Source organism: Adiantum capillus-veneris, chromosome 29 (assembly GCF_014529385.1).
Source record: "Adiantum capillus-veneris isolate H3 chromosome 29, ASM1452938v2, whole genome shotgun sequence".
Lineage (NCBI taxonomy): Eukaryota > Viridiplantae > Streptophyta > Polypodiopsida > Polypodiales > Pteridaceae > Adiantum > Adiantum capillus-veneris.
Genome location: NC_140959.1, coordinates 11,688,927 through 11,761,015, shown reverse-complemented (window position 1 = coordinate 11,761,015; position 72,089 = coordinate 11,688,927). Strand labels below are relative to the sequence as shown.

The 72,089-nt window shown below is 40.9% G+C and overlaps 2 protein-coding genes across 2 annotated transcripts in view; both read left to right on the top strand.

The window, feature by feature from the left end:
* The first annotated feature begins 25,958 nt into the window (after window positions 1-25,958).
* Window positions 25,959-53,951, top strand: LOC147418761 (AF-like protein). Its single transcript, XM_086505750.1, has 3 exons — window positions 25,959-26,831; window positions 51,803-52,004; window positions 53,848-53,951. Exons 1-3 carry the CDS (start codon window positions 25,959-25,961, stop codon window positions 53,949-53,951), a joined length of 1,179 nt encoding a protein of 392 aa, XP_086361876.1.
* A 13,447-nt stretch (window positions 53,952-67,398) lies between these two features.
* LOC147418760 (uncharacterized) overlaps window positions 67,399-72,089 on the top strand; it is a 6,145-nt gene continuing 1,454 nt past the window's right edge. The window contains exon 1 of the mRNA XM_086506114.1: window positions 67,399-68,399. Within this exon, the coding sequence (XP_086362240.1) occupies window positions 67,734-68,399 (666 nt within the window). The 5' untranslated portion in view covers window positions 67,399-67,733. The remainder of the gene's footprint in view (window positions 68,400-72,089) is intronic.

The window sequence follows — 72,089 nt, the reverse complement described above, 5'->3', positions numbered from 1 at the left end:
CCATCCGAAGCGCCAACCGCCCCCCCCCTCGGACTCGTTCCAATCAAGCTCCCCGAAGATCTCATTGCCTTGTAGCTGCAAAAGCAACCCATTCAGATCCCACCCCCAAGGCCCCCCAACCGCTGCCCCTCCACTGGCAGAGGCGTGCATCTTCATCAACATAAAACACCGCCTACGCCCCCTTGTTCACCCTACACCTTCTCTGTTGCACGACCTTCCCCAATTCAAATATGAAACTGCCTTGCCACCCCGCCACCCCACCTTGAATGCCGCAATCCCTTTCGACGCCCAACTGAATCATTGTCCGTGCACGGAAAGCCGCCCCGGCCACCCACCTGCCCCTTTATCCACGTGGCACCTCGTCGCCGGTGGCCACGTCACCCACCCGGCGCCACGTCGTCCCGCCATTCGTTGCCTAGGTTTACCTCCTACCCCGAGCGTGCCCCCGCCACGCGGACGATCCAGATCGTCTCGCCGACCATGCCCCAATTCCAAGCCGTCGATCCCATGAACGAGCTTCTTAAATGCACGTGTATATAGTCTTGAAGGGAAGAGAGCAAGGTCAGGAAGACACCGCAAAGATGGAAGAGACGTAGAATACAACGGCCGAAGTAACGATGGTCGGTCTTGTTTGGAAGAACAACATTCCTTTATCAGTTCTAAAATTTATTCCAAAATAAAACCACACTATAGTATGTCAATCATAATTTTGAGACCCCCACGATCAATTCCTTTATAGCTCGTCCGAGGCAATAATCACCCACTAGTTGCACAAACCAATCACAAAATTTCTCACTACAAAAAAATTAATCCTATTTTTAGCAAGTCAAAAAAAAGAACTCATCTCTATGGCCTTTGTCTTGTGGGCAAGTCAAAAATACATAAATAGTTTCAAATTTTTAGTCCACTCATGACTCTTTCTTGAATGTTGGGACCCCTCTTAATGCTTACCTAGCCTCTAGTTTAGACAATGTCATTAGGGTGTAGGCTACAAGTTATTATGCCTTCTAGGCTTCATCTATGGACTTTATACACTGGAATAGATGACCATCAAAGACATTTGTGGAAAAGAAAGTACATATATTCTTTAGTACATGAGATGTAAAAGGGACATTTGGAGATTCAGGTTCTTCTTTCTTTTGATCATGCTATGATCGAAGTTATTGTGGATGAGATCCGGTTATTCTTTCTAGCATTATCTCTTGGTATGGTCAAATTTTGTTGCACTTTCTACACTTGGGCTTTCCACAGTTCCACCATTTGTTGGGGTCATGGAATTTTTTCCTGCAAATCACGACATATGATCTTGAATTTTGAAGCGTTAGAGTTATAGAAGACTTGTTTAGATTTATGCACAATAGGTGTTGAGTTTTTTCTTTTTATTTCTTCTCTTGCTTTGATAGGGCTAATTCCATTTTAGGTACACCTATATCGGATACATTTTTCAATGTGATGGTTACTTGTTGATAATCATTGTTAGGTATATCAACATTGTTGAGAAGAAATGAACATGCTTCATCATTAGATTCAGTTTTCTTCCTCAATATGGTTGCAAGTTGAGTTTTAAGACCTTTAAATCGGCTTATTAATGCTCCAATTGATCCATTGCTTTAGATTTGTAGTTTGTAGAACTGGATTAACAAGTTGATGTTTGAATTTTTAGCTTGCGAGCCAATGAATTTGTCAAGTTTATTCCATGCTTCCTTATATTTTGAAATATAGTGCCGAATGTCATTGCATAGATGGCTAGCAATTATGCCATGTGCTTTATTGTTTTTCCATGAATATTAATTTCTAACCTTCTAAGTATTTTCTAACTTAATTTGGTCACTTAAGTCTAGGGAAAATAAAAAGAGAACAAATACAAATTGATTATGTGTTGATGGACCAACTGATCAAGTCTTAGGACCAAAAGGGGAAAAATCCATAAAAGAGCAAGGGTAATTGCTAACTAGTTATCTCATTCATAGGTATAGGTCAAGGAAGGATAAATGTATCCCGAACCACCTTGATCAAAAGTACAAGAGCCTAAAAATAGGAAGTGACTATGCTAAGATAAAGTCATCAGAAAAACTCTTTAGACTCCAAGTATGAAGTTTGGGAAGTCTTAGGGTGAAATTCTAACTTGCCATAAACTGTCTAGATTAAGCAAGTTTTGGGAGTAGCTTGGCGGCACCTCCAAAGCACTATGCTAAGGTTTAGGTGAAAGTTTTAAAGCCAAAAGAGTAAGTTTTACAAGTATGTAACATAGCATGTGAGTTCAACATAAGATTTAATTGTTTCTTGTAGACTTACAAGAAATATACATAGTAAAAAATTTAATACATAAGGGATACTTTTATTATAAATGTGTTACATAAGAGAGGTTCTCAAAACAAAAAAATATACACATAGGGAGTTTTTTTAATATCACTTGAATGCATGTGATATAGGGGATTTACATATAGTGAACCCCTTGAGGGTTAATGAAGGTGCCAATAGATGTGACGACAATGGCCAACAATAGTGGCCTGCTGACTGTAGATGATAACAAGGATGCCATATGGTGTTTGCAAGGTTGATGCAAACTTGATCGAGCTGCACATGGGCAGTTTTCAAGGGTGCCACAACACACAAATATCATTAAGTAGCACCTTGGTTGTTGCCACAATGATTTTTTAGGGTTTCTGGTGTTTAAAAAGTTGATTAAAGACTTGGTCTGGACTTGATAGGGCACCTTGCAAGAGATTGACAACTAGGGTTGATTCAACTTAGCCAGGGGCATCCCAAGTAATTAAAGATAACGGATCCTATGTGCATCAACTTGAGTAGACACATAGCTCTCTCTTGAAGAGGTTGAAATACACACTAGCTTAGGTTGTCTTTACCATATCCTCCTTATTCCTCCTCCTTTGATAAGTGGTAAATGCTCTGATAAAAATGTTTAATCTAACCTAATGAACAAACCCCTATATAGTCAAGGATTTGCAAGAATCTAAGTAGATGGTCCCTACGAACCTTCCCTTGATGTTGTGAGAGAGCCAACGGGAGCAACTTTGCCATCGTCTCTACACATCAAACTTGCAAATCCTCACCTATTGTACCCACCTAGGCTCTAATACCAACTTAAAACGTAACATGGATTATAGAAAACCATAAAACATGGGACTTGACGAAGACCAAAAAGTCTAAGAGAACAACAACTTTCTTGGAATCAATTCTTGATAGCTTGAGGAAATGACTTGCTTTGTATTAAGAAAAAGACCTCTTATATAGGTCATGAGCATAGACGCTTTACTTGTGGGGCAATTGTCCCTTCTTGCTTTCTCCTCCTCTAGAGGTTTGCTCTATAGGCATCACTTGCTTCAACAACATGTGCTTGAGTACTCAACCATTCTCCCTATCTCTCTCTAATGGTGAAATGCTTGAATTTTATACAAAATTTTAAGCTTGCATTGTGATAAATTGTATTCGGTTGCCTTTGAAATAAAACCAAATTGGAGAATCTTTACATGGTACATAGGTGTAAAATGCTAATAGCACTTCCTCTTTCTCTCTCTCTCTCTCTCTCTCTCTCTCTCTCTCTCTCTCTCTCTCTCTCTCTCTCTCTCTCTCTCATCCTTCCAATTGGCATCATGAAAGCAATAAAGTTTTACAACAACTTTTGACATGAATCTTATGGGCAATACAATGTGTGCAAAAAAATATACCAAATCATAGCAAATCTTTTGCACTAAAAAATTCTTTTCAAGGAAAGATATGAACATTGAGACTTCTTAATCTCTCTCTCTCTCTCTCTCTCTCTCTCTCTCTCTCTCTCTCTCTCTCTCTCTCTCTCTCTCTCACACACACACACACACACACACACACACACTTGGTTACTATACTTAGCCTGGGCTACTTCATCCTGGACTCACACACACACACTTTTCTAATTTACCCTTGCTTTGGTCTCAATGGAAAGATCTGACTCTACTATGCAGAATGAAGCTGATGACTCTTATCCTTTACAGTTCACCTTAACATACTAACCATCTCTGGAGACTTGTGTTGCTTTGATGCTTACTTGTGAATGGTACTTTTGGTGGTACATGATACTTGTGAATATAACTTTTAATGTTGTGATCATTCTTGGACCTGTGGCTCCTTTGATGTTTAAGCATGTGGATTTTTTGAACCTCCTATATAACACACACACACATCAAGGTCACTTTTTTTTTACTAATGATGGGATATTTTCCTTGAAAACTCCTCTAACTTCCACTCTGGATTTATTGATCTATCATTAGTAAATTAGTGGGCCATGATGGGGCTACATAAAGTCAACTGGTTTAGTACTCTAATTCCCTATTGGGATGCTTGGGCCTAGTAAGAACCTTCCCTTGAAATTATTATTCTTGGACACCAAACCTTCCTTGAATTTTAAAAAGGTAGTTATTATCTGATGCATCGCTATACGATGCCTTGCGCATGTATTTTTCCCCCCTTCTATCTATCAAATCAACATTGTGATGTTTCCCCCTCTCTTTATTGATCATGCATTGCTATGTCTCCCTTTGCATACATGGACTTTGATTTCCCCCTCTGCTTAGTTGGCCGGCTCTCCTTCCTATTTGTAAGTAATGTAAGAATCGATTAAACTTGATTTATTGGACTTAGCCTGAGATCTTGATCCCTTGTTTGAATCACAATTTAAAAAAATTATGGCCTTATTTTACTAGTCTCTTATGTAGAAATTGGGAAAATAACCCATATGGGAGGCAACTCTAAAACCTTTGTGTGAGGACTGATGACTATTGACTTGGGTACTCTCACTCCTTTTTTACTTTGTCTTACTCTACTAAGCTATCTAGAGTAATAGAATGGTTTGAGTGATTGCTTACCTTTTGGATGCTTCATTTTTGACTAATTATGTACCAAGAATACATGGATATATTAGAATTGGATATGAGACTTGACATGGTAATGTATTGTTGGGTTTTCCACCTCCACTTGCTCTAGTTGCTTCCTTATATAAGAGCCTCATAGCATTATAATACACCTTAAGAGATTGGGGTTTGATTCTTAAATTTTGACATAATGGTGCTACCTCGTGGATTAAAATGGTTTGTATCACTTTAGGAATGTTAAGCGTTTGATTTGATAAGCTAGCTAATACTTTCCTGACTGGTTATGTCTAATCTATAGGTACAATTTCTATCCTACCTCTTGAATACATATAGATATTTTGAATCTACACTGATAAAAGATTTTTGTTTATATCTTTGTTTGAAAAACAAAGCTTTGGTTATCATATCATTCACTTATGGATTACCTAAATAGTCTGGAAGAACTACTACTAGTCTAACCTCACTTTTGCTCGCCTCAGCTCTCACTATTTTTTTTGAGGTGTTTAGTGCTCACTAGTTTCAATTTGTTAAATTCATATGGTTTGCTAGCTTATTTTAATTTAATACTACTCTAAAAATAAGGAACAATGGCTTAGACTATTGATTCATGAATCACATAAAACGAAGAAATTAGAATATGAAAGAGACTCATTGTGAAAACATGGATTGCCTTATATAGGAAGATATTTTAGATGGCAATTAGGTATAGAAAGGGTTACAAAACATGATTTTTATCATTAAAAGACATGATTTATTAAAACTATTAAGAGGTTGATGCTTGAATAGGAAGTAGGAAGCTTAATGATACCTTAAACCATTCCCATATTAAGGGGTGATGGCCTTTTGATGAGAACACATATTTTAAAAGAACAATTTAATGTTACTTCAAAAGTTAATTTATTTTAGGAAAGTAACTAATCTAATATCTTTAAAGTATGGAATGGATCACAATTGATAGGTCCTTTGACATTTATAAATTGTATCCAAGGCTAACAAATCTATCGTCTTGTTTGTATGGATCCAAGTGATAATTCTATCTTTGCTTAAAGAGGTTTAGCTTAGCTACATGCATGACCTTGGAGATTAAGGTTTATTTCATCTACATAAACTAGTGTAGTTTTGATGTATAGGATAACTAAAATGTTATATCACTTTGATCATATTGTACCACAATGAGTCAAATACAAGATCATTTTTGTGAAAACCACCTTCTTAATGTCTAAAACTAATTGTCTTTTGAGCAAAGTGTACTTTTGTATATAAGTATTATCTTTCAAATAGCAACACACACATCCTAAACACAAGGCCGTCCCAAACAACTAGGTTGGTCAAGATGCTAGCTTTGGTTAATTGTATAGTCTTTGGGCTTTGATAGGCCCACTATTGTTCATTCCTTTTTGGTTGATAAGTGTTAGGTAGTCTGGACATTCACCTCAGGTAGGGGTTTCTATTTTTGTAACAATATGAATAATTGTACTACTCTAGTGGATGTTTTCTAACTCTTACTTCCACTGTATTGGTCACTATAATTGTGCTAGTCACCATCTACATACCGAACTACACTCTCACAATATGGCCTACCAACGAGCTCGCTTTTCTATTTTTTAGAGGACCATTCTTGACTTGGTATAGAGCTCTAAAAATCTATATGACTTGGAATAGGGAACTCTCTTGCTAGGCTGCAACTTGTCAACACAAGCACAACTACACACGGTTGCCTCTCATGAGAGAGGGCAACCCTTTTGGCCTATAAAAGCAGGCCATTTCTACACACATTTTGGGGTGTGTGAAGTTGATGCAACAAGGTGGGTGTGAGGTGGTGAAAGTGAAGCAAGGTGGGAGCTCTATTAAGGGTATAATCCCTTTGTAACCTACTTCTTGTTTGAAGTACTAAAGCCATTGCCTGACTGCTTTCCTGTGGATGTAGCCCACATTGGGTGAACCACGTATATCATGTGTGATCTTTCTCTCTCTCTCTCTCTCTCTCTCTCTCTCTCTCTCTCTCTCTCTCTCTCTCTCTCTCTCTCTCTCTACTCTATAATCTCTAGTGTGTGAAAATTTATATCTCTCCATTTAGTAAACTACTCAATTATCTACTTAGCTACGTCCTATTTCCTAACAACTGGTATTAGAGCAAGGTTTGGTCATATCTAAAGTATCTCAAGGAAAGGATTCCTTGCATTGAGTGTGAGTAATGGTGGAGGAAGGGAAGCTCAAGATCAAGAAGTTCAATAACAAGAACTACCAACACTGGAAGATGCGGATTGAAGATTGTCTCTACCAGAAGGATCTCTATTTTCCACTAGTAGGTCTTGCAAAGAAGCCTGCAACAATGACAGATGAAGCATGGATTGTCCTTGACCAAAAGGCATTAGAAACAGTTCCGCTAAGCTTGGTGTCAACGGTGGCCTTCAACATTTTGGAGATGAAGACCACGGAGGACTAGATGAAGTCACTTGATGGCCTCTATGAGAAACCGTCAACATCTGATAAGGAATTTCTTATGAAGTGCTTGTTCAATCTAAAGACGGTAGAGAATGGTTCAGTTGTAGAACACCTAAATGACTTTAACACCAACATAAGTTAACCTCAATTGGTGAAAATAAATTTTGATGATGAAGTGCAAGCTCTCCTTATACTATCGTCTCTACGTGACAGTTGGGACAGCCTTATAATGGTTGTAAGTGACTCCATCTCTGGCACACATACTCTTAAATTTGATGACGTTGCGGATGTTATCCTAAGCAACAAAATTGAAAGGGGAAGCAAAGGAGAATAATCAAGTGCTGCACTGTCAATGGAAACAAGAGGAAGGCTTAAGGAGAGGTTAAAAAACCACAAGTGTCATGATCGCTCAAGGTGGAGCAAGTCACACACAAAATCAATTCTTGAATGTTGGAATTGCGGCAAGAAGGGCCACATCAAGAAGGATTGCTGGTCCAAGGAGAAGAAGGAGTTGGAGTCTCAAGACAACAAGACAATATCGGAGGCCAATGTGTGTTAGGAAATAAGATGTAGCTCAATAGATAATTGAGTAGATTACTTAATGGAGAGAGACAGATTTATATACACGAGATTATAGAGTAGAGAGAGAGAGAGAGAGAGAGTACACACGATATACGTGGTTCACCCAATGTGGGCTACGTCCACGGGAAAGCAGCCACTCAATGGCTTTAGTACTTCAACACAAGAAGTAGTTTACAAAGGGATTATACCCTTAATGGAGCTCCTGCCTTGCTTCACTCTCACCACCTCACACTCACCTTGTTGCATCAACTTCACACTATGAAATGTGTGTAGAAATGGCCTCCTTTTATAGGCCAAAAGGGCTGCCCTCTCTTATGAGAGACAGCCATGTGTAGCCGCCCTTGTGCGAATAAGTCCAAATCGGACGCTCCAATCCGCCCATGTGTGCCCACCCTTGAGAAGACAAGTCCGCTTTTGAATTCGGCCACCGGCCATTGAATTCGGCCACCGGCCACCGGCCATTGACTTCCGACCACCGGCCACCGGCCATTGACTTCCGACCACCGGCCATCGGCCATTGACTACCAGCCACCGGCCAACCGACCGGTTGTTTTCCGACCACTTTCCGGCCGTCGTCCAGCCATAATATTCCGGCGAAAAAAAAGTCTCGGGGGCCTCCGCCCTCGAGGCCTTTAAAGTTGCCCCTGATTCTTGTCCGTGAAAATTTTGGTTTCCGGTGAGTGATTTTCCTTCACGCACGATGGCTTCTCCTCATAATGGGGGCCTTACAAATGTGCGTTTTTACCACAGAAAATTACAAGGGTAAATCAGGCTCCATACTTAACAATCTCCCACTTGGAGACTGATCTCCAAACCAAACCTGTGACTGCTTTCCATTCTGGCTTCTTATCCTTGAATGCCGATTGAAGATGAGCAAAAGCTCAACTTCTCCTTGTTGACCACCTTTGTAAACATGTATGCAGGATTTTCACTTGTATGCACCTTTCCTAGCTTTAGTTTTCCCTCTTCCAAAAGAGTGCGTATGAAGTGATATCTCACCTCAATGTGCTTTGTCCTTGAATGAAAGGCTGAGTTCTTCGCAAGATGGATAGCGCTTTGGCTATCACTGTACAAGACACAATTGTCTTGTTTGAATCCAAGCTCTTCTAAGAATCTGTGAAGCCACAGAATTTCTTTGCTTGCCTCCCTCATTGCTACATACTCTGCTTCCGTGGTAGAAAGTGAAACCACTTTCTGCAGCTTTGAAGCCCAACTTACTGTTGTGCCTCCAACCGTGAACACATAGCCAGTAGTGCTCCTTCGAGTATCTTTGTCACCTGCCATATCTGCATCAGCATACCCTTCTAGAAAAATATCAGTTCCTCCAAAATACAAAGCATTTGTTGTTGTCCCTTTTAGATACCTAAGTATCCACTTCACAGCTTGCCAATGCTCTTTACCTGGGTTGTCCATGAACCTACTCACAACTCCCACTGCATGTGCAATGTCTAGCCTTGTCCAGACCATAGCATGCATTAGAGAACCTACCGCTCCAGCATATGGAACTTTAGACATATAGGCTATCTCCTCTTGTGTCTTTGGACACATATCCTTTGTTAGTTTAAAATGACCAGCCAAAGGTGTAGAAACTGGTTTTGCATTTTGCATTGCAAACCTTTCTAGTACCTTCTTGATGTAATCTTCTTGAGATAGGTTTATTGTCTTCTTCGTCCTGTCCCTTGATATTTTCATACCAAGTATTCTCTTTGCAGCACCTAAATCTTTCATTGAAAAAGATTTGGGCAGCTCGTCTTTTAGGTCTTTGATGTCCTGCATGTTAGCACTTGCAATCAATATGTCATCAACATACAACATTAGGATGATGAATTTCCCATCTCCCAAATTCTCTGTGTAGACGCAATGATCCGAGTTGCATCTTGTGAATCCATGATCCAACATCCATCGATCAAACTTCAAGTACCATTGTCTTGATGCTTGCTTTAAACCATACAAGCTCTTCTTTAATCTGCAAACCATTTTCTCCTTACCTTTTACTTCATACCCCTTTGGTTGAAGCATGTAGATTTCCTCCTCTAAGTCACCGTGAGGGAATGCCGTATTTACATCCATTTGCTCGAGATTTACATCATGAGCAGCCACAAGGCTTAAGACAAGCCTAATTGAGTTCATTTTTACAACAGGAGAAAATATTTCATTGAAGTCAATACCTTTCTTTTGAGAAAAACCTTTTACCACAAGCCTAGACTTGTACCTTTTCTTCCCACCTTCTTCTTCCTTTAGCTTGTACACCCATTTGTTTTGAGGTGCCCGCTTACCTTTAGGCAACTCAACCAACTCCCATGTTTGGTTGCGATGTAGTGAGTCCATCTCCACTTGCATGCTCTTCGTCCATTCTTCTTTGGATTCATGTTGCATAGCTTTTTCATATGATTCCGGCTCTCCAGAATCTGAGATCAAGAGATGGTTGAAGGAAGGAACAAACCTTTCTGGAGGTCTACTTGCTGTTGTAGATCTTCGGGGAATATGTTGAGGCTCCTCATTTGGTTGACGTTGTTGCACATTGTCACCGTTTGCAGTCCTTGAGTCTTCACCGTCCTCAAGCTCCATGTACTCATCACCTGTTTCTTTTGTTTGTTTTCTTTCCAAGTAATCTTTGTACATATTTTGTTCGTTGAAAATTACATCCCTACTCCTTAAGATTTTACCATCTTCAGGATTCCATAGGCGATACCCAAAGTCTCCTTCTCCATAGACAATGAAGAAATACTTTTTGGACTTTCCATCTAACTTTGATCTTAAGCTTCTCTCTATGTGCATGAAAGCCTCACTCCCAAACACTTTCAGAAATGCATAATTCACCGGTTTACCTGTCCATTCCTCTTCTGGAACTCCTCCATCCAATGCCGTTGAGGGTGACCGATTGATTAAGTACACAGACGTACTTACAGCTTCCGCCCAAAGCTCAAGCGGTAGGCCTGCATGTAGCCGCATGCTTTGTGCTCGTTCCATGATTGTCCTGTTCATCCTTTTCGAAATCCCATTTTGTTCAGATGTCCTTGGGGTTGTCCTTTGCCTCCGAATGCCATTGCTAGCACAAAAGCTTTCAAAAGCTTGGCTGCAATATTTGCCTCCATTGTCGGATCTGAGGCATTTAACCTTGGTACCTGTTTCATTCTCCACAAAGGCTTTCCACCTTTGAAATATGGAAAATACATCGGATTTATTCTTCATGACATAAACCCATGTTTTTCTAGTCGCATCGTCTATGAATGTTACATAGAACAATGAGCCACCAAGTGATGGTGCATTTGCAGGACCCCAAACATCAGAATGAACCAACTCAAGTATTTTATTTTTTCTTTCATTTCTTGATTTTTGAAATTTTACCCTCTTTTGTTTACCATAAACACAATCTTCACAAAACTCTAAGTCCACTTATTTCAAACCTGGTAGAAGCTTCTTTGTTTGAAGGATTTGCATTCCTTTGGCACTCATATGCCCAAGTCGGTAGTGCCACACCGCACTGTCAACTTCTGTAGTTGCTGCACAAGCTGAAGGTTGCATGCTAACAGTACACAAGTAAAGTGTACCGACTTTTTCACTCTTGGCAACCACCAAAGATCCCTTTGAGATCTTCCACCGTTTGTTTCCGAATGCAATGTTGTGACCTTCATCGTCCAATTGTCCTGTAGAGATCAAATTTTTGCGAACAGAAGGAACATGCCTAACATCTTTAAGCTTCCATTCATTTCCGTTAGCAGTTTTGACAGAAACTGTACCTTTGCCGACAATCTCACAAGCTTCATCATCTCCCAAGTATACATACCCAAAATTACCTTTGGTGTAGTCTTGGGAATGTTGCTTGTGTGGTGTCGCATGGAATGAAGCCCCGGAATCTACTATCCAGGAATTAAACACATTGTCTAATGAGAGAATTAGAGCATCTTACTCTACTTTACCTGCCACATTGGCCTCCGATGTTGGCTTGTTGTCTTGAGACTCTGTCTCCTTCTTCTTCTTGGACCAGCAATCCTTCTTGACGTGGCCCTTCTTGCCGCAGTTCCAACATTCAAGAACTGACTTTGTGCGTGACTTGCTCCACCTTGAGCGATCACGACCCTTTTGGTTTCTGAACCTCTCCTTAAGCCTTCCTCTTGTTTCCACTGATATTGCAGCACTTGATGATTCTCTTGTGCTTCTCCTTCGCATTTCCTCGCTTAGGAGAACACCCACAACATCATCAAACTTAAGAGTATTTGTGCCAGAGATAGAATTACTTACAGCCATCACAAGGCTGTCCCAACTATCCGGTAGAGATGATAGTATAAGGAGAGCTCGCACTTCGTCATCGAAATTGATTTTCAATGATCGAAGTTGACTTATGTTTGTGTTAAAGTCATTTAGGTGTTCTGCAACTGAACCATTCTCTGCCATCTTTAGATTGAACAAGCGCTTCATAAGAAATACCTTATTGGATGCCGATGGTTTCTCGTAGAAGTCGTCAAGTGACTTCATCAAGTCCTCCGTGGTCTTCATCTCCGAAACATTGAAGGCCACCGTTGACGCCAAGCTTAACCGGATTGTTCCCAGTGCCTTTCGATCAAGGACAATCCATGCTTCATCTGCCATTGTTGCGGGCTTCTTCGCAAGACCGCCTAGTGGCAAATAGAGGTCCTTCTGGTAGAGATAGTCTTCAATCTGCATCTTCCAATGTTGGTAGTTTTTGCCATTGAACTTCTCAATCTTGAGCTTCCCTTCCTCCACCATAACTCCCACTCAATTCAAGGAATCCTTTCCTTGAGATAATTTAGCTACGAGCAAACCTTGCTCTGATACCAGTTGTTAGGAAATAAGACGTAGCTAAATAGATAATTGAATAGATTACTTAATGGAGAGAGACAGATTTATATACACGAGATTATAGAGTAGAGAGAGAGAGAGAGTATACACAATATACGTGGTTGACCCAATGTGGGCTACGTCCACGGGAAAGCAGCCACTCAATGGCTTTAGTACTTCAAAACAAGAAGTAGTTTACAAAGGGATTATGCCCTTAATGGAGCTCCCGCCTTGCTTCACTCTCACCACCTCACACTCACCTTGTTGCATCAACTTCACACTATGAAATGTGTGTAGAAATGGCCTCCTTTTATAGGCCAAAAGGGTTGCCCTCTCTTATGAGAGACAGCCATGTGTAGCCGCCCTTGTGCGAATAAGTCCAAATCAGACCCTCCAATCCGCCCATGTGTGGCCGCCCTTGAGAAGACAAGTCCGCTTTTGAATTCGTCCACCGGCCATTGAATTCGGCCACCGGCCATTGACTTCCGACCACCGGCCACCGGCCATTGACTTCCGACCACCGGCCATCGGCCATTGACTACCGGCCACCGGCCAACCGACCGGTTGTTTTCCGACCACTTTCCGGCCGCCATCCGGCCATAATATCCCGGCGAAAAAGAATATTCCGGTCATCTCTCTCTCTCTCTCTCTCCACGTAGTGTTTCTCTCTCTAAGCGTTGAGCACCGTGCAAGTCGTATGTGACGCTAGGCCATAACTCACACTGACAAGGGGAAAGAGGTTGTACCACGTGTCTGGGGGAGGGGCTAGAATCCCTTCCCCCATTATATATAGTATAGATAGATAGTGTGCCCATGTTTTCTAAAGTAGATGGACATCTTATTATACTCTCTTTCCATTGGCAGGTAACCCATTTTATTTTCCCCTCCCTAGAGAAGGAAAATTTTGAAACAAGAACTTCTTATTATACTCTCCTTCCATTGGCACACACCCCATTTTATTCCCCTTCCTTAGAGAAGGGAATTTGAAACAAGCCCTTCTAAAGAAGGACTCGTGAAAATTTTGACCTTCATATGATGGAAATGATACCCTAAGAAGGGTAAATGGACATCAAATCCTATTGTAGACATAGGCTATAGGTGCACCAGCATTGAATCTACTAAATAGACCACCTCACCACGTCTTCATCAAGTAGCAACCACGGTGTTTACAACAAGAAAAATCAATCTTCTTCTTCTCTTCATTTTTCTCCCTCCTCACTCTTGCCCTTCCTACCTATGGATATCTTTAAGCGTAGTCATTTTTGTTCCCATTGTTTCTTGAGCTATTATTCAAGCTTCTACTTCTTTCGATATTGTCCACCCCTCCAACACCCCCCCCCCCCCCCCCCCCCCCCCCCCCCCCCCCGCCTCCCTCTAATATTGTGATCCAAGAATCCAATCAAAGGGAATCATGGTTGATAGCTCAATGGGAATATCCTCTCTATGGATGTAGTATGCAATCTACACAAAACACCTAAAAGGTGCTCCACCTATATTATGAAATCTTGATGGTTGGAGCAATATGTACAGAACAACTCAAAGGTTCTCCCTTCATTCTATGAAAACATGATAATTATAGCTAGAAAACAACAAAGGGAAAACTCAAACATGCTAGGTCTCAAGGGCTGTGTGTGTGTGTGTGTGTGTGTGTGTGTGTGTGTGTGTGTGTGTGTGTGTGTGTGTGTGTGTGTGTGTGTGTGTGTGTGTGTGTGTGTGTGTGTGAGAGAGAGAGAGGAAGGAAATGGGTGAAACAGAGGGAAGAAATAAGTGAGAAAGAGATGTAGAGGGGTAGGGGGGCAAGTAGCGAGTGTAGGATAGGGAGGAGGAGAGGGGATAGGCGGAGGTCATGGAGCAGGAGTGGTGGTAGAGGAGGAAAAGAGGAGGAGAGACTGGGTGTATTTGATGGCGAAGGAGGATGGCACTAGTGATGCACAGACTGTGTCCCAAAAAAAGAGCTTACTTCATCAAGCTCACTCCATATCCTAACTCTACATAAGACACTAGAATCTAAAATACGTTTTATTTCATGAGGTAAACTTGGTCGTTTGATGAATTCAACTAAAACACATGGTTCCACAATTGTTAGGAAATAAGATGTAGCTAAATAGATAATTAGGTAGATTACTTAATGGAGAGAGACAGATTTATATACACGAGATTATAGAGTAGAGAGAGAGAGAGAGAGAGTACACATGATATATGTGGTTCACCCAATGTGGGCTACGTCCACGGGAAAGCAGCCACTCAATGGCTTTAGTACTACAAAACAAGAAGTAGTTTACAAAGGGATTATACCCTTAATGGAGCTTCCGCCTTGCTTCACTCTCACCACCTCACACTCACCTTGTTGCATCAACTTCACACTATGAAATGTGTGTAGAAATGGCCTCCTTTTATAGGCCAAAAGGGCTGCCCTCTCTTATGAGAGACAGCCATGTGTAGCCGCCCTTCTGTGAATAAGTCCAAATCGGACCCTCCAATCCGCCCATGTGTGGCCGTCCTTGAGAAGACAAGTCCGCTTTTAAATTCGGCCACCGGCCATTGAATTCAGCCACAGGCCACCGGCCATTGACTTCCGACCACCGGCCATCGGCCATTGACTACCGGCCACCGGCCAACCGACCGGTTGTTTTCTGACCACTTTCGACCGCCGTCCGGCCATAATATTCCGGCGAAAAAGAATATTCCGGCCTTTAAAGTTGCCCGTGATTCTTGTTCGTGAAAATTTTGGTTTCCGGTGAGTGATTTTCCTTCACGCACGATGGCTTCTCCTCATAATGGGGGCCTTACAAATGTGCTCTTTTACCACAGAAAATTACAAGGGTAAATCGGGCTCCATACTTAACAATCTCCCACTTGGAGACTGATCTGCAAACCAAACCTGTGACTGCTTTCCATTCTGGCTTCTTATCCTTGAATGCCGATTGAAGATGAGCAAAAGCTCAACTTCTCCTTGTTGACCACCTTTGTAAACATGTCTGCAGGATTTTCACTTGTATGCACCTTTCCTAGCTTTAGTTTTCCCTCTTCCAAAAGAGTGCGTATGAAGTGATATCTCACCTCAATGTGCTTTGTCCTTGAATGAAAGGCTGAGTTCTTCGCAAGATGGATAGCGCTTTGGCTATCACTGTACAAGACACAATTGTCTTGTTTGAATCCAAGCTCTTCTAAGAATCTGTGAAGCCACAGAATTTCTTTGCTTGCCTCCCTCATTGCTACATACTCTGCTTCCGTGGTAGAAAGTGAAACCACTTTCTGCAGCTTTGAAGCCCAACTTACTGTTGTGCCTCCAATCGTGAACACATAGCCAGTAGTGCTCCTTCGAGTATCTTTGTCACCTGCCATATCTGCATCAGCATACCCTTCTAGAAAAATATCAGTTCCTCCAAAATACAAAGCATTTGTTGTTGTCCCTTTTAGATACCTAAGTATCCACTTCACAGCTTGCCAATGCTCTTTACCTGGGTTGTCCATGAACCTACTCACAACTCCCACTGCATGTGCAATGTCTAGCCTTGTCCTGACCATAGCATACATTAGAGAACCTACCGCTGCAGCATATGGAACTTTAGACATATAGGCTATCTCCTCTTGTGCCTTTGGACACATATCCTTTGTTAGTTTAAAATGACCAGCCAAAGGTGTAGAAACTGGTTTTGCATTTTGCATTGCAAACCTTTCTAGTACCTTCTTGATGTAATCTTCTTGAGATAGCTTTATTGTCTTCTTCGTCCTGTCCCTTGGCTCCTCATTTGGTTGACGTTGTTGCACATTGTCACCGTTTGCAGTCCTTGAGTCTTCACCGTCCTCAAGCTCCATGTACTCATCACCTGTTTCTTTTGTTTGTTTTCTTTCCAAGTAATCTTTGTACATATTTTGTTCGTTGAAAATTACATCCCTACTCCTTAAGATTTTACCATCTTCAGGATTCCATAGGCGATACCCAAAGTCTCCTTCTCCATAGACAATGAAGAAATACTTTTTGGACTTTCCATCTAACTTTGATCTTAAGCTTCTCTCTATGTGCATGAAAGCCTCACACCCAAACACTTTCATAAATGCATAATTCACAGGTTTACCTGTCCATGCCTCTTCTGGAACTCCCCCATCCAATGCCGTTGAGGGTGACCGATTGATTAAGTACACAGACGTACTTACAGCTTCCGCCCAAAGCTCAAGCGGTAGGCCTGCATGTAGCCGCATGCTTCGTGCTCGTTCCATGATTGTCCTGTTCATCCTTTCCGAAATCCCATTTTGTTGAGGTATCCTTGGGGTTGTCCTTTCCCTCCGAATGCCATTGCTAGCACAAAAGCTTTCAAAAGCTTGGCTGCAATATTCGCCTCCATTGTCGGATCTGAGGCATTTAACCTTGGTACCTATTTCATTCTCCACAAAGGCTTTCCACCTTTGAAATATGGAAAATACATCGGATTTATTCTTCATGACATAAACCCATGTTTTTCTAGTCGCATCGTCTATGAATGTTACATAGTACAATGAGCCACCAAGTGATGGTGTACTTGCAGGACCCCAAACATCAGAATGAACCAACTCAAGTATTTTATTTTTTCTTTCATTTCTTGATTTTTGAAATTTTACCCTCTTTTGTTTACCATAAACACAATCTTCACAGAACTCTAAGTCCACTTCTTTCAAACCTGGTAGAAGCTTCTTTTTTTGAAGGATTTGCATTCCTTTGGCACTCATATGCCCAAGTCGGTAGTGCCACACCGCACTGTCAACTTCTGTAGTTGCTGCACAAGCTAACAGTACACAAGTAAAGTGTACCGACTTTTTTACCCTTGGCAACCACCAAAGATCCTTTTGAGATCTTCCACCGTTTGTTTCCGAATGCAATGTTGTGACCTTCATCGTCCAATTGTCCTGTAGAGATCAAATTTTTGCGAACAGAAGGAACATGCCTAACATCTTTAAGCTTCCATTCATTTTCGTTAGCAGTTTTGACAGAAACTGTACCTTTGCCGACAATCTCACAAGCTTCATCATCTCCCAAGTATACATACCTAAAATTACCTTTGGTGTAATCTTGCAAATGTTGCTTGTGTGGTGTCGCATGGAATGAAGCCCCGGAATCTACTATCCAGGAATTAGACACATTGTCTAATGAGAGAATTAGAGCATCATGCTCTACTTTACCTGCCACATTGGCCTCCGATGTTGGCTTGTTGTCTTGAGACTCTGTCTCCTTCTTCTTCTTGGACCAGCAATCCTTCTTGACGTGGCCCTTCTTGCCATAGTTCCAACATTCAAGAACTGACTTTGTGCGTGACTTGCTTCGCCTTGAGCGATCACGACCCTTTTGGTTTTTGAATCTCTCCTTAAGCCTTCCTCTTGTTTCCACTGATAGTGCAGCACTTGATGATTCTCCTGTGCTTCTCCTTCGCATTTCCTTGCTTAGGAGAACACCCACAACATCATCAAACTTAAGAGTATTTGGGCCAGAGATAGAATTACTTACAGCCATCACAAGGCTGTCCAACTGTCCGGTAGAGATGATAGTATAAGGAGAGCTCGCACTTCGTCATCGAAATTGATTTTCAATGATCGAAGTTGACTTATGTTTGTGTTAAAGTCATTTAGGTGTTCTGCAACTGAACCATTCTCTGCCATCTTCAGATTGAACAAGCGCTTCATAAGAAATACCTTATTGGATGCTGATGGTTTCTCGTAGAAGTCGTCAAGTGACTTCATCAAGTCCTCCGTGGTCTTCATCTCCAAAACATTGAAGGCCACCGTTGACGCCAAGCTTAACCGGATTGTTCCCAGTGCCTTTCGATCAAGGACAATCCATGCTTCATCTGCCATTGTTGCGGGCTTCTTCGCAAGACCGCCTAGTGGCAAATAGAGGTCCTTCTGGTAGAGATAGTCTTCAATCTGCATCTTCCAATGTTGGTAGTTTTTTCCATTGAACTTCTCAATCTTGAGCTTCCCTTCCTCCGCCATAACTCCCACTCAATTCAAGGAATCCTTTTGTTTGGCGGATAAGTCAACAATGGCGAAACGGACCAGCCAAAGATGCTATTTACTATTTTTAGTAAATACTAACGAGGCCAAATGATGCGGATGTGAAGTAAAGATGAAGATGAAGCAACACAAGCTACAGATGCAGAGAAGAATCGGAATTAACAACTATCCATGAAGTTACGGTCACAAGTGACGGTCACTTAAGTTTTAGGATTTTCCGACAAATGACCGCAAATGCGGATTGTAATCATGTTTTGGGCTCATTAAGAGTTCCAAGTTGTAAACATTGAGCTATATTTAGATCCTAGGCAGTGCAGATAGCAGATTAAGTGAGTCTGGCCATTTGGGCGCCCGGCCACTTCTAAAAAGTCTAGTGAGTATATAACTCAAAATGCACAATCTGAAAGGGGGATTCGGACTCACTTGAGATAAGCTTTGTGAAGAAGGAGATGGCTATGGAGTCCTTGAGCTCTCTACGCGTGCACATGGACGAATCGGCTACATTCCAATAGCTAAACTCTAACCTCTTCTCTCTTATTTGCTCTTGGTGTAATCAATGCCTCGATTAATCAAAGATTAGTGGCTGATTTTGTGATTAATCTCTCTCTTTTTCATGTTTTCCTCTTGATTAAGCATGCTACTAAGTGTGTGTAGGATTGTGTAGAGTGTTGGTGCCCGGTGTGGTCATTCTATGCTAATCTATGCTCATGGTTTGTTTGATTAGAGTTGGATTAGTGGTTGATTAGAGAGTAGTGCGTGATTAAGCTTGTGTGTGAGCGATTAGGCCGAATGGTAGAGTTAGTAGTGTGCTCACTCCTCGTAGCATCATCACACCCGCTCCGTAGCTTTCTTTGTGTGTAGGTCTCACCTCCTAATCCTCCGTTTGGCACGCACAACGCCACTTGTGTGTTTCCATGCCCTAGCCGGATCGTGCTCCTCGGATTGACATTATGTTGATCTTCCCCCTATGCTAGGATGACGACCCAACATTGGCGCCGTTGCCGGGGATCGATTGCCTAAGCTAGAGGTGCCATTGGTGTGATTAGGAGACACTAATTTCCCTAATTTTTTGTTAATTTTGTTAGTTTTTAGATTAGGTGTGTTGATTAATTGAGTGGTTTTTAGTGTGATTAGTGCTTGGGTTAGCATTGATAATGCCTAAAACATCACAAAACAACCCACACACATCATTAGTTTTTGATTTTGATCACTAATTTTGATCGTTAAATTCACTAATTTTCACTAATTTCCCCTAACTTTGATGCTAATTTCCCGTTGATTGGTAAGTGTCTTTTGTGCTACACACAAGTAGAAAGTGAGTTGGGTGTATGGACAACATGCCTATGTGATCCACACACTCATATCCTACTCCATTTGTGCGCAAATCGTAGCCGAAATCACCTATTATTCACTAATTTCATTCACTAATTATTTGGGCATTTTGCAAAGTGCTCATTTGTATTGATTATTTGATGCATGTCCATGATGATTATGTGTTTACATTTATGCTAAACGATGCTACACATTGATATTTTTGTTGGTTGTGTGTAGGTGATTTTACGGGATCGACACACACATACATACACACACACACACACACACACACACACACACACACTAGTGTGTTGGGCACTAATCAAGTGCTTAATCGCTGAGTTTGTGGCTAATTACGGTGCTGAAATTAATGCTAATTCTCAGATTTTAGGTGCAGGTTTGGTTCATAAACCAAGTACATTCGTAAAATGCAAAACTAGGTGCGGTTTATGCCCGCTTGAGTGTAGGCGGAAGTGCCTAATTTGGGATAATTTGGGGCTGTTTTGGAGTCCAATTTGCTTATGCGAAGCATGTGATTTCTTATGGTTGTCAATGAGTTATGGTTATGCTTTTCTAATTCCGTTGTGACGCCGAAATGCTCCTGAAATTCGGTCAAATTTGGTTATGTATGCTTATGTGCATGATTTGATGCAAAAAGCGTGTTAATGATTGATTAAATTTGAGATTTGGATGCTCGAATTGATGTTTAATTGATGCAAAATGCTGTTTTGACTGCGATTAGTCATCGTGCAAGAGAGGGTGATTTTTGTGTTTAGTTAAGCGCAGTTTCGAGATGATTTGTGTACTTAAAGAATGATGTTTGTGCGATTTTGATTAAGTAAGTGATCAATTTTGGTGATTTGATTGCTTGACTACGAATGTTTAGGTCGGTGGGCTGATCTAGAATTTTTGGGAATTTTCTGGTAATTTTTGACATTTTTTGGTAATTTTTGGCAATTTTTGCTAATTTTTACTCAAATGTGCTAATTATGCTAAGAAATTTGATAAATCGCTTAATTCGGGTGGATTGTGGAGTGCCGGGGTAATAATTTTTTTTTTGTGTTTTTGCGTGTTAGTTTAAATTTTTTTTACATTTTTAGGTTTTCTGTTTGATAAGATTTGATTTTTTATTTATTATTTATATTTGTGTATTTTATTATTTTTCTATGATTTTTTATTTTTGTTTGTGTTTTGTGATTGTTTTGTGTTTTTTTTTCATTATTTTGTGTGTTTTTTATATCATTTGTGTTTTCTAGTAATTTTATGCATGTTTTGATTTTTTTGTATGTTTTTTGAATTAGTTTGTGTGTTTTTTTTTAATATTATTTGTGTTCATTTTTTGTAATTTTGTATGTGTTTTTTTTAATATTTGAGTATTTTATTGATTTATTTTGTGAGTTTTTGAATTTTCTGTGAGCCTTTTGGAATTGTTGTATTATTTTTGAAATTTTTAATGTAATTTTTGTATTTTCATGTGTTTTTGTATTTTTTTTTTTTTTTTTATGTGTGTTTCTTTTTAATTTATTTGTATGATTTTTTGTTGTTTTTTTTAATTTCATTTTTTAAAAAAATAAAAAAATAAAAAAATATACATATATATATATATACTCACCTGCCAGAGTCTTCCTACGCGCTCGCCCACAGAGTCTTCCTACGCGCTGCTGGCCCGAGTCCTCCTACGCATGCATGCGACGCTCCCGAGTCCTCCTACGTTTTTTTTTCTACCCCGTTGATTGCGCTGGGCTCACACAACGTGGCTTGCCTGACTTGGCCCACGAGGCACACAAGCCACTGATACCACTGTTGGCACACACACACTACTCTGCAGTCTTGCTCACGGACCCCACCACGCAGCTTTGTCTCGTAGCTCACGACACACACACCTCTGACCTCGCTGTGCACTTTTGTCATGTGGCAGCCGTAAAGCTTGGGCTCGTCAGCAATATCGTCGCTTGCTTTCACTGCTTCCCGCGTGCCTAGTTCGCTGGTCCCGCCACGGGCATCGATTGGCCGCTACTCGCTCTCAGCATTGCAACCCTCACCACACTATCACGCACGCTCTCTCTCTGTCTTTCGCACACATTGTCTCTCTCTCTCGCTTTACCTGGCCCGCCGTGAGCAGCTCACCTCCCTTGCCCGCTATGAGCGCCTACGCCCTCAGCACACGAGCACGCACTCGATGAGGCATGAAAAAGCGCAAAAATACACACACACACTGGGTATTGGCTGCTTTGGCTCTCTCTCATCTGAGTCCCAGTTTATGATTGCTCAAAACCCGGTCCTGATCAGTTGATGCTCATGCACCTGCCTCGGCCACTTTCAGCTCGCAATCTTCGCACTTGGCCCCTCCCATGATCCCATCACACGCAAACATGTCTCATGAGAGTGGCAAGGACTCCTCCAGAATTATGGCAAAATCCAGGCAATTCACATCTTTATGCCATTTTCGATGAAAACATTGGAAGTATGGATAATGACGATGGCCCAGAGGCAACATTGACGTGGGTAGACTCCAATTACCATCATGGAGATCTTGTTACTTGCGAATTTCTTTACGGTGAAGCTACTTTCACAAGTATGGAAGTCTCATATGCATGACATGTATGATCATGTACACCACTCAGTAGCTGCGGACTCTCCCGGCTCTCGCCCTGGCTGATTGCTATGAGCACAAGTGAGCACGTGGCCAGAATTGAGACAAGGTGAAGCGTAGAGAGCATCACACTGAGAGTAATTGTGAGACCATATCTTGCAATTCTGTGACCTTCTACATTGAGCATACCCTCATTGCACATAGAGCAGGTGAGATAGCTTGATGACTGGGATTGTCGATTATCCTAGAGATCTCATTGACACGTTCGAGATCATTTTGACTCACTCTTTTGTGACATTGGATTTGAGCCATTAGTTAGTGAGCGCCATTGAGACATTGTTGAGTATTGAGATTCACATTGACATCACTAGACCTACGACATTGAGCACCTAGGAGACGGGCTAGTGAGTCATTTATTGACAATATCGGCTTCATTTCTTATGAGAACTCTTGCAAGCCTGCGGGAATTCTAAATCGAAGTAAAGGACAAATATCGGGCAGACACTAAAATCAACCGAGTAAGTTGACCTAGAGCGAACACAAGTGCAGGCGACTTTTGCATCATCGGAAAGCTGAAAATTGAACCGGATTTGGTCTTTGGGCCTTCAAATTGATCATTAAAAGACTGCTGATTCTACCCAGATTGAAATTATCATTCGGGAAGACCATTGGTCACTCACGGGAAGGTGTAAAAGCTAACTGCGGTCTAGTGTAAAATTGAGAGTTCATTGACAAATTTGGTACGGTAAGACCATACACAAGAAACCATGACTTTGTGATATCAAGACGCAAGTGTCTGCAGAGTTCTAAACCGGTCATTAGCTAGCAAATTAGTGCAAGTTGTGCATACTTCTCTTGTGCTAACTTGAAAGTCACCTTCGAGCTTAAGGCACAAGTGGGGCCGTCAAAAGTACATCAATATTTTTGCATTCATTGTGGAAAAAAGTTTGCCAGCTAAATAGAATTTTGCAGATTGAGTGCTAAATTGAACACAGGTTAGATCGACTCAAGAATTGCTACAAAGGGAGCAGTCGTTGTAGTACAGTGGTAAGTAACTTGCCAACTGGTGCTACAGCTATACAGGTAAATCAAACCATCGCAGCTGACAGTCAGAGCAGTGCTAACAGCTAAGCCTAGCAGAGAACTTTGAATCAGGAAAACCACTGGTCACCCGTGGGAGAGGCTAGAAAAAGGATACAAGTGCTCAGCAAGTCAGTGACAGGGATAAAATCAAAATGGAGCAGAAGATGCAGCAGCCACAATCAATGGAAATATTGGCAAAACCAAGTAGTTATGATGCATCTTCAAGCTCATTAATAATAGTCAAATCAGTTGGTGTCAGGTTGGAGTTAATAGGTCATTTCAAAGACTTTCCATGCTACATGGACGAGGCAGACAATCGCTATCTAAAATCTAAGCAAAATGCTCTGAAAAGTCCGACAATACAGGTTTTGGAAGTAGAAGAAGCTACCAACATGGCAAATTCGCAAAAGAACTTAATGGAAGATTGTTTGGGATTGGTGTACATGAAGCTCAAACCAGGTAGTGAGCTGGACATAATAAAATTGCACAGGCAAGATCTTCCAGAGGTTAGCAATTTTCGAGTCACGGTGCACTTGATAAAGTCAAATTACAAAGACAAAAACTATAGCAGTCTCTATAGAGACATGGAAGGTAGATGGTACAAAGCGGAAACAACTCATCAAGCAACGGAAGAGCCAGATCAATGCTTCATAGCTCATGAAGATGGTTCAAAGTTGGGTTACAAATACGTGTCGACAAGTGGTAATGTTTACCTCTTGATAATGAGCTTACCTTTAGCTTCCAATGCAGATACAGTGGTAGCTCAGAACAGAGAAATAACTCGAGAGACGGGGCCTACTATAATCAATCTGCCAAAAATTGAAGACACAGTCAGCAGGAAAGAATTCCCTGAGGCCATGTGCAAACAACAGTTGCCTTCAACAACTTCGGAAGTCAACAAGCAACCTGAAGCGATAGCTCTCAATTGGATCCACGAAACGAGATGGAAAGATCCAATTTATGTGGATTCTAATTGGCAAAGATGGATTCAAATCACAGGGGCAAGGACATTTAGCGAGTCTGTTCCTCGGACGCTATGGGCAGCGCGCATCGGAGACAAGAGCTACGATATAGATGGAAGATACTATGATATGGATTGTATGGCAGATAAATTCTCACAAGGAGCTGTAGCTGTCATCTTATCACCTGCAACTCCGCAAGACCAAATTGAACGACGGACACATGACGAAATGATATCCAACCAGGTAAATCTTAGTCATACTGCCACTATTGCACAAAGTCCATTGCTAGAAGACAAGGAAGTGCAAATTGAAAGCCCTAGGCTTCCACAGACACAGGATCAGAATGTGAATTTGTATGAGCACAATTCAACTCCTTTCATTACACAAATTAGTGCCACAACACAACATTCACATGTACAGAACACTGCACATGCACCACAAAATGCACCAACACAAGCACACGTACAATCAATGGAAGTATCAGCTAATGAGTTAGCACGACTTCACTAAGACCTAGCTCAATCAGCTGAGCTAGATGACAAAGCTGGAATATCCACATCTGGCATAATAAAGATGCCTCTTACAGATAGGGAACACACTCGAATGGGGGGAGTCCAATCTCCACCTCACTTATTGCCATCAAGACAACCCTATCAACTGCAAACAAAGAAGGAGAGTCACAATCCTCTTTTACAATTCAACGGACAACAGAAGCCACATAAAGGATCGAGTCGACAACATAGTCCTAAAACTATACAAAAGCCACAGATAAAGGATCACATGTTCATAACAGACATAGAATTAAAGTTGGTCACCGAAGCAGGGGCGGAAACGACCATCTACCAGGGTTACAATGGAAGCTATTACAAGCTTCTTGAGAATGCCACAGTCGAAAAAGATAAGGGCAATCAGTCAAAGCCATCGTCAGTGTTGGTTTTCAAGTACCTACATGTCATGCTGATGACATATTTGATCAAAGATACTATGGGCAACGAATACCAACAATATTATGAACAAATACCTCAACCTAGTATAGAACAAATAGGAATAGATGTGTATTGCTATGGATGTGGCATTAATCATCTAATACCCAATTGCCCAGTAAAGATGCACTTAGATATGATGAAGCAACAAAACCAAGACAGTATCAGACTGCAAGCAGCAAAATCATTAAAGCAAACGTCTCCAAGTCGAAAGTCGCCCGAAAGAAAGCATATCTTGTCAAAGGATACTAGAGACAAACTGAAGACTAAAATATTGAAGGTCAAAGAAGTCAATGATATTTCAATTGAAAATCAAGCTGCTAAAAAAGACCAGCTGCAACAGATGGTCAACTTGGAATTTTTCAGGCCTGAAGTCGAAAGATCCGACAAGGATGCAAAGGACGATCCAATGTCAGAGGAAGTGGATGAAGAAATTATCTGTGATCCAGAACCAGAGCAGGCACGGGAAGTCAAGGACTTGCCACTGAAGATTTCATCAAGTAGAAATGTGGAATCAAAGATTCTACATAATAATGCTAATAGTACAGATAGTTCATCGCTCGGGGATGTACCCAAGAATTCAACAGAAGCAAAGATCAAGTATCAAAGCCAAGAAAAATACATCTCAATGTGTTCAAATGATGGCAAGAATCAAAAAGCAGAGTCGGTCATAAAGTCAGATACTAATATTTTCTCGCCGGTGGAAAATGCCAAAGAGCCAAAGGTGACACAAATCATCATTAACTTGAACAATCAGAAGCAAATGGTGCATCAAGCACATGGAGCCTATCAAAAGATAAACAAAGAGATCAATAAAGAGCAATGTGAACCAAAGGCCACGGTAAGCATTGCATCTGAAGAAAAGAGTCAACTTACTTCTGTCCAGCTGGCAGAAGAAATTAAAGACTCAAACAGTTGTTCAAAAATAGAGGCACAAAAGATGGTTCAAGTCATTTTAAATGCAGAAATAACCAAAGCATGTCATCAACAAGAGAAGGTACAAACATCCCAAGTAATTACATCTCGAAATGCAGTTAAACAATCAAAGCAGACAGTAGTGGCTTCAACACCCCAGGGAAACCAAGACCAACAACCTTGCCAAGAGTATAAAAAGGTCTTTCAGCCAAAATACCCAACTCAGAGTAAACAAAGACACAAGCAGCAAATCAAAACCTATGTTGCGGCCAATGATGTCAATGTAAAAGATCCAGTTTGGGTAAATGATCCTAGTCCAAACAATTCAGGTAAAATGGGATGGATTTCCTCCCAGTACAACTTAGAAGCGCAAGGCTACTACAGAGGTCAACCAAATGTTTGGTTACCTAAACCAAAGATATCAGGCTATAAAGTAGCAAATGGCTTCAAACCAAAACAACAAACAGGAAAATCAAGATCAATTTCAACTCAAAAGAGGAGATCAAACAACAGGGCTAGAAACAGGTTCAAAAACGCTTCTCAATCTAGAAGGCCTACATATCTTCAAGGGAATTTACCAACCGTGAGTCCCAAAAAGTGCAAGGAACAGATACAGTTGAATTCGAAAGTACAAACAAAAATATTTGTTCCATCAAATATACTTCAAGCACAGGGATATTACAAAGGGAAAAAACAAATATGGCTACCCAAGGCACCAAGACCAGATTTTACACAACTTGAATATACTTACAGCTACAAAAACTGACAAATCAAGGATTCAGGTCCAAAATGTCAATATGTCGTCTATAAAAATAAGCCAACAACAAGTAGCAGATACATAGGGGTGCCAAAACAGACAAACGAGCAGAAGAAGATTGAGGTCATCCCCAACTTCCAACAAAAAGGAGCTAGCCAATCTTGTCAGATAATGGACCAAAAGTTAAAACAAACAATTTTGACAACCAAGGTCACACAGGTATGGCAGAAAAAACCTACTTTGCCAATATGGTCCTTTAATAACCCTCTTTTTGAGGATCCGAGCTCTGAATGTCTAGATATATACTTTGCTGAGAGCTCAAGACAGTAGTCAAGTCGAAAAAAATGTCAAGAGTCAGGCAGCTGAGCCGATAAATGAGCAAAGCATTAGACCTAAGCTTCAAGTCATAATATTTTTCTGTGGTCTACGAGTCTAGCTAATTAGGCTATAGCTCAAGCTGGAAGAGTTGAGCGTAATTATATCGAGTCGCTCATGCTGGATAGGTGAGCATAGTCAATGTGTTATTTTAATCATGGTGGAGAGGCGAAGTGTTCAAAACAAAACACACACGCACTTGTGCACATTAGGAGAGTGGAAACCAGTGCATCAAACGCCCTTCTCAAGAGTAGTGGAAGCTTGTGAAGTGAAGTTAATTTTACTTTGTTAGCTACATTAACTCTGAGGAGCACCCATCAATACTCTTCTCTCGCACATCATAATCTTACCCATGCATAAATCTGTGCAAGCATTTCGAATGTCCCATAATTGGACATTTGCATTAGGCACCTTTTATTGTTCCACCCATGCACTCACCTTGCAGGTACAAGCAACAACAAAACAACTCCAGACTCAAGGCAGATCATCGACACTTTTGAACGGACAGACGGCTTAAACAATTCACTTTCACATTATTTATATAAGCCAACTCAATTCAGTCCCTCAACACCCATCATTGTATCTTCCCATAATAAGATCATATACCTTTGGGCACTTTTTCCCATGAGGTTTTTCCCCATTGGTAATCCAGGGTATCCAGACCCTAATGTAATGTACATAGTCTTTTTATTTCATTTTTTCCCATAATAACCCAAGCCAATTGCTTCAACTTAAACCCAAATGCCTATTCTCATATTACACCAACAAGTCAACCAAACACCTTACAGCTCTTCAAGACAACATTCACCACCAATTTCAAAACTCTCCAAGTGCCAACCAACCAAGCAGCGCACGGGGACATGCACTGAAATCGGATGGGGGGAGTGTTTGGCGAATAAGTCAACAATGGCCAAACGGACAAGTCAAAGATGCTATTTACTATTTTTAGTAAATATTAGCGAGGCCAGATGATGCGCATGTGAAGTAAAGATGAAGATGAAGCAACACAAGCTACAGATGCAGAGAAGAATCGGAATTAACAACTATCCATGAAGTTACGGTCACAAGTGACGGTCACTTAAGTTTTAGGATTTTCCGACAAATGACCGCAAATGCGGATTGTAATCATGTTTTGGGCTCATTAAGAGTTCCAAGTTGTAAACATTGAGCTATATTTAGATCCTAGGCAGTGCAGATAGCAGATTAAGTGAGTCTGGCCATTTGGGCGCCCGGCCACTTCTAAAAAGTCTAGTGAGTATATAACTCAAAATGCACAATCTGAAAGGGGGATTCGGACTCACTTGAGATAAGCTTTGTGAAGAAGGAGATGGCTATGGAGTCCTTGAGCTCTCTACGCGTGCACATGGACGAATCGGCTACATTCCAATAGCTAAACTCTAACCTCTTCTCTCTCATTTGCTCTTGGTGTAATCAATGCCTCGATTAATCAAAGATTAGTGGCTGATTTTGTGATTAATCTCTCTCTTTTTCATGTTTTCCTCTTGATTAAGCATGCTACTAAGTGTGTGTAGGATTGTGTAGAGTGTTGGTGCCCGGTGTGGTCATTCTATGCTAATCTATGCTCATGGTTTGTTTGATTAGAGTTGGATTAGTGGTTGATTAGAGAGTAGTGCGTGATTAAGCTTATGTGTGAGAGATTAGTCCGAATGGTAGAGTTAGTAGTGTGCTCACTCCTCGTAGCATCATCACACCCGCTCCGTAGCTTTCTTTGTGTGTAGGTCTCACCTCCTAATCCTCCGTTTGGCATGCACAACGCCACTTGTGTGTTTCCATGCCCTAGCCGGATCGTGCTCCTCGGATTGACATTATGTTGATCTTCCCCCTATGCTAGGATGACGAACTAACACCTTTCCTTGAGATAATTTAGCTACGAGCAATCCTTGCTCTGATACCAGTTGTTAGGAAATAAGACGTAGCTAAATAGATAATTGAGTAGATTACTTAATGGAGAGAGACAGATTTATATACACGAGATTATAGAGTAAAGAGAGAGAGAGAGTACACACGATATACGTGGTTCACCCAATGTGGGCTACGTCCACGGGAAAGCAGCCACTCAATGGCTTTAGTACTACAAAACAAGAAGTAGTTTACAAAGGGATTATACCCTTAATGGAGCTTCCGCCTTGCTTCACTCTCACCACCTCACACTCACCTTGTTGCATCAACTTCACACTATGAAATGTGTGTAGAAATGGCCTCCTTTTATAGGCCAAAAGGGCTGCCCTCTCTTATGAGAGACAGCCATGTGTAGCCGCCCTTGTGCGAATAAGTCCAAATCGGACCCTCCAATCCGCCCATGTGTGGCCGTCCTTGAGAAGACAAGTTCGCTTTTGAATTCGGCCACCGGCCATTGGCCATTGACTTCCGACCACCGGCCAACTGACCGGTTGTTTTCCAACCACTTTCCGGCCGCCGTCCGGTCATAATATTCCGGCGAAAAAAAAGTCTCAGGGGCCTCCGCCCCCGAGGCCTTTAAAGTTGCCCCTGATTCTTATCTGTGAAAATTTTGGTTTCCGGTGAGTGATTTTCCTTCACGCACGATGGCTTCTCCTCATAATGGGGGCCTTACAAATGTGCGTTTTTACCACAAAAAATTACAAGGGTAAATCAGGCTCCATACTTAACAATGTGGCGGGTAAAGTAGAGCAAGATATTATAATTCTTTCATTACACAATGTGTCTAATTCCTGGATAGTAGATTTCGGGGCTTCATTCCATGCAACAACACACAAGTAGCATTTCCAATATTACACCAAAGGTAATTTTGGGTATGTATACTTGGGAGATGATGAATCTTATGAAATTGTCGGCAAAGGTATGGTTTGTGTTAAAACTGCTAATGAAATGAATGGAAGCTTAAAGATGTTAGGCATGTTTCTTCTCTTCGCAAAAATTTGATCTCTACAGGACAATTGGAGGATGAAGGTCACCACATTGCATTCAAAAACAAACGGTGGAAGATCTCAAAGGGATTTTTGGTGGTTGCCAAAGGAGAAAAGGTTGGTACACTTTACTTGTGTACTGTCAACTCGCAATTTTCATATTGTGCAACACCTACAAAAGTCAACAGTGCAATGTGGCACTACTGGCTTGGGCATATGAGTGCCTAAGGAATACAAATCCTTCAATTAAAGAAGCTTCTATCAGCTTTGAAAGAAGTGAACTTAGAGTTTTGTGAAGATTGTGTTTCTGGTAAACAAAAGAGCGTAAAATTTCAAATTTCAAGAAATGAAAGAAAAAATAAAAAACCTGAATCGGTTCATTCTGATGTTCAGGGTCCTGCGAATACACCATCCCTTGGTGGCTCATTGTACTATGTAACATTCATAGACAATGCAACTAGAAAAACATGGGTTTATGTCATGAAGAATAAATTCGATGTGTTTTCCATATTTCAAAGGTGGAAAGCTTTTGTGGAGAATGAAATAGGTACCAAGGTTAAATGCTTCAGATCCAACAATAGAGGTGAATATTGAAGCCAGGCATTTGAAAGCTTTTGTGCTAGCAATGGCATTCTGAGGCAGATGAAAACTCCAAGGACACCTCAAAAAAATTGAATTTCCAAAAGGATGAATAGAACAATCAAGGAGCAAGCACGAAGGATGCAGGTAGGTGCATGCAAGGTTACCGCTTGAGCTTTGGGCGGAAGCAGTAAGTACGTTTGTGGTTTTGATCAACCGGTCATCCTCAACGGCATTGGATGGGAGAGTTCCATAGGAGGCATGGAGAGGTAAACTGATGAATTATTCATTTCTCAAAAGGTTTGGGTGTGAGGCTTTTATATACATAGAAAGAATCCTAAGGTCAAAGCTAGATGCAAAGTCCAAAAAGTGTTTCTTCATGGGCTATGGAGAAGGTGACTTTGGGTATCACCTATGGAATCTTGAAGATGGTAAAATCTTTAGAAATAGGAATGTAATTTTCAATGGAAAAAATATGTACAAGGATTACCTGGAAAGAAAAAAAACAAAAGAAACAGGTGATGAGTACATGGAGCTTGAGGACTGTGAAGACTCAAGGAGTGCAAACGGTGACAACATACAACAATGTCAACCAAATGAGGAGCCTCAACCTATTACCTGAAGATCTACAAGAGCAAGTAGACCTCCATAAAGGTTTATTCCTTCCTTTAACCATCTCTTGATCTTAGATTCTGGAGAGCCGAAATCATACGAGGAAGCTATGCAACACAAATCCAAAAAAGAATCGATAAAGAGCATGCAAGTGGAGATGGACTCCTTACATTGCAACCAAACATGGGAGCTGATTGAGCTGCCTAAAGGTAAGTGGTTACTTCAGAACAAATGGACGTAGAAGCTGAAGGAAGAAGAAGGTGGGAAGAAAAGGTACAAGTCTAGGCTTGTGGTAAAAGGGTCTTCTCAAAAGAAAGGTATTGAATTCAATCAAATATTTTCTCCTATTGTAAAAATAAACTCAACTAAGCTTGTCTTAAGCCTTGTGGCTGCTCATGATTTAAATCTTAAGCAAATGGATGTAAATACATAATTCCCTCATGGTGACATAGAGGAGGAAATTTACATGCTTCAATCAAAGGGGTATGAAGCAAAAGGTAAGGAGAAAATGGTTTGTAGATTAAAGAAGAGCTTGTATGGTTTGAAGCAAACATCAAGACAATGGTACTTAAAGTTTGATCGATGGATGTTCGATCATGGACTCACAAGATGCAACTCAGATCATTGCGTCTACACAAAGAATTTGGGAGATGGGAAGTTCATCGTCCTAATGTTGTATGTTGATGACATGCTGATTGCAAGTGCTACATACAGGACATCAGCGACCTAAAAGAGTAGCTGTCTAAATCTTTTTCAATGAAAGATTTAGGTGCTGCAAAGAAGATACTTGGTATGAAGATATCAAGGGACAAGATGAAGAAGACAATAAATCTATCTCAGGAGGATTACATCAAGAAGGTACTAGAAAGGTTTGCAATGCAAAACGTAAAAATGGTTTTTACACCTTTGGCTGGTCACTTTAAACTAACCAAGGATATGTGTCCAAAGACACAAGAGGAGATAGCCTATATGTCTAAAATTCCATATGCTACAGTGGTAGGTTCTCTTATGTATGTTATGGTCTGAACAAGGCTAGACATTGCACATGAAATGGGAGTTGTAAGGAGGTTCATGGACAACCTAGGCAAAGAGCACAGGCAAGCTGTGAAGTGGATACTTAGTTATCTGCAAGGGACAACAACAAATGCTTTGTATTTTGGAAAAGGTGATATTTTTTGGAAGGGTATGCTGATGCCGATATGGCAGGTGCCAAAGATACTTGAAGAAACACTACTGGCTATGTCTTCATGATTGGAGGCACGGCACTAAGCTGAGCTTCAAAGCTACAAAAAGTAATCTCACTTTCTACCACGGAAGCAGAGTATGTAGCAATGACAGAGGCAAGCAAATAAATTATGTGGCTTCACAGATTCTTAGAAGAGCTTGGATTCAAACAAGACAATTGTGTCTTGTATAGTGATAGCCAAAGTGCTATCCATCTTGCAAAGAATTAGCCTTTTATTCAAGGAAAAATCACATTGAGGTGAGATATCACTTCATATGCACTCTTTTGGAAGAGGGACAGCTAAATCTAGGAAAGGTGCATACAGTGAAAATCATGTAAACATATTTACAAAGGTGGTCAACAAGGATAAATTGAGCTTCTGCTCATCTTCAATCAGCATTCAAGGATAAGAAGCCACGATGGAAAGCAGTCACAGGTTTGGTTTGGAGGTCAGTCTCTCTAAGTGGGTGATTGTTAAGTATGGAGCCTGGTTTACCCCTTGTAGTTTTTTGTATTAAAACTTCACATTTGTAAGGCCCCCAGTATGAGGAGAAGCCATCATGCATGAAGAAAAAATCACTCACCAAAAACCAAAATTTTCACAGCCAGTCTTGAGCAAAGGAATACTCCTTTTTGCCGATATATTATGATCGTGGATGGCGGCTAAAAAGTGGTCGGAAAACGGCCGATCATTTGGCCGGTGGTCGAAAGTCAATGGCTAGTGGCAAGTGGCTGGTGGCCGATTTCAAAGGTACACTTGTCTTCTCAAGGGCGTCCACACATGGGCGGATTGGAGAGTCCAAGTTAGACTTGTCAACACAAGGGCGGCTACACACGGCTGCCTCTCATGAGAGAGGGTAGCCCTTGTGGCCTATAAAAGGAGGCCATTTCTACACACATTTTAGAGGGTGTGAAGTTGATGCGACAAGGTGGGTGTGAGGTGGTGAGAGTGAAGCAAGGTGGGAGATTTACTAAGGGTATAACCCCTTTGTAGCCTACTTCTTGTTTGAAGTACTAAAGCCATTGAGTGGCTGCTTTCCCGTGGATGTAGCCCACATTAGGTGAACCACGTATATCGTGTGTGCTCTCTCTCTCTCTCTCTCTCTACTCTATAATCTCTTGTATGTGAAAATTTATCTCTCTCCATTAAGGAAACTACTCAATTATCTACTTAGCTACGTCCTATTTCCTGATAGCACTCCCTTAGCTTCCCATTTTTCTTAGGTACTACCACAACCCAATCTGTGTGTTCAATCTCATAGATGAATGCAACTTCCTTGAACTTTTCAATGTCCCTTTTTTATTTTCATAAGAAAGGTATCATTGGAAGTGTAGGGTATTCGTCTACTTGGCTTGGCATCCTCTCTCATTAGTTATGTTTCTTATTGTATGCTAACAAATGTCAAGATCCACCTTATTGAAATCTTTGTGTAACCATGCAAGGACATCCCTATATTCCTTTAAAGTTCTAATGAAAATCTCTGCTTCTTCATGAGACGAATCAATTGCAACATATGTAGGGTTTGTCTCTTCTCTAGGTTTTGTTAGGTCAATCTTTTTGGAGTTCTTGGGTCCTTCATAAGGATTTTTTTTATTCCTTGGTTTATGTCATGGGTTGATCCACAATGATCCTTCTACCCCGTAGGGTGTTCTTCTTATAGTGGGATGGAGCATTCATAGCCTTGCCACATTTGTCACCTTTTGACTATATTTTGATGGTCCATACCTCTTTCAAGGTCTATTTCAACTCTCAATATTTAGCTCTCTTCTTTATCTTTTTGATGGTAGGTTATGTTTTTCTTATTTGTCTTTTTTTTTTTTTAATGTCGTTGGCTCAAGTTTGTCTCTTTCTTTTAAATAAGGTATTTGCCTTTCATCTTCTCCTTAATACAATTATCAACATTAACCATCATCAAAAAAAGTGTTTTTCCTTTGATCTTACCCCTCTTATCATCTATGACGTTAATTGGAAAAATCAAAGTATTTTTTCTCTCCTCCCTCATAGAAGTAGAGACTCTCTTGTATGCTTTTCTTGGAGCCAGATTCTTATGTAGTAAGATTTTTCTCTTCTAGCTCATCCATAGTATCATAATAGTGATCAGAGCAATCTTAATGATCATTAAGTTGTACAATGGTTACCATTTGGATAGGAACAATGTCATAGCTCTCTTTATCACAAAATGGGGTGGGGGTGGACTCATTGACACAAACATCCATGGTTGTTAATATTTAAGTCCATTCAAATGGCTCAAGAAGATGTTTAGGGAAGGACTATAGCATGTAGTCTACATCATTTATATCTTGATCTAAGATATAATATTTTTCTTTAAACTCTCATTCTCTAAAGCTACACACATCCAAGGAGTGTCTTTGTTTATCCATGATTGCAATTAAGTTTTGGCTAAGGTCTTGGAATCAAATTCTTGGATTGGTGTTCTCACGAGGAGTGAGAGAGAGAGGAGTGATTTTGGAGGGAAATAAAAAAAGGTGGGAAGTTTCATATTTTGCAAGTCTAGCTGTGATATTTTAAGAGAGATAATTGATTTTTTAGTATATATATAGGTTGGGGAGAAGTTTTGAGTAAAAGTAAGGTTTTTTTTATTTTATTTTTTAAAAGTTTTTTTTTGGGATGAGGCTATGGACGCCCTTGATTATGTGACAAAAGAAAGGGGGGGAAGGTAGTAATTGTCATAAGGACCACCACTCTTTTGGGTAGAGAGAAAATGTACCTATCCTCCCTCCTTAGCCTCTATTTCAACCTACAAAAAGCCTATGATAGCCTTAAAAAAATCCTATGAGAATACCCTCATTCAATGGCCTTGTCTCCTAAACCATACACATTTTTAGCTTTAATCTCTTAAAATTAGGAATCCTTACAAGGCCCTTTTGGGGTTCATATTTTTCGTAATGTGCATTCTTTAATGTGGGCCAAAAATGCAAAGCAACGTAGAGGCCAAGGAGGCATAGCATGTATGATTAAAAAGGGTTTGAAAGATGTTTCCATTGTTAAAGAAGATAAGTATAAACGCTACATATGACTAAAAATCAGTCCACCAAATTGTCAAGTCATATTTGTGGTTGGTTGCTACATTCCTCATATGATTCCAACTTTTATGCTCATTTGGATATGGATAGAGATCAGCCCTTTGTTGAACTAGAGGAAGACATTGCTCATTACAAGGACCATGGTGAAGTCATTGTCTTTGGAGACATGATACTCACACAAATACGTTACAACACGACACGCAACAAGTCGACATGCCCCATGTCTCAAAAAGAATGGATGACTCATACATGTATAATTGAAGTTCTAATGATGCAAAAGAATTGGATCACTATAGAAAGTCACTTCTACATATGTGCAATAGTACTGGAATGCTCATTGCAAATGGTGTATCTTTATGGCAAGGCACCAATGACTTTACATGTAGAAAACACAATGGTGATAGCGTGATTGACTATATGTTGTTTTTGAAAGCCACTCTAGAATGCATACAAAGCTTTACACTTGGTGAATGGAATCTAGAATCGGATCATAGGATGCTATGTATTGACCTCAAGTGTGGTAAGAGACCTGAGCATGTAGCCTCCAATCATGATGTGAATCATTCGTACCTACTTCTAGACTTCAAACGAGCACTCATATATGCTGATATGGTGGACCAAATGATAAGCATGACAGAGCATCAAGAGAGCCCAACATTAAAATGCAAGTGGCAAGTTTTCAAAGAAGTAATTTTCTCTTGTGCGAAGGAATGCTTTTCCGGGTGAGACAGATGTCTTGCAAAAGATCTAAGAAGGGTAGGACCAAGAAGAAATGGTTTGACATGGAATGTAGTCAAGCCCAAAAATGCTTGCTAAGGTTGGATTCAAGAAAAGACAAGGAAGTTTACTTGTAACGTTCACACACATACAAAGCACTTGTTCAAGAAAAGAGGGAGAAAAGTGGAAAGTCAAAAAACAACTTCTTTTAGCGCAAGAGAAAGCACATGCATGTGACAAGTTTTGGAAAAATCTAAAAGGCAAGCGTGTTGAGAGCTTTGGTGACTTGACTCTTGAGGATATGTATACGCATTGCAAGAACCTCTATGAGCAACCCAAGGTTGATAGGATGGATTGTTGTAGCTCCCTTCTTTCCATTGAAGATGTATGTTGCGCACTTGAGAAACTTGCTACTCGCAAGGTAGGGGACCTTCAAGGTGTCAAGGCTGAAATGATTAAATGGACAAGCAAGAAAACATGATATTGGATACATGATATGTTTAGCCTTGTGATTCAGCATGGAATGCCTCATGATTGGGGTGCAAATTGGATCAAACCTTTGCACAAAGGAGGAGATGTAAACAATGTGAACAACTATCGCACTATAATGGTTGGTTCTTTGATGGCAAAGTTATTTGGATGTATCATGGAGATGAAGATAAGTGAATGGGTTGAAAAGAACGACAAACGTTTGCTAGGCCAAGCAGGTCTTTGAAAGCATCATAGCACTATTGATGACCTTGTCACTCTTCGAGTTCTTATGGAAGCGTCTCGATTGAAAGGAAAAAAGTTGTATTATTGCTTTCTGGATTTCAAGAAAGATTTTGACATGGTACCGCGAGGAAATATTTGGAGACGTATGCAAAGCCTTCAAGTGCACATTGGTGTCAAACAAAGATGCCCACTTGCAAGCACATTGGTGTCAAACAAAGATGCCCACTTTCCCCAACCCTCTTTGGGCTACTCATTGATGAATTGGAATGCATGGTTCTTGATTTTATGCAACAAGAAGGCATAGAAGAAGTTAAGATCAGAATTGCAGTGATCATGCTTTTGCTTTATGCCGGTGATGTAGTGCTCTTGGGACATACCTTAGAAGATGCAAAAAAGCTTATGAGTGTCTTGGAACGCTTTTGCCTACATAGTGGGCTGATCATGAATGGATCCAAAACCAAGGTTATGCTTGTAAAGACCCTCAATGACAAAAATCCATGCATTGTATACAACAATGAGCAACTTGAAGTGGTAGATAGCTTCAAGTACCTTGGCCTTGAGGTTCCATCCAATCATACATGGAAGGATTGCGCAATGCGTCGCTTGGAAGCCAGAAAGAGGGCTTATTATGCATTTGAGAACATGTGCAATTCTAGAGAGATGAAGTGTTGGGCTTTCAAAAAGTACATCTTTGTTGACACATTGGTGACACTAGTGCTTCTTTATGGAGTAGAGGTGTGAGGTGGTAGCATTGGGAAGTCTACTTGGAAAGAGTTTGAGAATGTCCAAAAGCATTTTCTCACCAACTTTCTCCAAGTCAAGACACAAACACCCTACATGCTCTTACATCTTGAGTCCGGATCACTTCCCATTCAAGTCTTAGACATGCAAAGGGTTGTGGAGTACATGCTTAAGACACAACATATCCCTTTGTATTGACTTCCTAGAATCACATATGAAGCAAGTCAAAAGGTCCCAAAGACATGCAAGAGAAAAATATTAAGTTCGGGGTGGATGCTTGACATCGAGAAATGGTTTGGAAGATGGGATGGATGCCACTTGGTCAAGGATGTGTCGATCGACTCCCAAGTTAATGAGGCCTTCTTACAACACCAATGTATCACGGCTTGAGAGAAATCTGGAGGTTCTCGCTTCAGTCATTACACCACACACATTGCCCCAAACTACAAATCCCTCTTCTTCTCCGATCGCGGTAACCGAACCCATCCCTACATCCTTGGGCCCATCCCATTGAGTGCAATCCACACCATTGCCTCCATTTGTCTTAGCTCCCATTCTTGACGCTGCAAGACAGGATATTGGGGCACTGGCGAGGAGTCTCATTGACTTTGCACCTTATGTTCTCGTCAAGTGTTAGAGAGTGAGTACCACACACTACTTGAGTGCTCAGCTTTTGACCACATTCGGTCCTCTTTTCCCCATATATTAAGTCATGAGCTCTCTCTACATACCTTCCTCTCCCAACCACGATGTGGACTCTCTATTGCAACACTCATTTCAACAATTTTGGAGCATTGAGAGTCACTTATGACCTCCACTCACACCACGTGACATGTTCATTTTATAGCATAGGTTATATTTGACCTCCAAGGACGATAATAGAACTATCTCTCTCTCTCTCTCTCTCTCTCTCTCTCTCTCTCTCTCTCTCTCTCTCTCTCTCTCTCTCTCTCTCTCTCTCTCTCTCTCTCTCTCTCTCTCTCTTACATAAAATGAGAGGCACTAGCGATACTGCATGGTGACGATGGCGTGCGCACGCACATACACACACACGCGCGCACACACACATTGAAACATGACAGTTTGTTTTTACCCTTAGTAGACGAAAGCTTTCTGCTTGATTCCAAATTCTTGGTCGGAATCCCTATCATGTATTTTAATTATGAGTACCCTTGACAAGGATTTGTAGCCCATACCCATTTCCGTTCTTGTTCCATGGACATGGACTCAGACTCATTATGCCTGTTATAATTGACCCCCCCATTCCAAAGGAAAGAGTTGGTGCTCTCGGGCACCAATCTAACCAATTATCCCTTCAAAATTGCGGCCTCCCGTTTCGAAAGCTGGTCGAATTCTCCCATATCGCCCCCAGTTTGTAAGTGTTGAAACCAAACTTGGTCAAGTACACATATATACGTCTAGTGGTGTATCAACTATAAATGGATAAGGTACCGATTACCAAATCCTTGAGCAATATAGCTTATGTTAATTTACATGAGTGGTAGATTGAAGCTAACCTTCTTGCTAACATTGGACTGAATCCTTCCATACAAGACTCTAGTTTATGGAGTCGTAACCCTCTATAGAATCCTATGTAGCCCTCTATGGAGTAGTAACCCTCTATAGAATCCGCTGACTCGCCAACTCTGTCTCGGTGTTTGCATGTAATAACTGTCAAAATACAAATACAATGTTGCTTAAATGTTTGAAATGTTGAGACACATGTACAATAAAAAAATTAAAAATTAAAAAAAAGATGGAATGTTGATTCAAAGGCCCATTGCATGACATATAGGTTTGCTTATACATAGAAAGTAATTGGTTTTTGTGAAGATAGCCTGTAAATTAACACACATACACTTTGATAGAAGATGAATGGTTATTATTGTCCAAGTTTTGATGGTCAGTCTCCATCTTAAAGACACACACTTGAGTTTTGTGAGCAGCATCTGGGTGAAGGTTGGATCTTGAGCCGCATGTTGGTTTTCTCACATAATGACATGCTTGTTATGATGATTTTACAGATGGACTTCTACATCCACCTCGTAGTAAGGTTTGGTATGCATTAGCAAAGATATCTCTAGTAGTCTTGAATTTTATGACTGCTATCCCGTTCATCTTTCTTAAAGTTACTTCATACTCTTTTATGATAATATAAAGGGAATTAATTGTAAGAGTACTTTTTAGCGAGAGATTATGGCTTGAGTTGGACAAAGCAAGGGATAATTTGTTTTGACTCTTCCTTTACTTTATAAAAATTTAGCTAATCTTATCTTCATAAGGATAGCCTTATCCTCAAGTGAGGGTCTCTTCGGAGATGGCCATCATTGGATTTTTTTGAAATTTTATTCGAAATACAAACAAAATGCTATCCATTTTTTTCCAAACAGAAGTATATGTGATTACTGATAAAGGTACTTGACCCCTCCTTAGTGGGGAGTTTCTTTTTATTTTGATACGGATAACAATAGAAAAAGGTCGTTTACACACATCCTCCCATGTAACACCAGTGGTTTTGGTGCATATGATTACTTTTGTAAATGTTATTTACTTGATCTTTGCTTTGTTGCGAGTTTCTTTGTAAACTTTGACACCGATAACAAGGGGAAGGGGTCATTGACACTTTCTTCCCAAGTAATTCCAATTCTGGCGGGCTTGTGTTTCTTGGATGGTGGCAGGTAAGAGGTTCCTTCCTTGGGATTATGAAGGAAACTACAGTAATAGTTGGAGATCATCCAGTGTTTGGTTTTGTTTTTTGTACTTGTAAACACTTCTTTGATAAGTATATATATGCAATACATCCAGTCTAAATGTTGTCATTTGTACAATCTTATCTTTGTTATTTTTGTTTACTATGAAGACATTATTTTATGTATTTATGTAGCCCTTGTCTGTTCTCTAGTCCTATTGTCTGATTCAATAGTTTGGTAAATCAAACTATTGTTAGATAATCAATCATAAACACACACACACACACACACACACACACACACACAGGGGTGGTGGGGGATGGAGCTCACTCTGGGATGGGCAGGAAGGGAAGGAGGGGGTGGCGGGGGGGGGCGGGGGGGGATAGGTGTTATAGAGTGACATGGAAAGAGAGAGGAAGAAGGGAGTGGGATAAGAGGAGGACGTTGAGGAAGGGAGGGTGGGCGCTAGAGGAGGAGATGGAGGAAAGGAGGTCAGTTAGTAGATGTAGAGAGGAGGTGGAGGAGAGGGAGGGTGTTGGTGGAGGATCAAGGGAAGAGGAGGAAGCACATGGGCAACGAGAGGAGGAAGGGAGGGCGGCCCTCCAAAACAAAAAAAATTGCTTTAAAGCTTGCTCCGTTGAGCTTGGTCAAATACTGAACGCATGCTCTTGTAACAACTCAAAAACAAGCTTGAGGTGTTGCAAGTGACCTTCTTCAATAATTCTATAATCTAAAATGTCATCGAAAAAAACAATATTTTGTTTTGAATATGGTCGTAGTGTATCATCCATAGTAGTCATAAACATGGCAGAAGAGTTACTTAAACCAAAAGGTATAACTTAAAACTCATATTGAATATGAAAAGCAGTCTTTGGAGTATCTGCTACATACATTAACATGATGAAAGCCAAAGCATAAATCTATGTTAGAGAAATAATAAGCTCCTTCTAACCTATCAAATAACTCACCCACGCTTAGAGGATATTTGTTCTTATCACTCACTACATTTAAAGCGCGATACTCTACACACATACGCATAGATCTATCTTTTTTCTTCACTAAGAGAATCGGCAACACCCATGGCTAAGAACTTGGTTGGATGAAACAACAGATTAAGTAATGGGCAAGCTGTTGTTCTTAGTTCACGGCTTTTGTATGACTAAGCTGGGAAGGAGGATTACTTATTGGTTTGCTTATAAGCACCAAACCAATGCCATGTTTCACCAAACTTTCTGATGGCAATCTTGGATGCAAATCTTGAGGAAAAACATCATGATATTCTAATAATAGTTGATGGAGATTATGTGTAGCATGTTCAAAAATATGTTTCTTAAAATGTTCTTTGGAACCCATATAGAGAGAGTAAGAGTGCATCGCTGAGGAATTTCCTTGAGGATAAATTTTCAAAATCACTTAAAGAAGAGAAACTTGAGAGAGCATGAGGTAAAGAATAACACCAAAAGACTTATTTTATTTCATTGTTGTCATATACAACTTTGTGCATTTTGCAAAAAATACAAGTGCAGATTGAGGTACATCTTTCTCCCCTACCAACAAATATGTCTACCATTGGCAGATAAATGAAGGGAATTATGCTTATAACTTCTAGCTTAAGAGGGACCGGGGATTGGAACAAAGCAAGCTTTCCCCTCTTTTTGCTTACTTTTCATAGTTCACTCCAAAAGCTTTTGGACTTCTAAAGCAAGCATTTTTTTTTCATTTTCTTCCTCTCCCCTCTCTCGATCTTGGGTTAGGGCCACGGTGATTAGACATATGGTCAATGCTCAGTCACTATCTACAACACTACCAAAGGCAAACCCAAAGGGCCAGAGAAGCCAAAGCAAGAGGCTAGGCACTATAGATGATAACAAGGCAGACCGACTAAAAAGAGCAAAGGGGAGGAAGAGAAGAAGGAGAAGACGAAGGAAGAGAATACAGCAAAGGAAGGCACCACCACTAGTATTTGTGCATAGGCAGCCACCTCTTGTGCTCATGTGTCAAAAGGTTGTCTATTTGTATAAGCCTATATAGAGGCACATTCAGCTGAATAATTGTAATCTTTTATCATTTGCAATATACCCTATTGTATTGTGCAACAGTCTCTTGTGCAGCAGTCTCTCTCTAGCAAGCTCTACACTAACCTCTCCAAAGCATGCCATTGGCATGAATGGCACACTAACCTATCCACCTTAACCCTACAAACTGATATCAGAGCTATGCTAGTGTGATTAGCATTTTCTAATCACCTCTATTGATCCTAACTACTTTGTCTATGCTAGATTGTTTGGCCCCTCTTCTTGGCCAACACAGTCTTTAATCATACCTCTAATAAACACTCTAAACTAGCTCATTATTATCCCATTGAGGGCACGTCCATAGGCCGCTACCCTCATCAGGTGATTATGGATAATCAAGAGTTAGGATAATTTTTTGTTAATTAGGGGGTGTGTGTTTATTTTCTTGCATAATAAACAACCTCATTGGCATCTTCTATTGGCACAATTAGCTTTCTCAACTTGTGTGTGTGTGTGGCCACACAAGTTGCTAGCTTTTGATTGAGACCTTCTGTAGTTATTTTGGGCTAGGCTTTGCAAATTGATGGTATAATTAAAATCAAGCTTTGGAGCTCAATTTTCTGGCTTTTGCAAAGCAAGTTAGAAACATTTGTATGTGTGTGTGTGTGGCTATGAAAACAAAAGGGGCGGGATCCACCTCTTAAAGAGGGGAAGAGAAGGTTAAGTAAAGAAGGCCCAATTTTTGAAATTAAAGAAGCAAGTGTCATTTGCAATCGACAGCGAGTCAACCGACTGCCAGGCGTGCCGCATGTGGCTCTGCAATTGATGATGACCACGCTCGAGCTCCATGTTTAGAAGCTCAAATTTTCTTAACCAGTTACCGGTTGCACCCTCTGCTCGCTTGCTCGTCACCATCGACTAGCTGCCCTGTGCAGTTGCACTCTAGCTCCAGCTTCTCGATCGACTTGCTTCCACCTCTGTAGCTGCAGCAGCTTAGAACCCCACCTTAACGAGCCTCATCCCTTCTGAAATCCCAACCCCACCCTCATCAAACCACTCAGCTGCTCGTAGCCCGCCATACATCCCGTTGCCCAATCAGCCCCACTGTCCACCTCATAACCATACCTACTCGAGCAAACTGCTTCCAGTTACCTTGTTTGTGGTTGTGTCCCCGGCCATCTCTTTGGCATGCTTCGTCACCCTTGTGGTGCTTCGTCACCCCTTCCCACTTGCCAACACGCCATACACATCACCTGCCTCAGCTCCCATCGGTTCACCTGCCGCTTGCACACGGGTTAGCCATATCGGCTCTCGCAAGCCACACCCCCGCTACCTTGCCCTTTTCTATTGCCGATCACTTCGCCAATCATCATCCTCGTCGACTGCAGATCTTTTTTTTTTTTTTTTTGACATTAAGCCTTATCTTCGTAAGAGGCTCATCAGACGCAAAAGGCCCGACAAAGCAAAGCACATCCTCTAACAGAGGGTTTCCCCACCTAACTTCGAAACTGCTTGGAGTTTTTTTTTTTTTAAAGCTCTTATCCCAACCTAAGAATCGTCCCATGACTTGGCCAGGCTTCGTTTTCTTTACTACCACGTAAGCTACACATCTTCAAAGCATCATTGAGCTTCGACGAGCATTCAAAGGCTCCCCATTAAGCATTCAAAATGATTTTTCAAGCTTCAATTTTATTTTTGGTAAAGAGGTGCTCCATATTGGAGAGTGACTTCACGAATAATTTGTAAAAAACTTTGAAGCAAGTGATCACGAGGACTAAACATTGCCCACTCACCCGGGTAAGACCTTCCTCTCACCGCACACGACAGTGCACCATCATGGGAGAAAAAGGAACTCAACAGCCTTGGTTTTCACACGTGGCAAGCAAAAACCAAGGGCTACTTGATGCAAAAGCAGTTATTGTCAGTCATTAAGCCACCAAAATGACGATGACAGAGTAGAAACGCGATAGAGCTTAGCACAGTTTGCAGCTAAAGCTGAGCAAGCTCTCCGCATTTTACTCACTTCACTTGACGACAACTTTGTGCATTATTTAGATGATTGCACCATTACACACTTTAGAGCAGCATTTTGGTGCTATTGCCAAGCATTCCAAACTTACATTAAAATTGCAACTTTATGGATTGCTTATGGATCCTGGAGAAGATGTGTCATCTCTAGTCAATAGGGTCAAAAGTATTTGCACACAGTTGACATATATAAAATGCCCTGTAGATAATGAAGACCAAATTGTTGTGCTTCTCAAAGCAGTACCAGATTCAAATTTTGGGCAAATTGTAACAGTGCTTAGAGAGAAAGACCCATCTCCAAAATTGAAGATGAGTAAACTCTCTTCAAGAGCATGAAAAGAAACTCAAAGGCAATCAACAACATTCAAATGGTACTTATGTAGTCTCATCCAACCACTACAACTGCAATCACAAAAGCAACTTAAATTGCATACACTGTGACAGAACAAATCACCTTTCAAAGGATTGCTATGAAATCCACCCTCGTCGCATTTGTGGCAAAAACAATCATGCTACAAAGTATTGCAGACTCAACAGTAAATCTTCACAGGTTACCAATCACAAAGAGCATTTCAAAGATCAAACAAAGGCAAAAAATCAACCTTGCCACCTTTGGAAATTTTGACAAAGATACCAACAATAATATTGTCTTGGTTTATGATAACGTACTGCGAGCATTCTCTCAATTGTATTTTACCATCTATTTGTGCCAGGGGAGGCTTGTGTGTGCCTACACCCTGATGTTTTGTATGCCTACATCCTTTGTGTTTAGGAGAGACAACTTTGTGTTCAAGGGGAGGCTTGTGAATTGTGTGCCTCACCCTACTGTGTTTTTGGGGGAGAATTGTGTGAGTGATATGCAACCAAAATCCACATAGGGGAGGATTGTTGGGATGCGAGGTTATGTTGCATCTCTTGTGTGAACAACCCCTTCCACCTCATGTGGCAAGCCATGTGAAGAACCTCTTACAATAAGTGGAGATAATGAAAATTCGCTCAAAGTTTGCCTCCGCCTTCTCTTCTACTACCTCTTCTACCTTCTCCTCTATGGGCTTCTGTTTGTGTGCTTTTCTCTGTTTTTTTTCCTCCTCCTTCTTGCTCATAAGAAGTGAGAAAGAGGAACCAATATCCTTACCTATAACTCTTGACCTATTGCTCATTGTAAGGGTGACAACCCTAAAATGGGTTGTTGAGATATTTATAAAGTCATGACAAGATTGCACTTTGAACATTATTTTCAACATACAAAAATCATACAATATTAAGGGCATGACATTGACACACCTTTTCACATTCAACTATAAAGAGGGAAACAAACAAGATTAGACATTTGCACCAAACAAGGACTTGTCATTGATATGAAAATATTTTGTAAAAAATGTGAATTGTAGGCCACAATTGATACAATCTACCAATAACACCGGCAGTATAATAGGGCTCTAAATATTGAGAAAGATTTAGCTCAGAAGAAGATGCACAATCGCTTCCGGAACTTCTTAGCATAGAAATTTCTTTTCATTCCTCTTTAAGACATGCAAGCCAATATTAGAAAAAGGAAAAGTAAGATTATGACTCACAGAAGCAAACAATGATAGAAAGAAAGAAATCATTATCTACCCGCGTTCTTTCCAACTATTTAAAAAGAAAAAGCTATGAGCAAATATATCTCCTCATTGTGTAGGTCATGCCTCAGTTGGTGTAATGTGCACATGGATCTTATCTTTAAAGTTTCTAGGTGTTCACTATTCATGGATACATCAATGTCATGGATGGGGTTCTCATGAAAATCATTCATTGTTTGATCTAAAGGGACCAGGTCACCTCCCACATGATGCCACCGACTATAAAAAATGATATAACAAAGTTTTGGATGTGGATCATGTATTTATATGTAATAGAACCAAATTTCAATTTGCAAATGACTCCGTTTATTCTTTTTTTAAGCCCAACCTTCATTCAAAAAAAATCTAATACATCTTCATTGTCTAATCACTTAATTGGCATCATTGTTCTAGACTCTTTCACATCTACCTTTGTAAAAAAATCCACAAACACAATTATGGACATAAAAAAACGAAACTTTGCTCTACTTTCTTGCAATGTAAGCCTTTAAGAATTTTTGGATCTCATAAAACATCTTACACCTATAAGTCTCACTTGTTGTTGAGCTTGGCAGTGGCCAATCTCCACTCCTAAAATCAGGCAGGGCAAGATTGGAGACAATTCTCCAATCCTTCATGGATTTTGGTGGAACATAAAAATGATGGTAAAAAAGGTTCTCATGAAAATCATTCATTGTTTGATCTAAAGGGACCAGGTCACCTCCCACATGATGCCACCGACTATAAAAAATGATATAACAAAGTTTTGGATATGGATCATGTATTTATATGTAATAGAACCAAATTTCAATTTGCAAATGACTCCGTTTATTCTTTTTTTAAGCCCAACCTTCATTCAAAAAAAATCTAATACATCTTCATTGTCTAGTCACTTAATTGGCATCATTGTTCTAGACTCTTTCACATCTACCTTTGTAAAAAAATCCACAAACACAATTATGGACATAAAAAAACGAAACTTTGCTCTACTTTCTTGCAATGTAAGCCTTTAAGAATTTTTGGATCTCATAAAACATCTTACACCTATAAGTCTCACTTGTTGTTGAGCTTGGCAGTGGCCAATCTCCACTCCTAAAATCAGGCAGGGCAAGATTGGAGACAATTCTCCAATCCTTCATGGATTTTGGTGGAACATAAAAATGATGGTAAAAAAGGTTCTCATGAAAATCATTCATTGTTTGATCTAAAGGGACCAGGTCACCTCCCACATGATGCCACCGACTATAAAAAATGATATAACAAAGTTTTGGATATGGATCATGTATTTATATGTAATAGAACCAAATTTCAATTTGCAAATGACTCCGTTTATTCTTTTTTTAAGCCCAACCTTCATTCAAAAAAATTCTAATACATCTTCATTGTCTAGTCACTTAATTGGCATCATTGTTCTAGACTCTTTCACATCTACCTTTGTAAAAAAATCCACAAACACAATTATGGACATAAAAAAACGGAACTTTGCTCTACTTTCTTGCAATGTAAGCCTTTAAGAATTTTTGGATCTCATAAAACATCTTACACCTATAAGTCTCACTTGTTGTTGAGCTTGGCAGTGGCCAATCTCCACTCCTAAAATCAGGCAGGGCAAGCTTGGAGACAATTCTCCAATCCTTCATGGATTTTGCTGGAACATAAAAATGATGGTAAAAAAATATCCTTTTTTTGCCATACCCATTGAGTTCTCCCTTTTAAAGATACTCACCAATGGATCCATGTGCAACAGTGAGCATAATGTGCATAGTTGATGGGCCTCTACTCTATTGCCCCAATGGGGCCCCAACACATTGTCTCACATCAAAGGTAGTGGGAGCTAAGCTAAATGGTTGTGATAGTGCGTATTGCTGACAAGGAGATAGGCTCAAGCAAAGGCTACTAGGTATATGTGCTACCTCAAAGTGGAATTAGTTCATGAACTCAATGCATATGCAATTACTCATGCTATCAATGATCAATTTATCAACAAGTATAACATAAGAGATTTTGTAAAAGGAATTGAAACGAAAACGTCTAAATAAAATGGTTGCAATGCATTGTTCTTTGTTGCATCTACTATTGTAGAGAAGGAAAATCCATTCATGACTACCCTTATCTTTTTTCCCCGAAGTCCATCAAATTTTGCTAACAATTGTTGATATAAATGGGCACACCAACAATTCAAAATTTGGTGTTTCTGAAGGTGAATTTATAGTTGTAGAAAGTGTTCGAGAAAAATGTGTCTCAGCTTAATATCAAGCCGTTTTCAATTTCAAAAATGCCGGTTGAGAGCAAGGGAAAAAGAAGAAATTCCGCTCCAAAACAGAGAAAAATAGTGTAAAAACTAGTTCTAAAATAATGTAACCTAATTTTCTAAAATTTTCTCTTGGCAAATTCAAGGAAAGGAATTGTATATGCTTGGAAAAATGATTTTTCCCAAACACGGGTTGTAGATGGGCCTTCAATGGAAGATAGTGCTACGGTAAGTCTTTTGTACTTCTACACATTTCTTATAATTTTGTTCCTCTTTATCATTGCAATTTGCAACCAAGTTTTGTAAACGCATGTAAAGAAGAGTACTACACTATCTTGCGCACTCTTGAGACTGATGGCATTTGGAGCATTGCGAGCAAAAGAGTACCAATCAAGCCATGAGCTCTTGGGAAGGAGCAGCGCGCAGTTTTCTGCAAGCGAGAGTGGACTTCGGGTCACTTGAGCAGGATCGACTACACACACACCCCAAGCTTTGCAGGCTGCAGCTCGTCAAGCTCATCGGTTTCTCTGCAGCTCGTCCTTTTCTGCAGATCATCTGACTTTCGATAGAGGTTTTAAAACTTTTTTATAAAAAAGACTTATGTGCAAGCCGCCATTCCCACTAAAGACCCTCGACAAATCTGCTTCGACTCTCCGACGCTTGTCAACACACTCCCACTCGAGAAACTTGAGCAAGAAAGAGAGAGAGCAAGTGAGAGATTGAGAAAAAACATCGTGAGAGAGAGAGAGAGAGAGAGAGAGAGAGAGAGAGAGAGAGAGAACGGGATTTATCAATTTTGACATCGGCACCGAAATCAACGAGAGAGAGAGAGAGAGCAGGATTTATCAATTTTGACATCAGCACCGAAATCGACGAGAGCGGCCTCTATAGAGGCTTTGGCTTTGAGCATTGACGCTCGGTGCATCGGTTTCGACAGCGATCAGGCATTTTCTCGACTTCAGCACTCTTCTCAACATTGGCAAGTGCTTCCGTCCGGCGGCGAAAGGTGATATCGGCTTCACTTTTGCGACATCAATTCAGTTCTTCTTGGCTTTACTCGACGGTACGTCATATTGTTTTCGCTACCGACACCGACATCGGCAAGAGCGGCCTCGAAATCGGCGACTAGCCGCTTTACCTTTTGAGCACATCGATTTTGACACCAATTTTTGCGATTCGGCATCAGCTCGACATCACCTCTCATTGCGGTGGATCTTCGACACCGACACAGAGCGTTCCCGCGAACGGTCGTGCTTGCCACACGCATGGGTGAGGTGCCTCTACCATAGAGGAGTGACACCCGGCATTGGCACTGAGCGCACCGATCGTGCACTACAACACCCTTTCGACTCCGAGCACATTTGGCGGCTATTCGACTAGCACATTTTCGTCTAGCGGTGAAATCGGCACATATCTACATTGACACGCAGGTTACAGGTTACAAGGGGCTTTAGAGCCCATTTACACACAGATTCTCCAGCTTTCTAGACACTTACAGACATAACACTTTTTTCATGCGAGTTTGACAGTCTTTTTGACAACAATTCCTCTCCAGACAGATGCGTTGACAAATGCATGTTTGCTTTAGCACTCCGTAGTGCTATTGAGCTCTTTTGAGGACAGATATCCCTGCAAGGATCACTTTTACTGCATGCAGCATTTCTTGGCGCCAATTTGACCGCAGTCACTTATGTACATTGAGTTGCGGACACTGTCCATTGTACTACGTGTGGAGCCATTTTCTGGCTATTTTGGCAGTTTTTTCGGCCGTTTCTGAGACTCGAACCGGAAGAGCCCTTTTTGAGACTTTGGTTAGTCCTTTTATTTTTGCATTAGCCTTTGGAGGGTCGATAGCGTTAGGTTTTCTTTGAGTTGGGGTATTCTCAAACGTTGAGATACCTTCCGTGATACAAGTAGTTGGAGTTCCCCTCTTACGGTACCCGCACCATAGGATATGTGTCTGGATGGTTTTTTGTGCTCTTGATGTCGAATTGGCGTTCACACAGCAGTGGTTTTGAGCAGATTCCTGGTGGTTCTTTTGAGTTGAGTTTTGACTCCTCATACAAAGAAGACTGTCGGATTTTTCCTGTGAGTCCGTTTTATGCATTTTTGGCACTTCTAGCTATTCTTACATAATGATTGTACTACATTTTGATTTGAGTTTTTGCTCCTGTTCTAGGGAAAATCCTATCGAAATTATTCGAGACAATTTGCCATAAAGTTTTTGGCTACATTCCCTTAATCATGGTTGCGAGTAGTGCTTCCAAAAGAGAAGAGTACTACATGAAAAAGTTTGATGGCTCAAACTTTGTCATTTGACGGTAGCGTATGCAAGATGTTTTGATCAACAAAGGCTTGATAGAACCCTTCCGTGCAAGAAGCGAGAATGCATACACTAATGATGAGTGGGATGACTTGAATGAGCGTGCTATGGCGACCATTCATGCACCTTGGTGAATCCATTTACTTTACATAATGGACAAGACCAATGCCAAAGATTTGTGGGATGCTCTATGTCATGCATGGGATAGCAACAACGCCTCGAACAAAGTTTTTTTGATGAACAAATTGATGTGCATGAACATGAAAGAATGCAGTAATGTTAGTTCTCACTTGAACAAGTTCAACAACGTGTTTTCATAGCTTACTTCAAAAGGTCTCAATTTTGATGATGAAATGAAGGCCATTTTCTTGTTATGTTTGCTACCATCATCATGGGATACCTTCAACACAGCCATAAGCAACTCTGCACCCAATGGAAAGCTAGATTTCATTGGTATTGCTGGTGCGTTGCTCACTAAGGAGATTTAACGTCAATCTCTTGACGCGAGTGGCCATGGTGATTCATATGTGGCTAGTGGAAATCGGAACAAGCAAGTAGCGTGGTTGTAGCCGCAGTCATTCACAGAATCGCAGGCAAGGTCGTAGCAAGAGTCATGAAAAAGACATGCAAAATGTTGAGTATTAATATTGCCATAAAAAGGGACACTTGAAGAAATATTACTGCAAAATGCAGCGTGATAAGGGCAAAGAGAAAGGGAAGTCTGACAAACCTAAAAACAACATGAAAATTGAAGAGCGTAATGTGATTGAGTATCCAGCCATTGAGACAGTTTCTGATGTGCCAAATGATGTGTTGATTTTTACATTGGATTTGAGTCATGATGCATTGTTAGCTCCTAACGAGTGCTATGCGCAGAATTGGATTGTGGAATCAGGTGCTAGCTTTCACGTGACTCCACATGGAGTGGTTTTCTACATACACTGCCACATGTAGCACAATGACGCTAGGCAATTCTTATGAGATTGATATATGCGGTGTGGGTAGCATCAAGTTTTCTATGTGTAATGGCACTAAGTTTATGTTGCATAATGTCAGACATGTACCCAAATTGACAAAGAGTTTGGACAACTAGATGATTTGGTTTACACTATCATATTTGCTCATGGTTCTTGGATTATCAAGAAGGGAAATTTGGTCATGCTTAAAGGCCAAAATTCTGGCTCATTGTACTCACTTTATGTCTCTTTTGTGAAAGAGAATTCTATTTGTGTAGCCGAGCTGCCGTCTATAGAGTTGTGGCATAGCCGGCTATGACATATGAGTCAATTAGAAAGGCTTGTAGTGTTCTGGTTATATCCTTGTGTTAGATTACTCTAACTTCTCTTTATGTGAGCATTGTATCTAAGGCAAACAGACTAGGTTGACATCAGCACCTTTGAACAAGGAATTAGGGAGTCCTCTAGATCTCATTCATAGAAACTTGTGAGGACCTATGCGAGTCAAGTCTCTAGGGGGAGCATTATACTTCCTAACATTCATAGAAGACTCTACTAGAAAGGTGTGGGTTTATCTCCTGAAGCAAAAGAGCGATGTCTTTAGTGTCTTTCAAAAGTTCTTAGCATTGGTAGAGAACCAATCGTACAGAAATCTTAAAGCTTTGTGCAGTGACAATGGAGGCGAGTACATCTCCTCCGAGTTCAAGGACTTTTGCACTAAAAGAGGCATTAGAAGACAATTTACCATACCTTATACACCCACCCAAAACAGTGTGGCTGAGAGGATGAATAGAACCATTCAAGAATCGATCACTTCTATGTTTCCTATGACCAACTTACCTCAAGAATTTTGGGGAGAAGCTGTTACGACGACTGCTTACTTGATCAATCGGTCACTTAGTACATCACTAAAGTACAAGGTTCTGTAGGAGATGTGAACGGGCAAAGATTCCAATTATGACAGATTACGTGTATTTGGGTGTGATGCATTCTCACATGTGCCAAAGCGCTTAGACAAAAGCTGGACCCAAATCATACAAGTGCATCTTCATTGGATATGGTGTAGACGGAAAGATAGGATATCGTCTCTGGCACTCGGAATCTAAGAAGGTCATATGCAGCTCACAGGTGATATTCAACGAGTCTAAGATGCATAAAAAGCCAGTGAAAGATATTGAGTATTGCACAATACCGTTTGAGGATTTTTCCTCACCGCCAGTTACACAGAATGTTGGATGTGCTAGTGATGCACCTTCCACTAGTACACACATACATGTTGCTCCAGAGAGAGTGGAACCCGACAGTCAGGCACTTCAGAGATCCACTCATACATCTCGTGCACCTTAGTGTGTTGAGTCAGGATTGGGCTATTTACTAGTCACTGAGCGGTGATCCCACTTGCTACAAAGAGGCCATTCAAATGGATGATAACGTGAAGTGGGAGGAGGCTATTCAATCTGAGTATAACTCGATTTTAGCCAATGAAACTTGGGAACTAACAAAGTTACCTCTGGGTAAACATGCATTGCCATGCAAATGGGTGTACAAGAAGAAGTATATTCAAGCAAAATAAACGCGTGGATTTTGATGAAATCTTTTCTCCAATGGTCAAGATGACTACATTACGTCTTGTGCTTGGTCTAATAGCCATCAAAAACTTGGAATTGGTCCAAATGGATGTGAAGACAACGTTTATTCAAGCAAACAAAAGGCGTGGATTTTGATGAATCTTTTCTCCAATGGTCAAGATGACTACATTACGTCTTGTGCTTGGTCTAATAGCCATCGAGAACTTGGAATTGGTCCAAATGGGTGTGAAGACAATGTTTCTTCATGTGGATCTTGAAGAGGATGTTTACATGAAGCAGCCAGAAGGTTTGCAATAAATCTTGAGAAGCCAACACGAGCAGAAGTGGTGTGTAGACTCAAGAAAGCTTTTTATGGATTAAAGCAAGGCTCACGACAATGGTACATCAAGTTTGATAAGTACATTCAGTCCCAAGGTTACATACAGAGCCAAGAGGATCACTGCTTGTACACAAAGAGGTTGAACAAAGGTTCCCTTATCAATCTCATTTTGTATGTGGATGATATGCTCATAGGCGGGAAGTCAAAAGATGAGATTGCACTTTTGAAGGATGCCTTAAGCAAGCAGTTTGCTATGGAATATTTGGGCGATGCACATCACTTTCTTCGTATGCATATCAAGAGAGATCGCAAACATGATATACTTGAACTTTCATGGGAAGAGTATGGTCTTCCAACATTTTAATATGCAAGGGGGGAAAGCATTGGGTACCCCAACGACAACATACAAAAAAACTTAGCAAGCATGATTGTCCCAAACTGGATGCTGAAAAGGCAGAGATGGCAAAGGTGTCGTATTCTTTAACAGTTGAAAATCTCATGTTTGCCATGGTTAGCACATGGCCATATATTGCATATGTTGTGGGAGTGGTTAGCAGGTTTATGGAAAATCTAAGCAGAAAGCATTGGGAAGCAGTGAAGCACATCTTGAGATACATGAAGGGCTCATCTAGCAAGTGCTTATGCTTTGGGAACAATGATGCATCCATAGTTGGATACATTGATTCGGATTATCCGAGTTGTGTGGACACTAGGAGGAGATCCACATCTGGTTACGTTTTCTTGTTTGCTGGAGCGGCAGTTTCTTGGAGATCATGTATACAGAACTGCACTTCGTCTTCCATTATTGAGGCAGAGTATGTTGCACAATTTCTAGTTCCAGTAAGCAAGCTATGTGGCTATCTCGTCTACTAGGAGATTTTGGTATACAAGAGACTTAAGTGCTACATCGTGACAGTCAGAGTGCGATTGCGTTAGCAAAGAGCCTCGTGTTTCACTCCAAGTCAAAACACATAGAGGTCAGGTATCACGTGGTATAGGATATTTTGGCTAGCAAACGCATTGAGTTAGTCAAAGTTCACACGGATGAAAACCCAGCGGATGCTCTAACGAAGAGCTTAGCATCAGAGCGTTTCACATATTGCATAGAGATGATGGGCGTATGGTGAAGCTACAGTCATGCTTCACGTTTGTATGTTTGTACATAGTAGCCCGTACATTCCTTAGCCACTTGGGCCACATTGGCCTTCAAGTAGGAGATAGTTGGGTTTCAGGCCCAATGGCCGTATATGGCCCACTTATTCATTGTTTGGCTATAATGGAAATAAGGAGGAAGAGAGTATGCACTCTCTAATGCTCCACCAACATGACTATATTCTTCCTCATCCCCTTCCCCTTCTCTCCTTCGCTCTCTTGCACTCCATAGTCATTCCAACATTGCATTCATGTTTTAATGGAGTGCATTTGATGTGATTTTGTTGCAAAAGAAATAAAGTAGTGTAAGCCTCTCCTTGGATGGAATAAGTGAGAGCTTATTGAGAAAGAAAGGGCTCACCTCATAGGCATTATTCTTCTCACATAAGTCACACATTGTGTGGAAATTTTCAATTTTTGCAGCTATCTTATGTTGTCATCATTTATCTACCTCCTTTTTTCATTACGCTCATTGTTAATAGGAGCTTTTTCATTAGCATGCTAGTTGTCACAAAAAGTAGAGTGAGTTATGTAACAAGTAGTGGATTGGCCATTGTTATATATAGACTGTCATAGATATGCTTGGAAACTCTTTCAGCTGCTATATATCGTAGCTAATATAATCAATTAGGTTCTAGAGGGAAAAGTGCATATGAAGAGGACAAAGTGCACATGAAGAGGACAAAGTGCAGACTTCTTCCCTCTAGAAATACATCCACTAAGCTATGTCATGGGTAGCAACAAGTATCGGTGGTGTTGCAACGTTTAAAGTCAAGCCAATATGGTAATAGTAGGGCTTGTCTCTATTAACACTAGATTGGTAACCGTACACTTTTATGTCCTCTTAACCAAGCAATTTCCTAGAATTATTGCAAGGGATGCTAATGAGGTCTTAGAATGTTTGATACCCACAAAAATGGCTTATGGGCTGAAAAAATCTTTGAATTTTTTTGGTATATGGATTCTTGGTCTAGAATTGTCCTTTATAAGCACTTTCCAACTTACACTGTGTCAATAAACGTGTGTTGTTTTTGCCCATTTTTCAAAAAATTGGTCATATACCACCCTAAAATGCCACTTGGTGAGTTCTAGGGTGCTATATAAGTAGCCTTCATCATTATAAAGGTTTTTTAATGCTTCTAATGCATGTAAACTCTATGTATTTGAAATTATGGCCTATTTATGGTATTTGTGCCATGCAGATTTATGGATACTCTATGTATTTGAAGTTATGGCCTATTATGGTATTTGTGTCATGTAGATTTATGGATAAATTTTACACTTTAATAAATTTTTTAGCGATGTATATGCAATAGAAAGGTAAGTTTAATTGTGCATACAAACTCATCACTATGTATTCCATCTTTCTTGAGTTATAGGACACCTAATACCCTTAATAGCTAACAACACATAGTCGGAAAAAAAATGCATTTTACCAAAATTGGGCACATTTTGAATTAGATATGTATTATGTCCAATATTGCTCAATTCCTTTAATGAATGTGGTCAATTTGTAGTTCAAGCCCACACCTAAGCATACAATACCTCTTTGGCTACAAGTACACACTTTCCAAAGAGATTGAGATGGCCACAATGTGGAAGAGAGTTTCTTTTTGTTTGTGCAATTTTTGTGCTTTGTAGTTATGTCTAGAATTATCATAAGAAAATATGTTTGGATGGCTTTTATGCTTTGTTGGTTTTAATATGAAGGTGAATTACCAAGTGTATTGATATAAAGCATATATATGGGTAAATATGTGTGTAGTCATGCACACACCGATGATAGGTCCACAAAATACAAAAAATGCAAAAAAAATTGTACTCAATTGTACGCATAACTAAAAAAATGTGGGACTATACCAACCTTATACTTACATTAGGAAGCCATTCATGTTAAGGGGAAAAATATATTGGTTGTGTGAAAAAATCTTTAAGTGGTGTAGCATGGGGTTAATCGTGAAAATATGCTATTTTCAGTGAAATGCAACACTACATTGGCTTTGGAAGCTTATCATGACCTAGGAATCAAGAAATATGCATGTTGCTAATTTTTTTCATGTAGAATGGATCAAGCTCAGGTAAGGATGCTTGAAACTTCACACATATTCAAGGAGTATTGATTTTTTTACCAAAACCCTAAAAGAACACTTTTATGTATTGTTACATTACCAAACATTACCAAACTAGTGTTATGCTCTTTTTTATTTATATTCAAATGAAGCAAATATATTTTGACAAATACTTCAATTGGGGGAGTTATTGGTGTTCCTCCACTTTTACGGTGGGCAATAATTGCTAGTAGTGAAGAAAGCATGGGTCAATGGATTCTTACAATTGCTTTTATTTTTGTCAAATACATCATTAATTCACACTACAAGAGGCTATTCATATTAGCGACGCTCACACAGCGACGCTCAAAAAAAAAAGTTCCCGGCGTCGCTATGAGCGTCGCAAATTTACAAGTAAATTTGCGACGCTCATAGTGACGCCGGCTAGGCTAAAAAAAATAACAGAGAGCGCCCAAACACTCAGATCTCATATCTGAGTTTTTCGGCGCCCTCAAGCAAGGAGCAGGTAACGCTCTCCCTCTCTCTCTCTCTCTCTCTCTTTCTTCTCCACACACACACACACACACACACACACACGAGGAGAGGAAGGAGAGCCAGGTATGCTCCTTCCCTCTCCTCACTCTCATGTTCCCTTCCCCTCTTTCTCTCTCCCTCTCTCTCTCTCTCTCTCTCTCACACACACACACACACACACACATAGTGTTTTTGAGAGAGAGAGAGAGAGAGAGAAAGAGTACAAACATAAACAAAAATGCACACACACATACATAAACAAAGAATGCACACACACATTGAGAGAGGAAAAGAGAGAGAGGGCATGCATAAACAAAAAACGCACACATTGAGAGAGGAAAAGACAAAGAGAACATGCATAAACAAAAAAACGCACACATTGAGAGAGGAAAAGAGAGAGAAAACATGCATAAACAAAAAACACACACACATTGAGAGAGAAAGAGAGAGAAACTAATTTAACATCGTAGGAAACTAATTAAAATTAAAAGACCTAAAGATCTAGCCGACGAGGAGTTGAACTCAAGACCTATTATTCAAGAGGGAAATGGCATAACCAATCTATCATACTTGGCATGGGTGATAGAAAGGTTATACCATTTATCTCTTTTTATTGGCACACACATCCACACACGTGCACACACACAAGAAGAAGAGAGTTATAACGTCGTAGGAAACTATCATAAAAGACATTAAAGATTAGGTTACATGTAGATTTACGTTAAATTAGATTTAGGTTTATTTAAGTTAAATTAGATTAGATTTAGGTTTATTTTTAGTTAGATTTACGTTTATTTATGCTAGATTTAGATTTACGTTATATTAGATTAGATTTAGGTCTCCATAGACTTCGATGCCTGCATGAAGCGGGTGAAGAAAGCCCTCAATGGAATATAGGGTATTGCTGTCTTCACTCATGGTGGGCTCCGTCGATCCAAAAGTACTGGTGAAATGTCTTCAGAAGATAGGGAAGAAGGTGGATCTTCAGGGCGGCAAGAGTCACTACATCCCCGACAATGACCATCTAGACAACCTCTAGTCATTCAACAGCAACTTCAAAGTTAGTAACAAGAGCAAGAACAGTCCAAAGGGCCAATTGCTGTCGTCAGATGTGGATGGAGATGAGGCAGCGTCACCGTCGGAAGTTAACTCTCACATCTTTAGTGATGAGAATGCCAACTCTTGCCGAGTTATGTGAAAAATTATGTGTTAAATCAGTTTTAAGGTTCTTATAATCCCTGCTAGTTTAGTTCTTTGTTTTTAATATAACATAATTTACGTTAGATTTAGATTTATGTTATATTAGATTAGACTTAGGTTTATTTAGGTTTACCCACACACACACACACACACACACACACAAGAAGAAGAGAGTTTTAACGTCGTAGGAAACTATCCCAAAAGACGTTAAACATTAGGTTAGATGTAGACTTACGTTAAATTAGATTTAGGTTTATTTTTAGTTAGATTTACGTTTATTTAGATTTACGCTTATTTACGTTAGATCGAGTCCACGCAAGAATTACTTACGGTTTAGGGTTTAGAGTTAGACGAACAGTGAAAAGATCTACTGTGAAAAGATGTTAAGATGCTGTGAAGTGCTACAGCTAGAGAAGAGGCAAAGGGGTTTTGTCCACTACATGCAGTATCATGTAGACGTGGGTCTGTAGATTTCTTGTACCCACAAATATAGGTATTGACCAATAAAGACGAGATTATAACCCGGTGGTTCTGATCTCCGTGCACCTCTAGACCGAGGTGTGCGGGGATTGGACAAGACTAGAGAATGTGAGGTAGAGAGAGAGAGAGAGAGATAAGACGAAGAATGCCAATAGAATATTAAATTTGTTGTCCAGGTTATAAGATTTTTATCCTCATTATGAGTAGTGACGAGGATGTGGGACCGTCCAACCGAAACACCTATCTCTCAACGAGGGTCTTATGTCCTTGTAATCAATGCAAGCATGCTGTGCGACGGACAAGACGTGTTTCTTTGCAGCACGTTCGCGAATTTGGCGAGTTCGATCCATGTATTATAGATCGAGTTGTTACCAATTATAACTCGTCGGACTCTGACGCTGGCCAACAAGCAGCAATCTTGCAACCCAATAGACGTGTTCGCAGGCGCTTTAGTCAAGCAGCATATGTGAGCCCGAGATTGATGAAATGATCGAGACGATCATGGATTCAGAAAGGCTTATCTATGATGATATGAAAAGTGAAGCCGATACGCCATTGTATAATGGAGCACGTATGTCTAGATTGAAAGCACTCCTGGTTCTTCTCAACAAGTAGGCAAAGTTTGGATGGAGTGACACTAGCGTCACAGCGCTTTTCAGGTGATCTATTACAATTAGTTTACTTTAATAAAACTCTAAATGTATAATGATCTGATAGATTTTTACACGACTGTATCGTATTTTTATGTTGTGTAGATTGCTTAAAGAGCACATACTACCAACTGACAATGTGATGCCAGATTCCCGAGATGAAGCAAGAAAGATTTTGCGAAACTTGGGGATGGATTACAATTCTATCCACGCTTGTCCTAATGACTGCATTCTTTTCAGAGGGGAATACATAGACATGGAGAAGTGTCCGAAATGTGATTCCGAAAGATATCGAGTAGATCTCCACGGGACAAAAATTCCACAAAAGGTTTTGCGACATTTTCCTGTGCTTCCTCGCATCAAGCATTTCTTCGAATGTAATTAAGTCCATGGCCGCCCTAGCATCATGGCATGAGGAGAATAAATCTTTGGATGGTGTGCTACGAATTCCTGCAGATTGCGCAGCCTGGAAACATATAGATGAAACATGGTCGGATTTTGCTAGGGAAGCTCGAAATTTGCGCTTAGGCCTGGCTATGGATGGCATAAATCCATTTGGTCAAGATCAACATCTTACAGTGTATGGCCCATTGTCATCGTCAACTACAACATTCCCCCGTGGTTGACTACGAAGAAGGGGCACCTATGGCTAAGCTTGATTGTGCCAGGGCGATATAAAGTGAAGAATATGGATGTGTATCTTCGTCCACTATTGGAAGAGCTACAACAATTGTGGATTGGCATAGAGGTGGTGGATATGAGCCAACACACAGGATGACGGACTGCTTTGATCAGAGGCATTCTAATGTGGACCATGCATGACTATCCCGGGCTAACAGAATGCTCAGGTGATCTATTGACACTCCTCACTCAGACACTGTAAATCTTGTTTTTTCCCATAGCTGATCTATTATCATGTGTATACATGCAGGGCTTCAAACAAGCGGATACAGAGCATGTGTCACATGTGGACCTAGACTGAATGCATGTAGGGGGCCCTCATTGAAGAAGCAAATCTACGAAGGTCATCAAGCATATCTTCCAGAGAATCATGTGCTACACGACGGCTTTTTGGGAAGAGAGCCACCAAGGATGTCTGCACAAGCATGGTTAGAGCAGAAGGAGATGTGCGATGACGGATTGCCTCCAGGGATGAAGAGACTATCTCTATGGTACGAGTTACCATACTGGCCCCGACTCATGATCAATCACTTGCTCGATCCAATGCACATATTCAAGAATGTGAGTAATCTACTATAGGACCATCTGACCGGCAAGAAAGATACTTTGGGAGCCAGAGTTGACCTTAGAAATGTGGATCGTATGGATCAATATTGGCCGCAAACAGCGTCTGATGGATCGATAAAACTCCCTAAAGCCCAAGAACGCAAAGTAAAAGAGACCATTTGATCTTTGCGGACCCCCACTGGCGTAATGCACTCGCTCCGAACGTGTTTTACTAAAGAAGGAAAGCTTACCGGTTTGAAGTCACACGATTGGCATAAAATGTGTCAGGTACGTTCATAGTGGACTTTAATATCATTGCATAAAATGTGGACTTTAATATCATTGCTGCACATACTTTACAGTTTATTTTACCGGTTGCCATTGAGGGATGTTTGTCTCTCGACGTCCGTAACACAATCTACAAACTTGCAAAGCTGGTGCAATGGATCTCACAAAAGGAGATCAACGTAGACTCCATACCATTCGCCAAACTAAATGCTGCGAAGCTTGTGTGCATGTTTGAGAAACATTTTCCTACTACCATGCTAACCATTCAGGTGCATCTTCTTGTTCACATAGTTGATGAGGTGGAAATAGCTGGCACAGTTTCATTCCAGATGGATGTTCTTCTTAGAACGTTTCATGAAAATGCTTAAGGGATATGTGCGTCAAAAGGCACGTGCGGAGGGTAGCATGGCAGAAGGTTGGTTGGTATCAGAGTCCCTAGTGTACATTGGAGAGTGGCTAGACGGATTTGATAAAGCCCAGGACACGCTATGGCGAACCATAGATGATGAGCGCATATCTGGGATTGTCATGTGCAATCTCGGTGTTGAGAAGAAGATGACGGAAGATCTAGAGGCTAAAATCAACCGATTTTGCATGCTTCACAATCCAGTGATGCAAAAGTGGATTTCACAATATGAGGATGCAAAGCAAGAGCGACAAAGGGCACGAATCGAGTGGAGACGGGGAAGACGACCACCGATGCACTATCCGACGGGTCTGGAGAGCCTACCAAAATTCATGAGCTTAAGATGGTTGCACAACCAATTGAAAAGCGCACAACAATGCGGTGACGAAGTGACTGAGGAAGAGTGGGAGTACTCTCGGGGTTGCGCGACCAAGGTAAGTTTGCAATGTACGACTAGCTAGTGACTTTATTTCTAAACGTTTGAACGGCCACTCATAATCTTTGTTCGTTGTAGTATAAGTCATACACAGCAGCATGGTGTAAAGGTCGACATTTTAGGGTGGAACGGATCGACAAAAAGCGTTTTACTCAAGATTGTGGAATCATGGCAAAATTTGAACAGTCTAGTCGACGACGTTCCTCTGACGCAGATCCTGTGGTGGCGGAACTCACTTACTTCGGCACGCTACAAGAGATTTTGAGGATCGATTACAGAGGATTTTTTGTCGACTTGTTCGACGTGCAATGGTTCAAGATAATCATGGAGGGTCGCAACGCTACTGTGCGTAGAGGAGAGTCTGGTTTTCTTGAGGTGGATTCTACTAAGAAATGGACTGACCTAAGAGACACTTTCGTACTACCCGAGCATTGTGAACAAGTAAGTATGTAAATAGTTAACATCCCCCTTTTACAAGTTATGTGGCTCTGGCAGGTAATATTTCATCCTACAAAGTCTACATCAAACTGGTGGTACGTCATAGAGGTAGCCCCTCGTAGTGCAAGGACGTATGAAGGCTACCATGTTCCAATCACAACGGCATCAATGGAGGAGATCAGAGAAGATGCTCAATCAGAAGCCGCTGCGGTGGTGCCAGATGAGCATCAAGATGCTACTACTCTATATGGGGTGCATGCAGAGGATCTACAAAATGAAACAGAGGATATGTGTTTAAACAGAGAGCTCTATATAGATATAGGAAGTTATGCTGAGTTATGCGAGGATGAGAGAGAGATCTCTTAAAGCCACAAATATTGTATTTGAACAATTTTGCTCCGTGTTGTAAAAGCTCTGGCTCTCTAAGTACCTTCCATGGTGAATAACGCTCTTTTCTACTCACGCTCACATCTTTTGATTGAAAATTCTGAGTTTTCGACTTGCCTCTTCTATCACTCAATTCATTGCGTCATTGTATTTATATGCGTCATTACGTCATTGTATTTAATGGTCTTTGCGTCATTGTCTACTCTATTCATTCAATATTAAGTTTAAATATTCGATTGTTTAATGCAGGTATGGATGATGAGGAGTTTATTTCTTCTTTGTCACCGCAGCAAAGACAGTGGTACGTGGAGCGTCATCGCTCTGGCGCATCATCACGCGTTCCTACTCCATCCGCATCTCCCTCTCTTTCGGAGCATTCGGCGCGCTCCGAAGCTTCGGTGTCGACGAGACGATCTTCACACTCGTCTAGACACCGGCCCTCTAGTGGTGGCGGTGGCGGTTGTTGTGGGGATTCTACTGCCGATGCCTCCACACCGCCTCATGTTCGAAGAGGCTCTTTACCCTCCCCTTCTTTGCCCGCCCCCACACCAGCCACAGCATCACCATCTACGCCAGGTTTTGCACGGCTGACTGTTCCTAGCAGCTACACACCTCTACCTACTCCGCCAGGAGCCACCCCACTCGACACTCCTCCCTTCGGGGCCCAGACGCCGGTGGAGACACCTGACGGCCGTACCCCCATCGACACGCCGCTAGAGACCCCTGCCGGGACACCCAGGTTCACGCGTCACCGGCCAGAGGGCTTGCCTTACTCCATCGACTTCAGCGGCGGCATCATCATGGATGATGACGGTAAGAAGGTGATCTCGCGCATGCGTGGTCTTTGCTCTCAGCTGTTTAGACACTACATACTAAACAAATGGAGTGAAGTACCAAGTGATTTAAAAGACAGAGTCATCAGCATACTTCATGATGAGTTTCCCGTTCCAACACGGGATCAACGCTTCAATGAAGACCTGATGAAGATTCGAATGCACGAATACTGCAAACACAAGCGTTCCGAAGTGCAAAAAGCAATCAAGCATGGGTGGAACAGGCCAGATTGGCTGGCCAAAGAAGATTGGAAGAATGCGAAGAAAGCAGCGCGCGAGAATCCCAACAAGTGGAAGCAACAAAAGGATGCAGCCAGAGCGCGAGTAGAGGCAGGGAGCTCGCACCACTTGGGGAGCGGTGGATGGGCATCATTTGAGGCAGATTTTGTAAGTGTTTTCGCATTGCTCTTTATGTTCAATAGTTTAGGGTTTATGAGTTTTTTAATTCTAACATAATGAAATCTTTGTATGTTTTGACAGTGGTCGATGACAGGACGTGATCCCACACCGTACGAGCGCAAGTACGCAGGCAGGAAGGGCTTAAACGCTCTGATGGACATTCTCAGTTCTCGCGACGGCATGGTTAGTATTAGGGTTTACTCTTTTCTATTTTTTGTATTGTTTTATAAATGTCGTTATATGTTTATACTTACTGAAAGCTGTCTTATTGTCTTTTTTTGCAGAATCCGACAGATACGCCGCTTGGACGTGATGAGACGTCTGACTAGACGACGTCAGTTTAGCCGTAGCTAGATAGCATTAGTTTAGGGTTTCTCATAGCTTATGTATCATGAGACGGATTTTATACGTCTTTTTGAACCATGTATATTATTACATTTGTCACCGCAGTTCATTTTGCCAATCAATTCTTTATGTCTATGATGTTGTACAATTGTCATTATTACATTTGCCAATCAATTCATTTTGCCTATGATGTGTACAATTATCAATTTTACGCTTGTCAATTTTGCAAACAATGCATCTTGTGGGTGACTATTTTGGGTCTATTATCTACCCTTGTACTTTTTTTAAAAAGTGAATCAAGTACAATATGGTTAATGGGTGGCAGGGCATTCAATGCCTTGTCACCAAAAAAAAATTCTCTCGGGCGTCGCTATAACCATCGCTATTTATGGCTCTGGAGCGTCGCTATAAACGTCGCTATAGACTTCTGTGTAAACGTCGCTATAACCGTCGCTATGAGCGTCGCTATATAGCGACGCTTATAGCGACGCTCTCGTAGCGACGGTTTTATCGACGCCGGGGGTTCTAAAAACCCAGTGTATTTCCGTTGCTAACAGCGTCACAAGAGCACACAACCTCTTGTAGTGTCATGGGAATAACTTACCTCTGTAGTCAATAATATCCGAGCGAGGGTTTCCGATGGTGTTGATTTGATTTGATGGGGACAATGGCAGCCTTGTACTACCAAAATCAAGTATTGAAGGCCACAAAATTAATTTAGCATTAGTCTTTTGTACATGCTGCCATGATTGTTTAGAGACTCCTTAATGAAGACACAAATGAGGTGTTCAATGAGAATCATGAGAAGATGTTTTGGATGCATACATTTCTCTTGAAGGAGGGAGGATCAAGAGAACCGATTTTATCCAACCCCCTTTACTTTCTTTTCGATCGCCTATATTTCTTTTCTACCTGTTCCAGATTTTAGATACAAGTAAAACATATAGGATCTCTAAAAAATAGTGGTGAGCATTGGTGATCGTTTGGAGCTACCATAAAGTGATTGTACTATTTGCCTCATAAGTCTAGTAGGCAAACCATCTCTGAGGACTAGGTGTGTCGATATATAAGCATGAAGTTAATGGTGTGTGCGATGTAACGACAAGAATTGTAGCTTGCAAGACAAAGATGATTCATTGTTCGTCATTATGTAGTGTGGATGGTTTTCGATAATTCAAATGATGTGTTTTCATCATCGAAGCCATCATCACCCTAGATTTTTCAATCCAAACGATTGCCATACTTGGATGGCTTTAATGAAAACTCATTAACAAGAAAATTTGAAAATGGGCAAAAAGATTTTCTTTCTTGCTATATGAGAATGAGAGAGCCCTCTCTCCCACGTTTTACCTGCCTACACTCACACTCATCTATCTCCCTTCCACAACTCCTTCCAATTTCAAAGCACTTCCTTAGTAGGCCGTCTTGATCCTTCACCTTGGTTTAGTTTGTAAATGGGTCCGGTCCCCTCGTGTGGCTTCGTGTTTCTTCCTTTGTTTCAGAAAGCCAACACGAACCTTCACACCTTGTTGTCAAGGTAACGTGAGACCAATATGTTCGAGAAAAATCATTTTTCCTAACATACAAAATTCCTTTCCTTGAATTTGAAATTTTAGAAAATTAGTTTTAATTTTTGGGTTTTAACACTATTTTTCTCCATTTTGGGTTGGAATTTCTCCTTTTCCCCTTGCCCTCAACTGGAATTTTTTAGATTGAAAATGGCATGATATTAAGCTGAGACACATTTTTCCCGAGCACTGCTTGAGACCTAGACGTTCAAAACACCGTGGATTTTTAAGGAGCCAAAATGGACCATTTAAATGTTGACCATGATAAAACTATCCAAACCCCAGCTTTATTGGACACATGGAAAGCGAGGGTTGCTTTCGATGTTTTCATCACTTACCTCATCGGTGTCTTTTTGTACTTTGTTGTAAAAAGCTAGTACTTTCAACTTTCCCAAATTTCCACTTTTTCCATCTCTTTTTTGGCTTGAATGTTAATATAATATCCAAAACTATTGTCACTTTTAACTTTTTCTGATGCGGTGTGTGTGTGTGTGTTTAAGTGGAAGGTTTAGCTTGCGGGCCATGGCACTTGCGCGCGAGGCCGACTACAAAGCCGCTCGTAATAAGCAACATATACGTAATTGGTAGAGCTATCCATTGTTCGGGGAAAATCATTTTCACAAACATACAAAAATCCCTCCAAGACAAATCTGAACCGGAAAATTTATAATACTAACCCGTATTTATGCAAAATTACACTATTTTTCATGTATTCTAAGCGGAATGTTCCCCTTGTTGCCCTCTTCTCGATCGGCTACTTTGATTTTGCAACCGGCTCAAGGCTAAACTGAAGCACACTTTTCTTGAACACTGGAGCTATCGTAAAGCGGTAACGATGATGCTCCGTCACGTCATTCTGGCCCATGGGAAATTAGTCTATTGAACGTGACTTGTGCAATGTGAATTTGACATTGTGAAACGATCCAAGTCCAGCTTTTCCAAGACTACAAGTCCCAATTTCCAAACTGAGGTAATGCTAATGATAACCTTTATCTCTTGTATTCATAAATTATGACTACAGGGGATAAACAATGCATATTTCCCTTTGCAGGCACGTTTTCTTGTCAAATGAACAGAAGAGCGTGCTTTTTTCCTTTTGCAGCACGTTTGCCTAAAATTCTATAAGACTGACTGGCCACCACAAACCCGTGGCCTGCAAGTACTTCCAAGCGATCCTTCCCTTCCTTCCCCTTCACAGGAGATTAGTAAAGCATTAGCAACTAGTCCATATCTGATTTCAACTGCCCAAGTCCACTTTTAAGCAGCTCGCCGCCATAGCTGCACAAATCTGCTGAGAAATCAAACAATTAGCAGGTGTTTAAGGCTCAGATCATAAGGCCACTACTAACAGCAGCTGATTAATACCACCATGAAGAGGGACCAGCTGCAGAAGGAGAGACCCCCGCCCCTGAAGATAATCAAGCATCAAGATGCAAGCTTAATTCCCCGAAAGAGACAACCGGTGATCATACATACATACTCTCCTGAAGTAGTAACTGTAGATGCTTGCAATTTCATGAGAATTGTGCAGAGATTGACAGGGCCAACAGCCACCTCTCCACCACCGAACAAGAAGGTGAAGCCGTCATATGCAGAGGAACCATCGTTGATCAGCATCGAGAGCCCGCAGTCGGAGAATAACACAAGCCTTAATCACATGATCAATGATTTGCCAGATCAAGGAGAAGGTTCACAATCTTACAGAACCTTTGATTCAGAAGGAAACCCCACTTCTGATGAAATACCGTTTCTGCATACACATGGTTGGGGTAGCCCAAACCGTAACCCTAACAGTAATGAAGCCTTTAACCCTGACAGAATTGGAAACCCTAACCCTAATTCTGTGCTTACAGCATCTGCAAGGACAACGCTTTTACCTCCATTTGTGAAGCCAACTCCATTTCTGAGCCACTGCGGCTCGTTTAAGCAGACCTCTGGTTGCTTGGGTGAGCCCTCATCGCCCTTCTTGTGGTCTCCATCGCTCTTTGATCTCTCCCCGTCCAGGCTTCCCTCACCTTCCACATTCCTCACCCAGGTCTCCCCGTTGCCTGACTTCTCCGCTTCTTTTGTTTCATGAATTCTTTTTATAATCGATTGTATTCTTTATGTGTGGTGGCCAGAGAGAGAGAGAGAGAGAGAGAGAGAGAGAGAGAGAGGAGATTTAATGTCGTTGTGCTCTCAAAAATCTATCTGACAAGTCTTGAATTGTGGACTCTGGAGAGAGAGAGAGGTGTGCTCAGAATTCGGATGCCAACCACATCTCTAGCATTATTGCATACAAACTTTAACAGTCTTTCTCATGTCAGAGAGGAGTGCATAGGAAGCATTTGTAGCTTTATCCAAAATAGTTATATTCCTGCTAAGCCAGACCTGCCATAGGTAAATGCCGCTTCATTGATTCCATGGGCAGATGTCCATCTTAAAACAGCTTCCAAGTAGAATTTCTTCATTGGTGGGGGTGGAGTGGGGCTACTCCGTCATGGAGAATCTTTAACAGTTGCTTGTTCTTGGGGTGGATGAAGGAGAGATGAGTTACAGATTTCTCCTCTATCTGGCATCTCTGGCAAAGATCTTGAGTATTTTTTACCTTATTTGCTCTGACTCCAATCCAAAGACCATTGTGAATGATTAGCCAAAGAATGATGCTGTGTTTGGTTGTGGGAAAAACCCATACGCACTTGAATCTGTAGCTCCACTATTTCTTGCTCTAGTTAACCTTCAACCTTTGGTTGAGCTTCACCTGGAGATCTCTCCCTAAATCCTTGGCCTATACAAAGCCCTTGTATATAACTATAGCAGTATCCTTCAGAGATTTAGCCTTATGGCTGGATGAGGGGTTGGATGAGAACCTGTTCAGAAATCTGAGTATGATGTCATCAACCCATTTAGCAGTGGCAGTTGAAACAAAAAAGGTAGACTTAATGGTCTCAGCATCCATCCATTTGGAGCAGGGCTAGAAAAATACATTTTTTCTAACCAAAGAAAATAAGGGCAAACTTGAAATTCTACCGGTTTTTAGGTCAAAATTTGAAGCTTTTGCCGGTATTTACACTAAAACTTGTGTAAATTTGCCGGTTTTCTTCAAGGCAAGCTCAAAATCTAACCGGGATTTCATGATTTTAGGTTAGAATACACTCTACCCCGGGTTTTTTCTAACATTGATTTGGAGTCTGTGTACAAATCCTTCCAACACCTCATGCCTTTTCTGAAACACACATGGGCTCTTCTTGATGGCAAGTCTGGATGCTAGTTGACCTATCCAGATTAAATCCTGCAACATGAAATGAAATGCATATAGGTTGTCAGGGGGGAGTAACTTACCCATCTTGAGGCTTTCCCATGCTTCCCAAAATGTGCAAGCTGTTCGACGTGTCCCTTTGTATTTCATCATGGATTGGCACAATATTACTTCTCTGAGATTGGCACATTATTTCATCATGGATTGGTACGTTTATTAAAACTCTCAAAAAGTGCTCAGACAATGATAACATACGACGGCTCCGAATTGAACGTCGATTATCTCAATCTTTTGGATTTTTCAAAACTAAGATTTGGCGCTCAACGAGGTGCATTGAATGTTATTCTTCTCCTCAGTTTCGCGTCTCTCTTGCTTTCCGCCTGCGCGCAGTCTCTTCCCTTGAGCTCTCTTCCATTTTCTCTACTCTTGCGCTCTCCTCTGTTTTGAGCTTTCTCATTCACCAAGTTGTCTCAATGTCATTATCATCTTCACACAGAACTCAGACGAGGAGTCAAAACGATGTGTATCATATGCATATCGAACTGTCCAGAGAATACGAGCCCCTCCAGAAGAAGAATAAGCGAGGCATCCTTTCCGAAGCTTCAAAAGAGAACTTCAGACTTCAAGGTAAAAAAAACGTCGATCTTCGGGTGGATGGCAGGATGTATCCTGAGCATCCTATCACCAACTCAACTCCACCGTTCAGAAACATAACGTCATTGCTTAACTACGTAGGAGACGGTTATTTTGGTTTATATGGCTACACCAAGCATTTGGCGGCCAGAAGTGATATTCTTAAGCTTGAGAGAGACCTTGCACACAAAGAAAACTTTTGCTTGAAGCAAACTGTGACAGAGTGCGCTCAGCAACTGAAAGGCAAGGACGAAAGCATCACGCAGCTCACGTAGGATCTCAGAGAAAAAAATACTGTCTTGGGTCCTCGGTTAAGAGAACGACGCTTACGAGACATTGAACAGCTGAACTAGGTTAGTTCTGGGGGTTTGAAGAAGAGGGTTAAAGCAATCAAGTAAGATTATCATTCAAGCAGGTTTAATTCATCTTTACATTTGTAGTTTTATATCTTAATTTTCATTTTTATGCTTAGATCGTTGCTACATCCTCAGTCAAATATTGACACAACACACCAACTTCTTCAATTCCTTATGGTCTGATCCTAAGATGCAAAGATGTCGTCGGACTTTTGGACGATAAGCGCTACTGCAAGATTGTTGCTAAGCAACTTGACACTCTTTTGAAACAGAATCAACTCCAAACACGTGATGTTCAGTCAATTCTGGATGAAGCCAAAATATTCAACAAAGGTTATTCTGCAATTTTTAGGTATGTCTGGTGTTTGAATCAATTGTCTTCACCTATCAAATCAAATGTCTGCAATTTTTAGGTATATTGGATATGTGTAGCATTTGAAAACTTGAAAATAGTCCATTTACTTAATTTTCTGTTTACAGAACTATGCAGCAACAAAGTAAGAAGTTCAATCTCAAGCACACGTTGGTGCCAAATCCTTTCTCTGGAGGTCAACCAGGAAGTGCTTCGGACATTGGGCACTCCTTTTCACATTGAAGCAATGTACAGATCGCCATCAGCAGAGGAAGTGGTCTATGACAAATACAATAATATATTTTATGATTTAGTAGCTTTGTAGACATATATTGTTCAATTGTTCGAGGTTTCTCAAGAGGAATGCAATGGAGTTTTGAAGTTTGTGCTTAAACTGGATGAGTGCGAGCTAGTGAAAGAGACAAAGGTTGAGCGTGTCACAATAACACTTATAAATAGAGCATTAGATGAAAGCATTGCTTCAGACGACCCTCGAAACTTTAGCGTGCAATCCGAAAATAATATTTTATTATTGTCTGGTCCGCAAGGCCAGGCTAGCTCGTCTGCAGTGCAACCGTCAACATCACAGGTGATTCCGAGCAAGACCATGCCGCAATTACGGGCAACAATGCGAAGAAGAAGATACGAGCAGAATAGGAGCGTTCTACTCGAACTTCGTAAGCCCTAAAAGCACATTTCATTGGCAATACCTAAACTGCCATTCCAAAGAGTTGTTCGCAAGATTTGCGAGCAACACAACTTGAATTTCCGGTGGTCTCAAAGTGCAATGGGGTGCTTGCACGAGGCCGCCGAGGATTTTTTTGTAGAGCTTTTCCAGGACAGCTACATTCTCTCGGCCCACGCCCATAGGACAACATTGATGCCGCGAGACATCAACACACTTCACCTTCTTAGGTTCAGGTATGACAAAACAATATCCCCTGCCAGTATTTCAGACCGAAAGATGGACAATATTCTTAGAATACCACCTATTGACAAGGTCAAAGTTCATGAAGTGTCTACAAAAATGCATCAATACAGCACCTGTCTCAACACCAAGCGGGACACAACAGAAGACGATAGTGAAATATTGGAGAAGTTACGGCTTGAGATGATGGAGGAACAAATGGCAGATGCCATCAACGA

What these genes read in the sequence shown, in the direction of transcription:
- LOC147418761 (XM_086505750.1), top strand. Translation starts at nt 25,959, where the DNA reads ATGGTCAACTTGGAATTTTTCAGGCCTGAAGTCGAAAGATCCGACAAG. An exon ending in ATGTAAAAGATCCAGTTTGG is followed by an intron (nt 26,832 to 51,802) that starts GTAAATGATCCT and finishes TGCAAAATGCAG; the next exon opens with CGTGATAAGGGCAAAGAGAA. An exon ending in GAATTGGATTGTGGAATCAG is followed by an intron (nt 52,005 to 53,847) that starts GTGCTAGCTTTC and finishes TTGGTCTAATAG; the next exon opens with CCATCGAGAACTTGGAATTG.